A 72089-nucleotide genomic window follows, 5' to 3' on the forward strand; every position below is an offset into this window, starting at 1 on the left:
AGAGTTAAAGACAGTTAAAGACAGTTAAAGACAGAGTTAAAGACAGTTAAAGACAGTTAAAGACAGAGTTAAAGACAGTTAAAGACAGTTAAAGACAGAGTTAAAGACAGTTAAAGACAGAGCCAAAGACAGTTAAAGACAGAGCCAAAGACAGTTAAAGACAGTTAAAGACAGTTAAAGACAGTTAAAGACAGAGCCAAAGACAGTTAAAGACAGTTAAAGACAGTTAAAGACAGAGTTAAAGACAGTTAAAGACAGTTAAAGACAGAGCCAAAGACAGTTAAAGACAGAGCCAAAGACAGTTAAAGACAGTTAAAGACAGTTAAAGACAGTTAAAGACAGAGTTAAAGACAGTTAAAGACAGTTAAAGACAGAGCCAAAGACAGTTAAAGACAGAGCCAAAGACAGTTAAAGACAGTTAAAGACAGTTAAAGACAGTTAAAGACAGAGCCAAAGACAGTTAAAGACAGTTAAAGACAGTTAAAGACAGAGCCAAAGACAGTTAAAGACAGTTAAAGACAGTTAAAGACAGAGTTAAAGACAGTTAAAGACAGTTAAAGACAGAGTTAAAGACAGTTAAAGACAGTTAAAGACAGAGCCAAAGACAGTTAAAGACAGAGCCAAAGACAGTTAAAGACAGTTAAAGACAGTTAAAGACAGTTAAAGACAGTTAAAGACAGAGCCAAAGACAGTTAAAGACAGTTAAAGACAGTTAAAGACAGAGCCAAAGACAGTTAAAGACAGTTAAAGACAGTTAAAGACAGAGCCAAAGACAGTTAAAGACAGTTAAAGACAGTTAAAGACAGTTAAAGACAGTTAAAGACAGTTAAAGACAGAGTTAAAGACAGAGTTAAAGACAGTTAAAGACAGTTAAAGACAGAGTTAAAGACAGTTAAAGACAGAGTTAAAGACAGTTAAAGACAGAGTTAAAGACAGTTAAAGACAGTTAAAGACAGAGTTAAAGACAGAGCCAAAGACAGTTAAAGACAGTTAAAGACAGTTAAAGACAGTTAAAGACAGAGCCAAAGACAGTTAAAGACAGTTAAAGACAGTTAAAGACAGTTAAAGACAGAGCCAAAGACAGTTAAAGACAGTTAAAGACAGTTAAAGACAGTTAAAGACAGTTAAAGACAGAGCCAAAGACAGTTAAAGACAGTTAAAGACAGTTAAAGACAGAGTTAAAGACAGTTAAAGACAGTTAAAGACAGTTAAAGACAGTTAAAGACAGTTAAAGACAGAGTTAAAGACAGAGTTAAAGACAGTTAAAGACAGAGTTAAAGACAGTTAAAGACAGTTAAAGACAGTTAAAGACAGTTAAAGACAGAGTTAAAGACAGTTAAAGACAGTTAAAGACAGTTAAAGACAGTTAAAGACAGAGTTAAAGACAGTTAAAGACAGAGTTAAAGACAGAGTTAAAGACAGTTAAAGACAGTTAAAGACAGTTAAAGACAGTTAAAGACAGAGTTAAAGACAGTTAAAGACAGAGTTAAAGACAGAGTTAAAGACAGTTAAAGACAGTTAAAGACAGAGCCAAAGACAGTTAAAGACAGAGTTAAAGACAGTTAAAGACAGAGCCAAAGACAGTTAAAGACAGTTAAAGACAGAGTTAAAGACAGTTAAAGACAGTTAAAGACAGAGCCAAAGACAGTTAAAGACAGTTAAAGACAGTTAAAGACAGAGCCAAAGACAGTTAAAGACAGTTAAAGACAGTTAAAGACAGAGTTAAAGACAGTTAAAGACAGAGTTAAAGACAGTTAAAGACAGTTAAAGACAGTTAAAGACAGTTAAAGACAGAGTTAAAGACAGTTAAAGACAGAGTTAAAGACAGTTAAAGACAGTTAAAGACAGTTAAAGACAGAGCCAAAGACAGTTAAAGACAGTTAAAGACAGTTAAAGACAGTTAAAGACAGTTAAAGACAGTTAAAGACAGTTAAAGACAGTTAAAGACAGAGTTAAAGACAGAGTTAAAGACAGTTAAAGACAGTTAAAGACAGTTAAAGACAGTTAAAGACAGAGTTAAAGACAGTTAAAGACAGTTAAAGACAGAGTTAAAGACAGTTAAAGACAGTTAAAGACAGAGTTAAAGACAGTTAAAGACAGTTAAAGACAGAGTTAAAGACAGTTAAAGACAGTTAAAGACAGTTAAAGACAGTTAAAGACAGTTAAAGACAGTTAAAGACAGTTAAAGACAGAGTTAAAGACAGTTAAAGACAGTTAAAGACAGTTAAAGACAGAGTTAAAGACAGTTAAAGACAGTTAAAGAGAGTTAAAGACAGTTAAAGACAGTTAAAGACAGTTAAAGACAGAGTTAAAGACAGAGTTAAAGACAGTTAAAGACAGTTAAAGACAGAGTTAAAGACAGTTAAAGACAGTTAAAGACAGTTAAAGACAGAGTTAAAGACAGTTAAAGACAGTTAAAGACAGAGTTAAAGACAGAGTTAAAGACAGTTAAAGACAGTTAAAGACAGTTAAAGACAGAGTTAAAGACAGAGTTAAAGACAGTTAAAGACAGTTAAAGACAGAGTTAAAGACAGTTAAAGACAGTTAAAGACAGAGCCAAAGACAGTTAAAGACAGTTAAAGACAGTTAAAGACAGTTAAAGACAGAGCCAAAGACAGTTAAAGACAGTTAAAGACAGTTAAAGACAGAGTTAAAGACAGTTAAAGACAGAGCCAAAGACAGTTAAAGACAGTTAAAGACAGTTAAAGACAGAGTTAAAGACAGTTAAAGACAGAGCCAAAGACAGTTAAAGACAGTTAAAGACAGTTAAAGACAGAGTTAAAGACAGTTAAAGACAGAGCCAAAGACAGTTAAAGACAGAGTTAAAGACAGTTAAAGACAGTTAAAGACAGTTAAAGACAGTTAAAGACAGAGCCAAAGACAGTTAAAGACAGAGTTAAAGACAGTTAAAGACAGAGTTAAAGACAGTTAAAGACAGAGTTAAAGACAGTTAAAGACAGAGCCAAAGACAGTTAAAGACAGTTAAAGACAGTTAAAGACAGAGTTAAAGACAGTTAAAGACAGAGCCAAAGACAGTTAAAGACAGTTAAAGACAGTTAAAGACAGAGCCAAAGACAGTTAAAGACAGTTAAAGACAGAGTTAAAGACAGTTAAAGACAGTTAAAGACAGTTAAAGACAGTTAAAGACAGAGCCAAAGACAGTTAAAGACAGAGTTAAAGACAGTTAAAGACAGAGTTAAAGACAGTTAAAGACAGAGTTAAAGACAGTTAAAGACAGAGCCAAAGACAGTTAAAGACAGTTAAAGACAGTTAAAGAGTTAAAGACAGAGTTAAAGACAGTTAAAGGACAGAGCCAAAGAAAGACAGTTAAAGACAGTTAAAGAAGTTAAAGACAGTTAAAGACAGAGCCAAAGACAGTTAAAGACAGTTAAAGACAGTTAAAGACAGTTAAAGACAGAGCCAAAGACAGTTAAAGACAGTTAAAGACAGAGTTAAAGACAGTTAAAGACAGTTAAAGACAGTTAAAGACAGTTAAAGACAGAGTTAAAGACAGAGTTAAAGACAGAGTTAAAGACAGAGTTAAAGACAGTTAAAGACAGTTAAAGACAGAGTTAAAGACAGTTAAAGACAGTTAAAGACAGAGTTAAAGACAGTTAAAGACAGTTAAAGACAGTTAAAGACAGTTAAAGACAGAGTTAAAGACAGTTAAAGACAGTTAAAGACAGTTAAAGACAGAGTTAAAGACAGAGTTAAAGACAGAGTTAAAGACAGAGTTAAAGACAGAGTTAAAGACAGTTAAAGACAGTTAAAGACAGAGTTAAAGACAGAGTTAAAGACAGTTAAAGACAGTTAAAGACAGAGTTAAAGACAGTTAAAGACAGTTAAAGACAGAGTTAAAGACAGAGTTAAAGACAGTTAAAGACAGTTAAAGACAGAGTTAAAGACAGTTAAAGACAGTTAAAGACAGAGTTAAAGACAGTTAAAGACAGTTAAAGACAGTTAAAGACAGAGCCAAAGACAGTTAAAGACAGAGCCAAAGACAGTTAAAGACAGTTAAAGACAGTTAAAGACAGTTAAAGACAGAGCCAAAGACAGTTAAAGACAGTTAAAGACAGTTAAAGACAGAGTTAAAGACAGTTAAAGACAGAGCCAAAGACAGTTAAAGACAGTTAAAGACAGTTAAAGACAGTTAAAGACAGTTAAAGACAGTTAAAGACAGTTAAAGACAGAGTTAAAGACAGAGTTAAAGACAGAGTTAAAGACAGAGTTAAAGACAGAGTTAAAGACAGTTAAAGACAGAGCCAAAGACAGTTAAAGACAGTTAAAGACAGTTAAAGACAGTTAAAGACAGTTAAAGACAGTTAAAGACAGTTAAAGACAGAGTTAAAGACAGAGTTAAAGACAGTTAAAGACAGTTAAAGACAGAGTTAAAGACAGTTAAAGACAGTTAAAGACAGAGTTAAAGACAGAGTTAAAGACAGTTAAAGACAGTTAAAGACAGAGTTAAAGACAGAGTTAAAGACAGTTAAAGACAGTTAAAGACAGAGCCAAAGACAGTTAAAGACAGAGCCAAAGACAGTTAAAGACAGTTAAAGACAGTTAAAGACAGTTAAAGACAGAGCCAAAGACAGTTAAAGACAGTTAAAGACAGTTAAAGACAGAGTTAAAGACAGTTAAAGACAGAGCCAAAGACAGTTAAAGACAGTTAAAGACAGTTAAAGACAGTTAAAGACAGTTAAAGACAGAGTTAAAGACAGAGTTAAAGACAGTTAAAGACAGTTAAAGACAGAGTTAAAGACAGTTAAAGACAGTTAAAGACAGAGTTAAAGACAGTTAAAGACAGAGTTAAAGACAGTTAAAGACAGTTAAAGACAGAGTTAAAGACAGAGTTAAAGACAGTTAAAGACAGTTAAAGACAGAGCCAAAGACAGTTAAAGACAGTTAAAGACAGTTAAAGACAGTTAAAGACAGAGCCAAAGACAGTTAAAGACAGTTAAAGACAGTTAAAGACAGAGTTAAAGACAGTTAAAGACAGAGCCAATGACAGTTAAAGACAGTTAAAGACAGTTAAAGACAGAGTTAAAGACAGTTAAAGACAGTTAAAGACAGTTAAAGACAGAGTTAAAGACAGTTAAAGACAGAGCCAAAGACAGTTAAAGACAGAGTTAAAGACAGTTAAAGACAGTTAAAGACAGAGCCAAAGACAGTTAAAGACAGTTAAAGACAGTTAAAGACAGAGTTAAAGACAGTTAAAGACAGAGCCAAAGACAGTTAAAGACAGTTAAAGACAGTTAAAGACAGTTAAAGACAGAGCCAAAGACAGTTAAAGACAGTTAAAGACAGTTAAAGACAGAGTTAAAGACAGTTAAAGACAGAGCCAAAGACAGTTAAAGACAGTTAAAGACAGTTAAAGACAGAGTTAAAGACAGTTAAAGACAGTTAAAGACAGTTAAAGACAGAGTTAAAGACAGTTAAAGACAGAGTTAAAGACAGTTAAAGACAGTTAAAGACAGTTAAAGACAGAGTTAAAGACAGTTAAAGACAGAGCCAAAGACAGTTAAAGACAGTTAAAGACAGTTAAAGACAGAGTTAAAGACAGTTAAAGACAGAGTTAAAGACAGAGCCAAAGACAGTTAAAGACAGTTAAAGACAGTTAAAGACAGTTAAAGACAGAGCCAAAGACAGTTAAAGACAGTTAAAGACAGTTAAAGACAGTTAAAGACAGAGTTAAAGACAGTTAAAGACAGTTAAAGACAGTTAAAGACAGAGTTAAAGACAGTTAAAGACAGTTAAAGACAGTTAAAGACAGTTAAAGACAGAGTTAAAGACAGAGTTAAAGACAGTTAAAGACAGAGTTAAAGACATTTAAAGACAGTTAAAGACAGTTAAAGACAGAGTTAAAGACAGAGTTAAAGACAGTTAAAGACAGAGTTAAAGACAGTTAAAGACAGAGTTAAAGACAGAGTTAAAGACAGAGTTAAAGACAGTTAAAGACAGAGTTAAAGACAGTTAAAGACAGAGTTAAAGACAGTTAAAGACAGTTAAAGACAGTTAAAGACAGAGTTAAAGACAGAGTTGAAGACAGTTAAAGACAGTTAAAGACAGTTAAAGACAGAGTTAAAGACAGTTAAAGACAGTTAAAGACAGTTAAAGACAGAGTTAAAGACAGTTAAAGACAGTTAAAGACAGAGTTAAAGACAGAGCCAAAGACAGTTAAAGACAGTTAAAGACAGTTAAAGACAGTTAAAGACAGAGTTAAAGACAGAGTTAAAGACAGAGTTAAAGACAGAGTTAAAGACAGAGTTAAAGACAGAGTTAAAGACAGTTAAAGACAGTTAAAGACAGAGTTAAAGACAGTTAAAGACAGTTAAAGACAGAGTTAAAGACAGTTAAAGACAGTTAAAGACAGAGTTAAAGACAGTTAAAGACAGTTAAAGACAGAGTTAAAGACAGTTAAAGACAGAGCCAAAGACAGTTAAAGACAGAGCCAAAGACAGTTAAAGACAGTTAAAGACAGTTAAAGACAGTTAAAGACAGAGCCAAAGACAGTTAAAGACAGTTAAAGACAGTTAAAGACAGAGTTAAAGACAGTTAAAGACAGTTAAAGACAGAGCCAAAGACAGTTAAAGACAGAGCCAAAGACAGTTAAAGACAGTTAAAGACAGTTAAAGACAGTTAAAGACAGAGTTAAAGACAGTTAAAGACAGTTAAAGACAGAGCCAAAGACAGTTAAAGACAGAGCCAAAGACAGTTAAAGACAGTTAAAGACAGTTAAAGACAGTTAAAGACAGAGCCAAAGACAGTTAAAGACAGTTAAAGACAGTTAAAGACAGAGCCAAAGACAGTTAAAGACAGTTAAAGACAGTTAAAGACAGAGTTAAAGACAGTTAAAGACAGTTAAAGACAGAGTTAAAGACAGTTAAAGACAGTTAAAGACAGAGCCAAAGACAGTTAAAGACAGAGCCAAAGACAGTTAAAGACAGTTAAAGACAGTTAAAGACAGTTAAAGACAGTTAAAGACAGAGCCAAAGACAGTTAAAGACAGTTAAAGACAGTTAAAGACAGAGCCAAAGACAGTTAAAGACAGTTAAAGACAGTTAAAGACAGAGCCAAAGACAGTTAAAGACAGTTAAAGACAGTTAAAGACAGTTAAAGACAGTTAAAGACAGTTAAAGACAGAGTTAAAGACAGAGTTAAAGACAGTTAAAGACAGTTAAAGACAGAGTTAAAGACAGTTAAAGACAGAGTTAAAGACAGTTAAAGACAGAGTTAAAGACAGTTAAAGACAGTTAAAGACAGAGTTAAAGACAGAGCCAAAGACAGTTAAAGACAGTTAAAGACAGTTAAAGACAGTTAAAGACAGAGCCAAAGACAGTTAAAGACAGTTAAAGACAGTTAAAGACAGTTAAAGACAGAGCCAAAGACAGTTAAAGACAGTTAAAGACAGTTAAAGACAGTTAAAGACAGTTAAAGACAGAGCCAAAGACAGTTAAAGACAGTTAAAGACAGTTAAAGACAGAGTTAAAGACAGTTAAAGACAGTTAAAGACAGTTAAAGACAGTTAAAGACAGTTAAAGACAGAGTTAAAGACAGAGTTAAAGACAGTTAAAGACAGAGTTAAAGACAGTTAAAGACAGTTAAAGACAGTTAAAGACAGTTAAAGACAGAGTTAAAGACAGTTAAAGACAGTTAAAGACAGTTAAAGACAGTTAAAGACAGAGTTAAAGACAGTTAAAGACAGAGTTAAAGACAGAGTTAAAGACAGTTAAAGACAGTTAAAGACAGTTAAAGACAGAGCCAAAGACAGTTAAAGACAGAGTTAAAGACAGTTAAAGACAGAGCCAAAGACAGTTAAAGACAGTTAAAGACAGAGTTAAAGACAGTTAAAGACAGTTAAAGACAGAGCCAAAGACAGTTAAAGACAGTTAAAGACAGTTAAAGACAGAGCCAAAGACAGTTAAAGACAGTTAAAGACAGTTAAAGACAGAGTTAAAGACAGTTAAAGACAGAGTTAAAGACAGTTAAAGACAGTTAAAGACAGTTAAAGACAGTTAAAGACAGAGTTAAAGACAGTTAAAGACAGAGTTAAAGACAGTTAAAGACAGTTAAAGACAGTTAAAGACAGAGCCAAAGACAGTTAAAGACAGTTAAAGACAGTTAAAGACAGAGTTAAAGACAGTTAAAGACAGTTAAAGACAGTTAAAGACAGTTAAAGACAGAGTTAAAGACAGAGTTAAAGACAGTTAAAGACAGTTAAAGACAGTTAAAGACAGAGTTAAAGACAGTTAAAGACAGTTAAAGACAGTTAAAGACAGTTAAAGACAGTTAAAGACAGAGTTAAAGACAGTTAAAGACAGTTAAAGACAGTTAAAGACAGTTAAAGAGAGTTAAATACAGAGCCAAAGACAGTTAAAGACAGTTAAAGACAGTTAAAGACAGAGTTAAAGACAGTTAAAGACAGTTAAAGACAGAGCCAAAGACAGTTAAAGACAGTTAAAGACAGAGTTAAAGACAGTTAAAGACAGTTAAAGACAGTTAAAGAAAGTTAAAGACAGAGCCAAAGACAGTTAAAGACAGTTAAAGACAGTTAAAGACAGAGTTAAAGACAGTTAAAGACAGTTAAAGACAGTTAAAGACAGTTAAAGACAGAGCCAAAGACAGTTAAAGACAGTTAAAGACAGTTAAAGACAGAGTTAAAGACAGTTAAAGACAGTTAAAGACAGTTAAAGACAGTTAAAGACAGAGTTAAAGACAGTTAAAGACAGTTAAAGACAGTTAAAGACAGAGCCAAAGACAGTTAAAGACAGTTAAAGACAGAGTTAAAGACAGTTAAAGACAGTTAAAGACAGTTAAAGACAGTTAAAGACAGAGTTAAAGACAGTTAAAGACAGTTAAAGACAGTTAAAGACAGAGTTAAAGACAGTTAAAGACAGTTAAAGACAGTTAAAGACAGTTAAAGACAGAGCCAAAGACAGTTAAAGACAGTTAAAGACAGTTAAAGACAGAGTTAAAGACAGTTAAAGACAGTTAAAGACAGCTAAAGACAGTTAAAGACAGTTAAAGACAGAGTTAAAGACAGTTAAAGACAGTTAAAGACAGTTAAAGACAGAGCCAAAGACAGTTAAAGACAGTTAAAGACAGAGTTAAAGACAGTTAAAGACAGTTAAAGACAGTTAAAGACAGTTAAAGACAGTTAAAGACAGTTAAAGACAGTTAAAGACAGAGTTAAAGACAGTTAAAGACAGTTAAAGACAGTTAAAGACAGAGTTAAAGACAGTTAAAGACAGTTAAAGACAGTTAAAGACAGTTAAAGACAGAGCCAAAGACAGTTAAAGACAGTTAAAGACAGTTAAAGACAGTTAAAGACAGAGCCAAAGACAGTTAAAGACAGTTAAAGACAGTTAAAGACAGTTAAAGACAGTTAAAGACAGAGTTAAAGACAGTTAAAGACAGTTAAAGACAGTTAAAGACAGAGTTAAAGACAGTTAAAGACAGTTAAAGACAGTTAAAGACAGAGTTAAAGACAGTTAAAGACAGTTAAAGACAGTTAAAGACAGTTAAAGACAGAGCCAAAGACAGTTAAAGACAGTTAAAGACAGTTAAAGACAGTTAAAGACAGTTAAAGACAGAGTTAAAGACAGTTAAAGACAGTTAAAGACAGTTAAAGACAGTTAAAGACAGTTAAAGACAGAGCCAAAGACAGTTAAAGACAGTTAAAGACAGTTAAAGACAGTTAAAGACAGTTAAAGACAGTTAAAGACAGAGCCAAAGACAGTTAAAGACAGTTAAAGACAGTTAAAGACAGAGCCAAAGACAGTTAAAGACAGTTAAAGACAGAGCCAAAGACAGTTAAAGACAGAGTTAAAGACAGTTAAAGACAGTTAAAGACAGTTAAAGACAGTTAAAGACAGTTAAAGACAGAGCCAAAGACAGTTAAAGACAGTTAAAGACAGAGCCAAAGACAGTTAAAGACAGTTAAAGACAGTTAAAGACAGTTAAAGACAGTTAAAGACAGTTAAAGACAGTTAAAGACAGAGCCAAAGACAGTTAAAGACAGTTAAAGACAGTTAAAGACAGTTAAAGACAGTTAAAGACAGTTAAAGACAGTTAAAGACAGAGCCAAAGACAGAGTTAAAGACAGTTAAAGACAGTTAAAGACAGTTAAAGACAGTTAAAGACAGTTAAAGACAGAGTTAAAGACAGTTAAAGACAGTTAAAGACAGTTAAAGACAGTTAAAGACAGAGTTAAAGACAGAGTTAAAGACAGAGTTAAAGACAGTTAAAGACAGTTAAAGACAGTTAAAGACAGTTAAAGACAGAGTTAAAGACAGAGTTAAAGACAGTTAAAGACAGTTAAAGACAGTTAAAGACAGTTAAAGACAGAGTTAAAGACAGTTAAAGACAGTTAAAGACAGTTAAAGACAGTTAAAGACAGAGCCAAAGACAGTTAAAGACAGTTAAAGACAGTTAAAGACAGAGTTAAAGACAGTTAAAGACAGTTAAAGACAGTTAAAGACAGTTAAAGACAGTTAAAGACAGAGTTAAAGACAGTTAAAGACAGTTAAAGACAGTTAAAGACAGAGCCAAAGACAGTTAAAGACAGTTAAAGACAGAGTTAAAGACAGTTAAAGACAGTTAAAGACAGTTAAAGACAGTTAAAGACAGTTAAAGACAGTTAAAGACAGTTAAAGACAGAGTTAAAGACAGTTAAAGACAGTTAAAGACAGTTAAAGACAGAGTTAAAGACAGTTAAAGACAGTTAAAGACAGTTAAAGACAGTTAAAGACAGAGCCAAAGACAGTTAAAGACAGTTAAAGACAGTTAAAGACAGTTAAAGACAGAGCCAAAGACAGTTAAAGACAGTTAAAGACAGTTAAAGACAGTTAAAGACAGTTAAAGACAGAGTTAAAGACAGTTAAAGACAGTTAAAGACAGTTAAAGACAGAGTTAAAGACAGTTAAAGACAGTTAAAGACAGTTAAAGACAGAGTTAAAGACAGTTAAAGACAGTTAAAGACAGTTAAAGACAGTTAAAGACAGAGCCAAAGACAGTTAAAGACAGTTAAAGACAGTTAAAGACAGTTAAAGACAGTTAAAGACAGTTAAAGACAGAGCCAAAGACAGTTAAAGACAGTTAAAGACAGAGTTAAAGACAGTTAAAGACAGTTAAAGACAGTTAAAGACAGTTAAAGACAGTTAAAGACAGTTAAAGACAGAGTTAAAGACAGTTAAAGACAGTTAAAGACAGTTAAAGACAGAGTTAAAGACAGTTAAAGACAGTTAAAGACAGTTAAAGACAGTTAAAGACAGAGCCAAAGACAGTTAAAGACAGTTAAAGACAGTTAAAGACAGAGCCAAAGACAGAGTTAAAGACAGTTAAAGACAGTTAAAGACAGTTAAAGACAGTTAAAGACAGTTAAAGACAGAGTTAAAGACAGTTAAAGACAGTTAAAGACAGTTAAAGACAGAGTTAAAGACAGTTAAAGACAGTTAAAGACAGTTAAAGACAGAGTTAAAGACAGTTAAAGACAGTTAAAGACAGTTAAAGACAGTTAAAGACAGTTAAAGACAGTTAAAGACAGAGCCAAAGACAGTTAAAGACAGTTAAAGACAGTTAAAGACAGTTAAAGACAGAGTTAAAGACAGTTAAAGACAGTTAAAGACAGTTAAAGACAGTTAAAGACAGTTAAAGACAGTTAAAGACAGAGCCAAAGACAGTTAAAGACAGTTAAAGACAGTTAAAGACAGTTAAAGACAGTTAAAGACAGTTAAAGACAGAGCCAAAGACAGTTAAAGACAGTTAAAGACAGTTAAAGACAGAGCCAAAGACAGTTAAAGACAGTTAAAGACAGAGCCAAAGACAGTTAAAGACAGAGTTAAAGACAGTTAAAGACAGTTAAAGACAGTTAAAGACAGTTAAAGACAGTTAAAGACAGAGCCAAAGACAGTTAAAGACAGTTAAAGACAGTTAAAGACAGTTAAAGACAGTTAAAGACAGAGCCAAAGACAGTTAAAGACAGTTAAAGACAGTTAAAGACAGTTAAAGACAGTTAAAGACAGTTAAAGACAGAGCCAAAGACAGTTAAAGACAGTTAAAGACAGTTAAAGACAGTTAAAGACAGTTAAAGACAGTTAAAGACAGTTAAAGACAGTTAAAGACAGAGCCAAAGACAGAGTTAAAGACAGTTAAAGACAGTTAAAGACAGTTAAAGACAGTTAAAGACAGTTAAAGACAGAGTTAAAGACAGAGTTAAAGACAGTTAAAGACAGTTAAAGACAGTTAAAGACAGTTAAAGACAGAGTTAAAGACAGAGCCAAAGACAGTTAAAGACAGTTAAAGACAGAGCCAAAGACAGTTAAAGACAGAGTTAAAGACAGAGTTAAAGACAGTTAAAGACAGTTAAAGACAGTTGAAGAGAGTTGAAGACAGTTAAAGACAGTTAAAGACAGTTAAAGACAGAGTTAAAGACAGTTAAAGACAGTTAAAGACAGAGTTAAAGACAGAGTTAAAGACAGAGTTAAAGACAGAGTTAAAGACAGTTAAAGACAGAGTTAAAGACAGTTAAAGACAGTTAAAGACAGTTAAAGACAGTTAAAGACAGAGTTAAAGACAGTTAAAGACAGAGTTAAAGACAGTTAAAGACAGTTAAAGACAGAGTTAAAGACAGAGTTAAAGACAGAGTTAAAGACAGTTAAAGACAGTTAAAGACAGAGTTAAAGACAGAGTTAAAGACAGTTAAAGACAGTTAAAGACAGTTAAAGACAGTTAAAGACAGAGTTAAAGACAGTTAAAGACAGAGTTAAAGACAGTTAAAGACAGTTAAAGACAGTTAAAGACAGTTAAAGACAGAGTTAAAGACAGAGTTAAAGACAGTTAAAGACAGTTAAAGACAGAGTTAAAGACAGTTAAAGACAGAGTTAAAGACAGAGTTAAAGACAGTTAAAGACAGTTAAAGACAGTTAAAGACAGTTAAAGACAGTTAAAGACAGAGTTAAAGACAGAGTTAAAGACAGTTAAAGACAGTTAAAGACAGTTAAAGACAGTTAAAGACAGTTAAAGACAGAGTTAAAGACAGAGTTAAAGACAGTTAAAGACAGTTAAAGACAGTTGAAGACAGTTAAAGACAGTTAAAGACAGTTAAAGACAGTTAAAGACAGTTAAAGACAGTTAAAGACAGAGTTAAAGACAGAGTTAAAGACAGTTAAAGACAGTTAAAGACAGTTAAAGACAGTTAAAGACAGTTAAAGACAGTTAAAGACAGAGTTAAAGACAGAGTTAAAGACAGAGTTAAAGACAGTTAAAGACAGTTAAAGACAGTTAAAGACAGTTAAAGACAGAGTTAAAGACAGTTAAAGACAGTTAAAGACAGTTAAAGACAGAGTTAAAGACAGAGTTAAAGACAGTTAAAGACAGTTAAAGACAGTTAAAGACAGTTAAAGACAGAGTTAAAGACAGTTAAAGACAGTTAAAGACAGTTAAAGACAGTTAAAGACAGTTAAAGACAGTTAAAGACAGAGCCAAAGACAGTTAAAGACAGTTAAAGACAGTTAAAGACAGTTAAAGACAGTTAAAGACAGTTAAAGACAGTTAAAGACAGTTAAAGACAGAGCCAAAGACAGAGTTAAAGACAGTTAAAGACAGTTAAAGACAGTTAAAGACAGTTAAAGACAGTTAAAGACAGAGTTAAAGACAGAGTTAAAGACAGTTAAAGACAGTTAAAGACAGTTAAAGACAGTTAAAGACAGAGTTAAAGACAGTTAAAGACAGTTAAAGACAGTTAAAGACAGAGCCAAAGACAGTTAAAGACAGTTAAAGACAGTTAAAGACAGAGTTAAAGACAGTTAAAGACAGTTAAAGACAGTTAAAGACAGAGTTAAAGACAGTTAAAGACAGTTAAAGACAGTTAAAGACAGAGCCAAAGACAGTTAAAGACAGTTAAAGACAGAGTTAAAGACAGTTAAAGACAGTTAAAGACAGTTAAAGACAGTTAAAGACAGTTAAAGACAGTTAAAGACAGTTAAAGACAGAGTTAAAGACAGTTAAAGACAGTTAAAGACAGTTAAAGACAGAGCCAAAGACAGTTAAAGACAGTTAAAGACAGTTAAAGACAGTTAAAGACAGAGCCAAAGACAGTTAAAGACAGTTAAAGACAGTTAAAGACAGTTAAAGACAGTTAAAGACAGTTAAAGACAGAGCCAAAGACAGTTAAAGACAGTTAAAGACAGTTAAAGACAGTTAAAGACAGTTAAAGACAGAGCCAAAGACAGTTAAAGACAGTTAAAGACAGTTAAAGACAGTTAAAGACAGTTAAAGACAGTTAAAGACAGAGTTAAAGACAGTTAAAGACAGTTAAAGACAGTTAAAGACAGAGTTAAAGACAGTTAAAGACAGTTAAAGACAGTTAAAGACAGTTAAAGACAGAGTTAAAGACAGTTAAAGACAGTTAAAGACAGTTAAAGACAGAGTTAAAGACAGTTAAAGACAGTTAAAGACAGTTAAAGACAGTTAAAGACAGAGCCAAAGACAGTTAAAGACAGTTAAAGACAGTTAAAGACAGTTAAAGACAGTTAAAGACAGAGTTAAAGACAGTTAAAGACAGTTAAAGACAGTTAAAGACAGTTAAAGACAGTTAAAGACAGTTAAAGACAGAGCCAAAGACAGTTAAAGACAGTTAAAGACAGTTAAAGACAGTTAAAGACAGTTAAAGACAGAGCCAAAGACAGTTAAAGACAGTTAAAGACAGTTAAAGACAGAGCCAAAGACAGTTAAAGACAGTTAAAGACAGAGCCAAAGACAGTTAAAGACAGTTAAAGACAGAGTTAAAGACAGTTAAAGACAGTTAAAGACAGTTAAAGACAGTTAAAGACAGTTAAAGACAGTTAAAGACAGAGCCAAAGACAGTTAAAGACAGTTAAAGACAGTTAAAGACAGTTAAAGACAGTTAAAGACAGTTAAAGACAGTTAAAGACAGAGTTAAAGACAGTTAAAGACAGAGTTAAAGACAGAGTTAAAGACAGAGTTAAAGACAGTTAAAGACAGTTAAAGACAGTTAAAGACAGTTAAAGACAGTTAAAGACAGTTAAAGACAGAGCCAAAGACAGTTAAAGACAGTTAAAGACAGTTAAAGACAGTTAAAGACAGTTAAAGACAGTTAAAGACAGTTAAAGACAGTTAAAGACAGAGTTAAAGACAGAGTTAAAGACAGAGTTAAAGACAGTTAAAGACAGTTAAAGACAGTTAAAGACAGTTAAAGACAGTTAAAGACAGAGTTAAAGACAGTTAAAGACAGAGTTAAAGACAGTTAAAGACAGTTAAAGACAGAGTTAAAGACAGAGTTAAAGACAGAGTTAAAGACAGTTAAAGACAGTTAAAGACAGAGTTAAAGACAGTTAAAGACAGTTAAAGACAGTTAAAGACAGAGTTAAAGACAGTTAAAGACAGAGTTAAAGACAGTTAAAGACAGTTAAAGACAGTTAAAGACAGAGTTAAAGACAGTTAAAGACAGAGTTAAAGACAGAGTTAAAGACAGTTAAAGACAGTTAAAGACAGTTAAAGACAGAGTTAAAGACAGTTAAAGACAGTTAAAGACAGTTAAAGACAGAGTTAAAGACAGAGTTGAAGACAGAGTTAAAGACAGTTAAAGACAGTTAAAGACAGAGTTAAAGACAGAGTTAAAGACAGAGTTAAAGACAGTTAAAGACAGTTAAAGACAGTTAAAGACAGAGTTAAAGACAGAGTTGAAGACAGAGTTAAAGACAGTTAAAGACAGTTAAAGACAGTTAAAGACAGTTAAAGACAGAGTTAAAGACAGTTAAAGACAGAGTTAAAGACAGAGTTAAAGACAGTTAAAGACAGTTAAAGACAGAGTTAAAGACAGAGTTAAAGACAGTTAAAGACAGTTAAAGACAGTTAAAGACAGAGTTAAAGACAGAGTTGAAGACAGAGTTAAAGACAGTTAAAGACAGTTAAAGACAGAGTTAAAGACAGAGTTAAAGACAGTTAAAGACAGTTAAAGACAGTTAAAGACAGAGTTAAAGACAGAGTTAAAGACAGTTAAAGACAGTTAAAGACAGTTAAAGACAGTTAAAGACAGAGTTAAAGACAGAGTTAAAGACAGTTAAAGACAGTTAAAGACAGTTAAAGACAGAGTTAAAGACAGTTAAAGACAGTTAAAGACAGTTAAAGACAGTTAAAGACAGAGTTAAAGACAGAGTTAAAGACAGTTAAAGACAGTTAAAGACAGTTAAAGACAGAGTTAAAGACAGTTAAAGACATTTAAAGACAGAGTTGTGTCTCTTGTGTCTCTCAGCAGGTTTTTATTAACTTCACTTGCTTTGTGTCTTTTCTCCGGCGCGGTGATTAAACGGTAATGAAAGTGTTGAACAGCGGGGCAGCGGGGCAGCGGGAGGTCGGCGAGGGAGGATTAACGGCGAGGTTATCACGCCCAGGTGGAAAGATCACCTCTCATTTCCATAAACAGCCACTTAACGGCCGCGTTTGGCGCTCTAATACCTGCTCATTTATTCCTCCACATCCAGCACGCCAGGGGTCAGAGGTCACGGTCCAGATAAGTCGCCATGACCTCGGGAGGTGGCGTTTGTTCTGGGTGAACCTGAATCACTGGGAAACACAACGAGGGCTTTAAACGGTTCTGATGGAGAAGCACTTCATTAACATGTTGTTTAAAGGGGCCGTTTAAATAAAGTTAACATTCATTTTATAAAGATTAAACCTACAAGTTCAGCCTCTTTAAAATGTCTATTTTACTTTTATTGTGAGCAGAATAAAATGGAAATTTAATTTGAGCTCAAACTGCTTAAACACAGAGGAAATAAACACATATGTATGCAACTTTTTCCCGTCATGGTCTAGTGTTAAAAAAGTTAACAACAATCACAATAAATCAGAATATCGAATATCGAGATAGGTGGATTGTCCCAGCTCTACTGCTAATTCAACCTGATATCACACCAAAGCGTGTAATAGACCCGCCTGTCCACCAGAGGACAGCGTGTCAGCGTCACGTTTTGCCTCGCAGAGACGTGAATATTACACACCTGTTTTAACGTGCAGTACAAAAACGTCGTGGTCGGGCTTAAATTAAGTAAGTAAACCAAGTAAAACACGTACAGAAATATCAGTGCGGAAAACGTTTGTCACAACAAAACATGACAAACGTCACTAACGTAACTTACAAAACAAAACAACGGTCTCAAACACCGGCCTCATTGTTGAAAATCTTGTATTTGTTGGATGCAGAAGTACGAAAAACACATCACAAACATCACTAACGTCACTAAAGTGACTTCAAAACAACTCTTTTCAGCGCCTCACTTCCTCTTCTGCTCCTTTCATAAGTACTACGGTCATTAGAAGTCGCTGTCGTCTTCTTTTATACCTTCTTTCAGTGATCTACCATGTGAATAGATGATAAAACCTACTAGTGGGTGTAGTAGGCCCCAATTGATCCACATCTATGGTGAAGACCAAATGATAAAATCCTGTAAAAACTGTCTCAGATAACTCAGATAGTCATTAATGAAACCAAATCATTCTGATGAAGTAGGGCTGCACGATTACGGCCAAAATGATAATCACGACTATTTTGATCAATATTGAGATCACGATTATTCATTGATTTACTTTGTTGTTGTCATCTATAGTGGTTATTTGCATAAAAAAACACAATTCAAATGATTAGGAAATAAATGATTGTATTTTTATTTAAATATTTGCTTTGATTCAAAAAAATCTTGGCATTAGTAATTGTAATTATATATCAGAAGCTGCTTAGAGCTATTGTTAGGAAGTTAAACAGCTCATAATTCCGGATTTATTCAGGTTTCTTACATTTGAACGCATCGTGATAGCGTTATAATTTACAATCACCTTATTTTTACTGAGTAGAGCTTGAACGCACCATAACGTGCTCCGTAAGCGCTTGATTTATGCAGCAGAACTTTCTATGAGCAGAGCATTTGTAAGCGTTGACATCACAGTAGATCATGTTCATTAATTGTGAGAAGCCAAAATCGTGATTGCGATTAATATTGGATTAATTGTGCAGCCTTATGACAGAGTTAATGTGAATATTTGGATGAATCAGTCTCAGTAAACTTCAGAATAACTCTCCGTGCTGCAGAGGTCACCTGTGACAGAAACAAGAGGTAGCAGGTTAGCTTAGCACCGTTAGCTTAAACACACAGAGCATTAGAGAGATTAGCCTCATGCTAATTTCCCCCGCAGTCCTGAGCTGCCGGCTGAATATTAACGGGCTCAGCTTTTATAAAGACGTCCTCTTCGGGTGGACCGTAAGCAGACTTTGGATAAATCCAGCTGGCTTTGTGTTAATATTGTTCTCTCTAACTTATCCTCCATCATTTCTCCTCGCCGTGGAAGAAGCAGTGGCCCCCCCGGTGCCCAGGGGCCTCGCTTTTATTATTTATGAATCTGATTAATAATCTGCCGCCCGGCTGCAGGAGAAGCCGAGATCCATAAAAGCACCCCGAAGAAGAAAAGCAGCGCCGAGGTGTAATTCCACTTCAGCGACCGCGGAGAAGAAAAGAGAAGAAATCTCCCACAAGCTTAATGAGAGGAAAAGCTGAGACGATGCTGCTTGAAATCCAACACTCCGCTTGTTAAACTCAACTTTATACTGAGGTTCAGTCGGAGCGGTGGGGGGTTAAACACCGGGGGCGGGGGGGATGGAGGCGCTACAGCGAGCGTCCTCGGGAGGACGCGAGGACACGATGCAGCTGGACAGGTGGAGGGAAATACAACAGAAGAAGGAGTCAACAGAGCGCCATAAGAGCGAGGCTCAACCACACAGAAAACATCTGCTTTACTGAACATCTGTACAAATAGAAATATACTAATGAGACATTTAGTAGCAGCAGTGGAGCTACTAGGCTAGGCTAAATACGGAGGACGGAACCTGCCAAAAACTCAAATTAATTAATAAATATATAAATAAGTCGATGAATAAATAAATATGTCATTAAATGTAGCAAAAATAATATTAACAATAAATTTAGACATTAATTAATTAATTTTTGTATTATTTGTACTAATTTTATACAGTGGCAGCCCCCTTATTTGCATAATGAGGCAGAAATGCATAAAGAAATGTAAAAATAAAGAAAAGAATACAGAAATAAATAAGTTTGGGGAAATAAATAAGGGGTGAAATGTGAAGGGAAAATATTGCATAAATAAATAAACGCATAAATAAATACTATATTTGAATATAAATATAAAATAAAAAAATAAGCGCAAAAATAAATTGATAAATTAAAAATAAACACAAAAATTATTAAATAACTTTAAAAAAATACTAAAACTAAATAAATAAGTAAATAAAAGGGAAATTAAACAGAAGATTAAATAAATGAGGGAATTAATACAAAGATAAATTAATTAAGAAACAAATTAAAACTGAAATATAAATTTATGTCACATTTTATCAATTAACTAATAGCCCAATTTTCTTTAATATTTTTTGCTACATTTAATAATGTTCGCTGTTTGTTTGTGTTTTGTGTTCACAATGTTCAGTTTAATTTTCACTGTACAAACGTAGTCATTTTAAGCTCAACCATGTTGTGTTTAGCAGTTTTGTTGCCTGAACTTAAGCAACGTTAACCACGTGTTTACTGCGACCGTAGACCGTGTGATAGCTTAACGCTCTGGAGGTTCTGGTTTAATTTCAGCTCTTTATTGTCTTCTGCTCTGTTTAACATCTCCTCCTCCTCGTCCTCCTCCTCGTCCTCCTCCTCGTCCTCCCACTCCAGCACACAGTCACATACTGTAAATAAACTCTCGTATAGATAGAGTCCTGCTAAATGTGCTAATGTGCAATTAAAGAAAACAGCAAACAGTGTAATCAACACAGTCAGTGACTGTCAGAGTTTATCATGTTTATTGTGAAGTGAACACCAACAGTTATGGGATTTTAATTATAAAGCAGGCGGCTCGGTGCTCGGCTCATCGTCGAGATGTTGAACCGATGTTTGTTGCTCTCTGAGGACCAGACGCCGTTAAAACTACAGTACGTCAACCTCCACCGTTACTGATGTCTTTAACTGCTGCAGCTAAACAACTGCATGGAAACAGAGTCTGCTGGTGTGTTCATCTGCACTACAGGACTGTTTTCAGGGAGCTTACACGGACGATACACCTATCTCCTGATTCAATACTGTCTCCATACTTGGGTGGCGATTCGATATTGCAATTTATTGCAATTTTTAACTTCTTTACCTCTATACCATGAGGGAAAAAGTTGAATCACACACTTCTAGGGACTTTTACTCTGAAAAATCTCTAAATGAATTCAGTAAAAATGTTTGTTTTTCAGCATGTATGTAGTCAGAGACGTCCTGAAGTCAAATATATCTGTCATCGTAGAATAAAGAATAAAGACATTTCCCTCACAGATTAGTGGTATTTTCTTTTTTAATTTATAGTGTTTTATACTTCTGGTGAATATAATCCATCAATCTGATTTCCATAGATGTATTTAGTATATATATACACAAATGTCAGTATCTGGGTGCTCTACAGTTGTAGCGTCGGCCCATTTGACCACGGAGACAAGAGAGGTGGCCGGCTCCACCGCCACGTTACCACCATACCATAACGTTACCGACATACCATAACGTTACCGACATACCATAACGTTACCGTCATACCATAACGTTACCGACATACCATAACGTTACCGTCATACCATAACGTTACCGTCATACCATAACGTTACCGTCATACCATAACGTTTCCTGCTAAATTTTTCAGACTTTTTTTGACATATTTCTGCCTTTTTTAGAAGTTAGCATGCAGCTTTATCTCTTCTCTGTGTAGCTCTGCTTTTCCTGTCAATGTGTGAAACCCAAAGTGTTTCCATCCTTTACTGGATGTGTAGTGTTTACCACGCTGGATTTAACATGGGAGGGTGCAGGTCGTATCCACGACGACCCTCCAACGGTTTACACTCTCTGAGGTTTGTTTTGGTTGACGGATACGGAACGGATATGACGTCACGTTACTCAGACTACCACAATAAAAGCGGTAACTTCCTTCTACCTCCACATAGACTCAGATGAAGCAGATATATCCATTCTGGCATTAAAACATCAATTTATAATCATCAATTTTTTTTCCCCTAGTAAATAAACATTTCTACTGATTGACTGACAGCTTTCCAGTTGTTGGAAGGTGTATTTTTTAGTTTTGTGCCTCCTTTGTTATCGGTGTATTTTACCTTATTTCAGATCTCTGATCCTTTAGCGTTGGATCTATGACACACGCACACACACTCTCCATCATCATGTCACGAAGATGAGTGATTTTATCTGCTGCGACCAAAATCAAACTGTCAGAGCTGTGAGCGTTTAACAGAGAGAGAGAGAGAGAGAGAGAGAGAGAGAGAGAAGGTAACGGAGGAGAAACAGAAATGACCAGATTGTCTGATTCTGCATTTTAATTTCCCCCTCAATAACTCGGCCGTTACGTCTTCATCACCTCCGTGTGAACGATGGCTCGGTTGGAGTTATCATTCACAGTTTCTCTATTTAAATTAAATCTTTTTTTTTAAAGTGTTTGCGGGAGGTTCTGCAGGATGTTCTGGGCAGTAAAGCGTGGACTCTCTCTCAACTAATCGTCTTTTAACAGCCAGCAGAGAAACGCTTCACATGCTGCAGGAAAACACACTCACAGTTAGGTGTAATTATTAGAGTTAATGACAGATGAAGCAGCCGAGAGGACGACGCTGTTAAACTGTTAAACTGTTAAACTGTTAAACTCTCACCACAGGTCAGAGTCTGAGCGGGAGGCTGAACCTCGTCTGCTGACCTTCCGCTAAATATCCTCTTCATCCCTACAGGAAGGAGAGATTCACCCAGACAGACAGAATACATCAAGATGAGCTCCTCAACTACCAGGTCTATATGCAGGATCCTGTTCTCTCGTCTTCTTCCACTTTCCTCTCTTGACCTCCTCTTCCTCTCCTACGTCTTTTTTGTATGCCTCTTGTCCTCTTCCTCCTCTACTCCTCCCCATAGTTCTCTCTCTTCTTCTCCCTCCTCCTCTACATCAACTTTTCTTCTTCTTCTTTTTGTCCTCCTCTTCTCCTCTTCCTCCCCATCACTCCTATTCTCCTGCCCTTCTCCTCTTTCCACCTTTTCCTCCTCTCCTCCTCCACTGATTTGTTCTTCTCCCCCTCCTCTTCCTCTTCTTCTCCTGTACTTCTTTGCCTCTTCTCCTCTTCCTCCTCATCACTCATATTCCCTGCCCTTCTTCTTCTTTCTCTTCTACGACTCTTACTGTCCTTGAACTCTTCTCCTCCTCTTCCTCCCCTTTGCTTCCCCTCCTTCTCCTCTTCCTCCTCCTCCCTTTCATCCTCATCTTTTTATCCTCTTCCTCCTCTACTCCTCCACTGATGTGTTCTCTCCTCCTCTTCCATAACCATTAATCCCACTCGTCTTCATCAACTCTTCTTCTTCTCCTTTTTGTCCCCCTCTTCCCCTCTTTCTCCCCATCACTCCTATTGGCCTGTCCTTCTCCTCTTTCCACTTTTTCCTCCTCTCCTCCTCTTAGTTCTCTCTCTTCTTCTCCTCCTCTCCCTCTTCTCCTCTTCCTTCACATCACACTCCTATTTCCTGCCCTTCTTCTTCTTCTTCTTCTGTTTCTTCTACGACTCTTCTTGTCCTTGATCTCTTCTCCTCCTCTTCCTCCCCCCTCCTCCTGTTTCCTCCCTCCTCTTCCTCCCCCCTCCCCGTGTCGGGTCATTTGTCATGCGTGTCGTCTGCCGGATGTCACACCTGAGCAGCGTGTCTCTCTCTGCTGAAGATCTATGGGCCTCCGGTTTCATATTTTCAGCTTATTTACTTCGTCGTTTGTTTTCATTTTTTTTTACTGATGCGGGTCATTTGACAGTTTGACGTCGTTTCCAAATCTCCGCCACACAAACACTCATACGTTACAGCGTTGTGCTTTTCCCCCCTCGCAGGCTGCCATAGGGAGAGGAGGAAATATGTTCCCACCACATGCTGATTTACAGCGAGCTGCTGGTGGAGGCTGATAGATATTCGTTTCCACGCGGCCGCCGGGAGTCAGATGGCGACTATTGCTTCCCGTCCTCGACAGGCCTGATGAGCTCTCACATCCTCGTATGGAAAATTTCTGCTCAGAGATGGTTTATAAAGAAAGAAAACAGGAGGTGTTTGGCTCAGCTGCAGCATGAATCATGATAGGAGAGGATTACGTCTCAGGACTAATGTGGTAGTCGTTAAACTACGTTAAAAACAGCAGAACAGGTGTAGCGTCTCTGACAGAGAGATTCATGCTGTTTAACTAAACCTCCACACACAGATGCTCTTTGATAGAAGCTGAAAAAAAGAGAAAGACAACCGGTACATCTTGATTAATTATCTATGACGACAAGAAGCTTATAAAGAAAGATGTAAATCTTTAAAATCAGGTGAGAGAGATATTCAAGAGCAAAACTGTAACTAAGACACAGGCCTATATTACTGATGTCTGAGTACTGAGTAACGCTACAGGACACTTCGTTAGTCCGACACCCAGACGGCCGGGCGCCAGGATGAAGTGAACGAGGGGCATGTTGAAAACGGCAAGGGGCAAACTTTTTTCATTGAATAAAATGAATGATGCAAAAGCCTAAGAAACACTAAAGAACAACGACATAAAGATACTGAATACAAGTAGCTTTACGATTAAAGACAGATAAACAGCTGTTTGCATCCCACTAGAAACAGCTGTTTGCGGTGTTAGAAGCAGCTGTTTGCGGTGCTAGAATCAGCTGTTTGCATCCCACTAGAAACAGTTGTTTGCGGTGCTAGAAGCAGCTGTTTGCGGCGCTAGAAACAGCTGTGTGTGGTGCTAGAAGCAGCTGTTTGCACCGCTTGAAGCAGCTGTTTGCGGCACTAGAAGCAGCTGTTTGCGGCACTAGAAGCAGCTGTTTGCGGCGCTAGAAGCAGCTGTTTGCGGCGCTTGAAGCAGCTGTTTGCGGCACTAGAAGCAGCTGTTTGCGGCACTAGAAGCAGCTGTTTGTGGTGCTAGAAGCAGCTGTTTTTACGTCCCACTAGAAACAGCTATATGTGGCGATAGAAGCAGCTGTTTGCGGCACTAGAAGCAGCTGTTTGCGGTACTAGAAGCAGCTGTTTGCACCGCTTGAAGCAGCTGTTTGCGGCACTAGAAGCAGCTGTTTGCGGCACTAGAAGCAGCTGTTTGCGGCACTAGAAGCAGCTGTTTGCGGCGCTAGAAGCAGCTGTTTGCGGCGCTTGAAGCAGCTGTTTGCGGCACTAGAAGCAGCTGTTTGCGGCACTAGAAGCAGCTGTTTGTGGTGCTAGAAGCAGCTGTTTTTACATCCCACTAGAAACAGCTATATGTGGCGATAGAAGCAGCTGTTTGCGGCGCTCGAAGCAGCTGTTTGTTGCGCTAGAAACAGCTGTGTGTGGTGCTAGAAGCAGCTGTTTGCGGCGCTTGAAGCAGCTGTTTGCGGCACTAGAAGCAGCTGTTTGCGGCGCTAGAAGCAGCTGTTTGCGGCGCTAGAAGCAGCTGTTTGCGGCGCTAGAAGCAGCTGTTTGCGGCGCTAGAAGCAGCTGTTTGTGGTGCTAGAAGCAGCTGTTTGCGGCGCTAGAAGCAGCTGTTTGTGGTGCTAGAAGCAGCTGTTTGTGTCCCACTAGAAACAGCTGTTTGTGGTGCTAGAAGCAGCTGTTTGTGTCCCACCAGAAGCAGCTGTTTGCAGCGCTAGAAACAACCGTTTGCGTCCCGCTAGAAGCAGCTGTTTGCGGCCTGCTAGAAGATTTTATGAATTTTAGATTCAGTAGCTACATGAGTCCTCAACATAATACTACTCCTGAACAAATAGGCCTTTAATTTACTTTTTGATAGCAGAGCAATGAAACGTACTGTATACTGAGTTATGGGCATTAGAAAACAAGCCGGCCTGATCTTTATGCTCCATTATCTGTAGTCCTTTCACTGCACTGTGAGCTGGTTGTCTTTATGACGTGGACTGAAAGAAGTCCACTGGTTTGTAAAGTCTCTTCTGCTGGAAGTCGGCAGTAAAAGGTTAACAAGCTGCCGGTGATAAATGGAGGCAGTAAGAACATGATGAGGTTCAGTGTGATATTCCCTCTGCTAACAGCTTCACATCAGCATTTACTGCCAGAGGTTAGCAGCACTGTCAGCTAAAAACTGTGGTCAGCGGATGATAAAAACACACACTTCTGCATCCAGAGGCCCTTTATCTGGGCGGATCAGGAGGTGTTTGCAGGAGATTTTCAGGGTGTGCAGTATGTGAATCTTACAGCATGTCTCAGATCTTCTGTTTCTAAAGTTTATGGACTAAATGAAGGAACAGTCTTACAAGACCTCAACAAAACCTCCTGCTCCTCCCCAGAGCTAGAATACAACATATTATCAGTTTCATCTCTGTTTGCCTAAGATAGGTCCAGGATGTGTTTAGCCTAGCTTAGCACAAAGACTGGAAGCAGGGGGAAACTGTTAGCTTTGCTCCATCAAAAAGAAAACAGCCCTTCAAAGCTGCTAAATCACAAAGGAGACAGATGGATTGTCTTTCGGTTCGCAGGTAAAGACCAAAGTATTGGACCAACTGAAATTTTTAACTGCTAGTGGTACTAGATGGAAAGTCAGAGGATCTCCAAAACCAGCAGGAGTCATCCTCTGGGAACCATGAATATCTGTACAGAGTTTCATGGATATCCATCCAGAAGCTACTGAGATATTTCAGTCTGAACCAAAGAGATGGACCGACTGGCTGTGTGTTGATGAATCTACGGCGCTGTCCGTGGTGCTGAAGCAGACGGATTGGTATTTGGGACTTTTTCTCTGTCAGTTTTGTCTTGGTTCTATAATATTCAAAAAATAAAGAACCAAAAGAGTCGTTCATGGGGCGGTTCACTGGTAGCGGGTAATCGGCCACCATCTAAATCGTATGTGCACTAAAGGAATATTTACAGTTTTAATGTTATCTGATGTTTTATTCTTTATTTAGATCCCCATTCACTTCCACAAAGTTACCAGTCTTCAGGACATTTCTCTCTGACATTTATCACATCATTTTTCCATATATCTTACTAATAATTTTAGAACATTTTCCGACTTTTTTTTATATGTTTTTATATATATTTTACTAATAATTTAGATTTCTTTCTGACATTTTTCACATATTTTTTCCACATATTTTACAAATAATTTTAGGAAGATTTTGTGACATTTTTAACATATTGTTTTCAAAGTCTTTACTAATAATATTAAGACATTTTTTAGATATCTATTTTTGATATATCTTACTAATAATTTTGGGACATTTTCTGACATTTTTCAAATATTTTTTTTAAATATATTTTACTAATAGTTTTCAAACATTTTTCACATATATATATATAGATATAGATATCTATATAGATCTATATCTATATAGATCTATATAGATATAGATCTATATAGATATAGATCTATATAGATCTATATATCTCTCTATATATATAAATACATATATATAAATAACCATTTGGATTTTTTTTTCCTGACATTTTTTAGCTATTTTGTTTTTTTTTACATATTTTACTAAAATCTTTAGGACATTTTCTGTCAGTTGTCATGCAGGAATTTCGCTTCACCTTCCAGAAAATATAAATTAGAGCTTTAAATATGCCATTAAAACCTAAACTAGAAATCTAAGATATCCGAGAAAAGAAGCTGAATATAAAATACTTCTGGTATCTGCCTGTTTATACTTCAACAAATAGAAGAAGAAGAAGAGCTGACCGTTGGGATTCACCTCCATATCGGCCTGCTAGCGTCAACACAGAAGTCAACAAGCTCTCCAAAGTTTCAGACGTGACCAGAAGTTACTCAGTTTAATATCCAACAATTAAGAGGAAGTTCATTTAACTGTATAGAAATGTAAAATTTGTCTGCGTGGCGGAGAGAAACAAAAGAGCCGTCCTCCGAGGCTTCATATCAGCAACCATCTGGATGGGAGTTTGGCTGCGAAACAGCGATTCCCTGCAGACACTTCATATGCAACTTTAATTAATGGGGAGAGTGTGCGATCACGCCGCCGTGAATCAGTGGCCTCAGTGGCTGAACGGGCTGCCTGACAACAACAACCTTCCTGCTCGGGGAAACCTGACAGTGGCGGCGGGTTTTGTAGAGGAAGTAGAAGAAGAACTAATTAAATACGGGTCTTGGCTCGTCGTTTCCTCTCAGTTTCCCCCCGAGCAGCAGCCGGAGAGGAGAAGGAGACGGAGCAGAGAATTAAACGCCACCGCTGTCAGTTTGGCCTGTGATGCCTTCACGGGCAGGAAACACCACGCTGTCCATGTTCTACACTAAACACTAACTACAGGACTGAAAGTCAGGAAGATGAAGGTGACTGTGAGATGAAGACGTCGTTGTTAGACAGCTGCCACTTCCTGCTTCCTCTCTGCTGCACTTCAGGATGACTGACGTGCCGTCAGAGGAGGAATACTGTATAACTATACATTTACTCAAGTACTGTACTTAACGACACATTTGAGGTACTTGTACTCAAGTATTTCCTTTTTTATATTTATAAGTATTTCCTTTTTTATATTTCTACTCTAAACTATTTTGTTGGTTGGAGTCATTTTTTCATGTAAAAACATTTGATGGTTTCAGATTTGCTTTTCCTTTTAATAATGTTAAAAATCAACATTTTTTCTCTTATATTTTTCTAATGTTTTTAGAACATTTTTCACATATTGTTTTTCATATATTTTACTATATCATTTTAGGACATTTTACATTATTTTCCCATATTTTCCTAATAATTTTAGGGCATTTTTCTGAATTTTTTTTCATATATTTAATGAATACTTTTAGGACATTTTCTGATATTTTTCACATATTGTTTTTTCATATATTTTACTAATAATTTTAGGACATTTTTCACATATTTCTTTCACATATTTTACAAATAGTTTTCAGATATTTTTCCACTTTTTCTTTTAACGTTTTTCACATTTTTTAAGTTTGACATGGGTTGAATGTCCCTGTTTAGCCCATTAAACTGAGTTCACTATTTTGTTGTTGTTGTGTTTTTGGTTTTGACTTTAGTTGCGTGTGATCTGGTGGCAAACAGAGTAATAAACCTCCTGAGACCCTCTGGACAGACTTCCCTACATGGAACCTGATCCCCAGAGAGGTGGCGGATCACTGACAAATCACGTTGTCTGTTTAGATTTGAGGACTTGTTGAACTCCTTTCGTCGCCGTGTTCCCAGATCTCAGCTGTTATTATTATTAGTACAATGATGGACAAAACTGTGAAAATGACACCCAAAGCTGTAATAAAACTGTCCTTTAAAAAGGTACTAAACAACGGCTGGGAATGGATGTCATGGAATAAAAGTCACACAAACTTAAATAGAGAACAAAAAGCAGGCACATCCAGTAGATCAAATGAAACGCCTCCTATTGAGATCTATTCACACATCCAAAGGCCAGAAAGGACGGCCGAGACGGAGGCAGAAAGAGATGATTTAATGCTGTTTTTTCAGGATCAGCAGGAAAACATGACTGAAGGTTTGAATTGAAGCGAAATGAGCCGTTCTGCCGGTGAGGGTTTTTCTTTTCTGCCACTCTGCTGAGCATTTTTTACTCTATTCATCTGTGTGCAGACACCAGGAGGAGCACACTGATCACAACACAGTCAAGGTCTGCTGCCTCTGTCACCAGCGGAGAGCTTTGAATCGGCCTTTTTGTTTGCAGTTGGAAGTCGTTCATGTCAGACCGGCTGCTGTTCACAGAGAGGCCGGCGGAGTCAAGGCCGACCGCCGTCGCTGCTGCTGCTACACGGCTATTATCACATTTTATAAAGAGAACAATATGAATAAAAGCTCAACCAGGAATGCTTCCCTGTGTGTTTACAGATACAGGAGAGTGGAATGCATACAGTACATGTGATATCTGATTACAGACAATGGAAGTTATATTTGACAAAAAGAAGACAAAATAAATGTTATGTTTCAGCCACTTTTAAATACTTTATTTACTGGAAACTAGTTTAATCATCCAGTGGTTCCAAACCGAGGGGTCCGGCCCCTTTAGAGGGTCACCAGATGAATCTGAGGGGTCAATTTACGACTATATAATACTATACCTTAATCCTGGAAATATTAAACCCCTCCCCCGGCTCCATAATTATCATTTTACAAACATACAATGGCACTGATATGCAGTAGTAGTAGTCAGACTAGTTTCATTCATTTTATATATATATATATAAAAAAAGAAGATGGCGACGGCTAAAAACCAAGATTGTGACGGCCAAAATGCCGAACTCGAGTCTTCAAAACCGTTGTCAGCAAACCACTGGGTGACCTCATGGTGACTACGTCCACTTCTTATACAGCCTGTGGGATCAACAGGGGCGTATTTATCTAATCTTATGTTACTTAATGTTCACGTAATTGAGATTATTCAACTTGTTGCTTGAACCAGCAGCTTTATTTGTTATATTAATTCAGTGATGTGAATCATTCTGTCTCGTTCCAGTTGTAGAAAACAAGAGAAAGAACAAGAGGAACGATATGAAAACATCTTGTGATGTTGTAGTGTTGAAGTGTAAAGATGAGACGGGGTGATGCATGTTTAGATGCAGTATATATCTCGGCGTGTTCGCAGCCCGAGGCAACAGAAACAAAGTCAAACAACATGTGTGAATGTGATCCAGGAAGCTCGACAGCCTCCGTTACTTTTGTCAAACACCGAACTGCAGGAAAAATTCAATAAGGTTAATTGCAGTGAAGCGAGTTGGAGGGGGCTGTAATTAGCTCCGCTGTGATTTCCCGCCGCTTTGATGAACTTGTGAACATGAAACAGTCGCACTCCGAGAAGCCTCGAGGTCGACTCCGATCAGCTGATACGGAGACGACGGTGACGCGTCAACTTTGATCTCGCCGTAGCAGCGACTCGCAAGATTATCTCACATGCAAATCACGCAGCTCAGTTTAACGCTTTCACCGTGTTACATCATGAGATCTGCTGCAGAAACGCCCGCTCTGCTTTCTTATTTATGTCCTCACATGCTCGTACTGTGGAGACAGCCGGGAAAAATGACACCCGTCTCAATCAGCTCATCTTTACACTGTAAAAGATTCATCTCAACAAGTTATCTGTTGCACTGTAAAAAACTGCAGAAACTGATATTAAGATGTTGTTTTTGTTTTTGTGCTGCAAATAATTAATGTCTATTTTAACAGTTTATCTGCTACACTGCAAAAAATCGTGCGACCATGCTAGCTGATCTCATACTCCGTTATATACTTACTAAAAGTGATGCACTGTAATTCGTGTATACGCCACAAAATCAATTCATATGTAATCCACTTAATCCTGAACCAGGAATTATAAATAGTGACAATAGCAGAGCAGGGAGGAGGTCAGGATGGATCAAAAAATACCAAACTTTGAGTTTGGGTGGAGATGGGTGATCGGTGTTTGTGTCCCGTGTGAAACCAGAAGTCAATGTTGATTTATTTGTCACGTAACTTCCGTACTGAAGTACTGAACGCCATTTCTGTAGTTATTTTAACCCAAACCACCGTCTTTACCTAAACCTAAGGAAGTTGTTTCCTGTGAAGATGGAAGTTTATTTTGAAAAGACTGTATGCATGTAACGAGCAGAAATTGACACGTGTAGCTGGACATTCGTAGGACAACAGCCAAAAATTCAAGACGGAGACGCCAAAAACCAAGACGTTGATGGCCAAAATAATATTAAAAAGTCGCCTTAAAGACGCAGAAAAATAAAAAAAATACATTTTCCAGTTTCTGATTCCGTCTCTTGTGTTCAATGTTTTTGGTTATCTCTCGTTATATATAAACAAATATGTAAAACTCAAACTCACTGCAGCTCCATCTCACTCTGTATTCACGAATCCACTTTTGAGTGATCCAATCAAATTTAAAGGATTAGATTTAAATCCTCTTGTAACTAAAAGGCCAACGTATCGAAGCTAAAGCTCAAACTTCCCTTTTAATGAGTAACTTAACACTACATCCACTTTAGAGTAACACAGTCACGTTATTATACTATAAACTGATTGTTCATTACAACAGAAGTTCATTATTTGAGTAAAAAACAACATTCATCAGTACGAGTGACACTTTCACACAGCAGGTCCTCCTTTAATCCGCCGTTAACAGAGAAGATATTGATTAGTGCAACTTTAAGGGGTTTCAGAATATTATCACGGTTGCGCACCTTTCTAAAAAAAAGTGTTAAACAATTCATATTTCAGAGAGCAGAATAATTTGCATTTGCATGTGTGTTCTTTCTCTTTTCAGAAACACGTCTGCTCTCTCCTCGTTTCTCTGCTTTGTTTGAGATAAATTGAGAAGCGGTTGCATCACACGTTGTTCATGGAAAGAGAAAGTGGATGAGAGGAAACATTTACATACGCTGAGATGATAACGCCGTCCTGCTGCCACTGTTAGAAAAATCCGTTAATCCACACGACAACTTAAACACACCGCAACGCTTCAGATCAGAGTAGAGAGGCTATACCTGCTCATAAACACGCCAACCACAGTAAACACCAGGAGACATAATATGAGAAGAGAGACGGAGATGGAGACAGAGACAGAGAGGATTTATGGAGAGTAAACAGGCAGATTATTGATCTGGATGTGATAAACACAACTGGGTCCAGCCACAGAAAACTGTCCTGCTGGTCCAGAATCTGTTTAGAAACCTGTTTAAATGGACTCTCCGGATGGATTAGCCTAGCTTAGCATAAAGACTGGAAACTGCTAACCGACAGCTCCATCATCAAACTCCAAAGCTGTCTCATTAACATATTGGAAACAAGCTCATCCAACAGTCAGCTGGGGTTTTGTGGACAGAGCTCAGTCCTAATCTCATGCTTTTTGGTGTGAGAGATCCGTCTTTGGGCGCCGTCACACTCCAACGCTAACGGAGCAAATGAAACACCGAATATAGGAAACAATAACGCCGCTACAGGATTACAAAACGCAAAACGTAATAAACGTTAAAAAGAAAGATTCTTATAAAAGTTGCCATTGAGATCAAACAACAGCTCCTTTTGCTATTTCACTGGATGTTTTTTGTGATGATAAAAAATTTAATATTTTTTTTCTCACGTCTCCAACAAACACGAGGCTTTCATCCAGGAGACCGCTGGAAGTGTCCCGCGTTCACAACGTTCAGTTTCATTTTCACTGTACAAACAGTCATTTTAAGCTCAACCATGTTTTTTTACCTAAACCTAACTACAGTGGTTTTGTTGCCTAATCCTAAGAAAGTGTTTTTGTTTAATTCACAACATTAAGGACGTGTTTAAGCGACCAAAAAGTGTCGCGGAGGGTTGTGACAAAGCGTCAGTATGTACGTGTTGCTCCTAATACACCTAAACCTGCAACGCCTGCTGCTAAAACCATGATGTCTTGTTTCATACTTTAGTTTCTACATCTGTCTGTCCGTCCGTCCGTCTGTGGTGTTGGATGTAACAGATGATCTGGAGTCAGATTGAGTCTCACTGTGATGCTGCTGCTGCTGTTGTTGTTGTTGTTGTTGTTGCTGTTGTTGTTGTTGTTATTTGGGGGCTTGGTCGGGGCAGCTCATTGGCTCTCCCCTCGCCCTCCTGTGGGATCACTAACCTGATATGACGGGGCTAAGCGAGGCTGTATATGTTGTTAAAACACGGCGCCGCCTGCATGGAGACGCTGCATGGAGGCCCGCAGTGATGATAGGATCTAACAGCAGCATATAACACTTGAAGGAGCTGCAGCTTATCGCTCTCTCCGCTTATCTCGGCTTTATTTTAGCCGCAGATTGACGTGAGCGTCGGCAGCGGATCCTATCGGACGTATGATGTACGTTTAGTGCACAGGAAACACAGATCATTTCCCATAATCCTCTGATTCCTGCAGAAGGTCAGGTCTGAACAGGAAGGAGGGATTTGGCCTTTGACTGAGATACAAGCTGAGAGTGATAACAAGACTAAAGCTTTCTGATTCACCAACATGTTCCGCTGACTGCAGCAGCATCCTTCATATACTTCACTGAGTACTACTGAGTACTACTGAGTACTACCGAGTACTACTGAGTACTACCGAGTACTACTGGGTACTACCGAGTACTACTGGGTACTACCGAGTACTACTGGGTACTACCGAGTACTACTGGGTACTACCGAGTACTACTGAGTACTACTGGGTACTACCGAGTACTACTGAGTACTACTGGGTACTACCGAGTACTACTGAGTACTACAGGGTACTACCGAGTACTACTGAGTACTACTGGGTACTACTGAGTACTACTGGGTACTACCGAGTACTACTGAGTAGTAGAAAAAAATAAGATTGTTGCAGGAAAAGAGACGATGGTTGCGCTATCAGAGATTAAATTATTTTTAAAACTTGACTCTTGTTGCAGCTGTCTGCTCCTGACCGTAGATCACGTCCTGACATGCTGCCTCATTCAGCCATGTTCTTGCATCTTGAGGACGAACACAACCAACACTGTGAAGGGACGCAGGACACGCAGGATAGCCTATATGCCTAACCCAGAAGTCTGTCTGCAACCTGCAGCTCCAGAGACACATGTGACTCTTTAGCCCCTCTGCAACTGTATAAATCTGTAGCCTATACACTGAATAAAAAACTAAACTTTTATCATTTCAGTCAACCAAAATGGGCGTAACAGCCTACGACATACGTCTACGGATCTACTAAAGGGTTAAACTGGACTCCTCTCGTAGCTGTAACATCTCAGCATCTCGTCTCTAACCAGCGTCTGCGTCTGAGCTGAGGTGGTGACGGACGGCAAGGTGTTAAATAAAGGCAGAGGGGCGCTGATGATGGAGCAGCAAAGTGCAGCACGACGATCGCTGTGTGAGAAACGGCAGGAAAAGAAACACACTCACAGTCCCAGCTGGCAGAGAGCGGTCTGACATTTGTGAGGCGGCGCTGAGAGTGTCGCCCCGCGATGAGTGGGAGGATAACAGGAGGACACGCCGCCGGAGGATCTGACTCCACTCATCAAACTTTACTCAAGCACAAGTGCTTCCACAAGAGCAGGGAACACTTTGATTTAATACTCATTATTACACGCTGCCCTGAACACTTTACTTTTTATCTCTGATTCTAATATTTCCTCTTTCAATTTTCCTATTATGCATCTGCAGGCCTGGAAACGTCTTAAAAAGCACTGAATCAGGATTCCTCAAAGAGGCCTTAGAGGTGTTAAAAAGTCTTAAGAAAAGTCTTAACTCTGGTCTCTCCGTCAGATCTGCAGCAAACAGCAGCTACGGGATGCTCATCGTCTTAGAACAGAGTGAATATTTGAATTAACTTAAAGGAATTCATTATTTATAATCCATCCCTCCATTTTCTGCTGCTTTTCTCAGTCCAGATTGTGTTATTTTAATTCATTATATCATTAAGAATTATTCTTATATACCGCTGGGAAGCACTGATTTTGGCAAATATTGTGAGTATTAAGTGATTTGTTATAAAATAATGAAATAATATTTTAGGATTCCGCAATGTAAAATGATTTTATACGAAAAGATATGTGGAATATTATGTAATATGTCAGATGGGTGATGTTAGGACTCATTAATAGACATAATAGATAAAGATTTTGTTATGTAAGAACATTTTGTGTTAAAAATATTTGAGTATTCTTTGACTTGTTTTAAGATAAAAAGATTAGGACTAGATTTATGACTCAGTAATAATCTATATGACTCAAGATTGCATCATTTTTGCAGTTTTAAAATGATTTCACATAAAAAATATTGGGAATATCATGTCATATTTTTTTAAATGAGTGTTTTTACGGCCCAATAATGAACTAAAGTATTTGTTAAAATGGAACATTTTGCAGTGTGAGATGATTTATGTGTAAAATGGGAGAATTGTGTAATTACTTTAATAAAATGTCATGTTAGTGTAGAGTGATGATGTAGTTGAGGTGTTTTACAGTGAACAGATGGGAGGAAGATTATAATGCGCAGCAGAAACAGACGTGATGTGGTCGTCTTCATTGTGAATGTGAGACACACTCGTCCCTCGTCTCCTCTCAGGCTTCAGGACTCCGACACGCCGAATGATTGACGTGCTGAGATTCTATTCTGCTGATGTCAGGACGCATGTTGTGATCAATCGATTAACACTTTCTCCAAACACCGACGGTGTTCAGCTGGCAGCTGGACGCCCGGCGGGTCGATACAGGACGCCGGTCATAAAACAAACATGAGACCCCTCCTGCAGCCCGGAGGTAACGTCTCTGCTCTGCTTTGGGCCGATCTGAAACGCCATCCCGCGCCTCGCCTCGTCTTCCAGCAGAAAACAGGCGGAGAGGGAAGCTCGCGCCTCGGGCAACAACGTGTTCGACAACGAAAAGATGAAGGAGCTGCAGCTGAGAGAGCTGAGAGAGTTCCTTTGGAGAAAACAGGAGCAGAGGTGGAATAAAGGTATTCAAATCATTTACTGGAGAGAAAGCAGCAGGAAGAACACGCCGGAAACGTTGCATTCAAAATGTTGGACGGAAACAACTCGCTGAGTCTGATATTGTGAGAGCGCTCCAGGTTTAGGGCTAAAACTGCTAGTTACGTAGTATATAAAGTGAGGAAGACCACTTTCGGTGGGCGGGTTGGGAGGAACCACTGGACTTTCAGCCTGGTGTTTAGTTTGGTCGTGATGTTCAGACCTGCCAACCCTCCCGGTTTTCATCGCCCTCTCCTGGTTTCCTCCCGGGATCACGATTCTCCCGTATCTCTCCCGATTTATGACACGATTTCACCCTTGGTTTTCCTTTTCGCTGGAATTTAACAGCGTATATAATCCCTACCGTTTCCACTCGGACGACTATACAGCTACACAAACTGTCGTTTCCCGGCAGAGGAGAGCCGTCTATGCTCGCGACACAGCGCAGTTTGAGCTCATGTTGAAGCTGCGCTCGCCACAGGGTGCTGCACCCAAGTTGGGCTTTGCTCGATGCAGCGAAAAGCCTTCGAGTCGTCCCCCACTTGAAAACGATCCAATATTTAAGTCTACTGTCTTTTTCACAGTCTTTGTTGTACTTTTTGCCATATTTCTTTAGTCTCATTTAGTACCTGGCATCGTTAGCTAAACTCCATCAACCCTGTGAAGGCGGCGGTTGCGGTTGAGGGATCGGGGTTGTGTATGGATCCTGCAACACGACAAACTAGACCGGTATAGTGGAGAGAAACAGGAGCCCAATAAAGCAACTACACTTTGGAAACAAGCACAAAAAACTGCAACCCGTGACAACTAATATTAGTAAGAAACTTTTCAGGAAAATAAACCCAAAGTTTCTTCTAATAAGCAAACTGTTAACGAGTTTGATCAGCTACAATATTTAATTTATAAGGTGAGTTAAGAATAACTGTGTGGTCCTTTAAGGGTGGATTTAAGGGTGGATTTAAGGGAGGATTTAAGGGTGAAATGAGGGTTGAGGAGGTTAAACGCTTCCTGTTTCTACCAGAAGATTCTCTGCTGCCTGAGCTGAGTCACCAGCTGTTGATCGACACCAGGCGGTCAAACAGCATCAGATCCATCTCGGTGGGCCGTGAGCCGCGCGGCGCCGCAGCACGACGAGCCCACACACACACACACACACACACACACACACACACACACACACACACACAGTGAGGTGAAATTAATCACGGGTCGGGCAGGCGGGTACAGTGCGGCCGCTCCATGCATATTTCATTCATCTCCTCCACACCACGACTCGATCAATCCTCCATGAATAAAAAAACAGCCACATTTAAACCGAGAGCTCATTTGCATCCGTCCCAACTTCCCCTCCATTCAGGGTCCGCAACCCGCCGCCGCCGCCACCGCAACACACGACCCCACATCAGTCCAACTCCTATAAACCTCCGACAGCGCTGAGAGACGTCCACCTGGACGAGGACACACTCCATAAATAGATTTCTAAGAACATACTTAAACTAAATCCTCATCGACGTTGAGTGTAATAATATAAATATGAAAACAGGTGAACTTGGTGGTAAATCTTTAAGGAGCAGCACCGGTTTAGTGCATGAGCATGGAAAGGAAAATAAAACAGATCCTGTTGTTGAAAGTCTCTGATTATGGTCTCGTCCTCCGAACCAAAACTACACATTACTTTTATTTTCTGTGTTGTTGTTTTGTAGATTTTGTCAATACAAACACAGAGCTATTTATTATTTGAATCTAGTTAGTTCTTCACTCTGTGACTGTATGTTTGAATGTGCATTATTTCTTGTAAGTAGCCGACTTTGAATAGTATGGAGGCTTTAAATTACATCTGTATGGTCACACTCTGTTGTGTTGTTATCGGTCTATTGGACACGCTACTGCTGTGCACTCTTATTACAAATCATGCACAGTTTGCCGTATAGTGGCGCTGTGATCCTCAGATGGTTTACACAGAAAGATTCGTGAGGCTTTGTGCTTCCGTACATTGTTCAGTTTGTTTAAAGGGACTGTTTGTAACTAACCACCAAAACCTCTTGGTTGTATCTAGTGAAGCTGTTAAACAGTGTTGGCCGCGGTCGGAGGACGCGGGGGAGACCGTAGCTTTGGTCTCCAGGACCGGAGTCTCTGCTCCTCTGCCTGCCTTCACTCACACACCGCGCACCTTCTCTCTCTCTCTCTCTCTCTCCACCTCTCACGTGCATGCTGCTCACTCCACACTGCAGAAGAGTTAGTTTAGCTCTGAGAATATCTAGTGAATGTTCAGTGGACGTTTGTGCAGAAATAACTGCTGCAGCTCCTCCAGACCAACAGAGGTTTCCCGTGTCTTGTGAAGTGACGGGGCTCCGCAGAGAGAAACGTTATCGTCTCCGACCAAAACTCCGGCGTCTCCCCTGTTCCCTCCGGCCGCGGTCGGGAGGCTGAGGCAGGAAAAGCCAACACTAGGATCAGCATTGATTCATGGAGAGACCTTGGTCTGGTCAGCTAACATTACTGCCAAGCAGCTGAGATATAGAGTGATATTGTGCTTTTAGCTGACGTGTGTCTCCTCACTGTGTTGAGTGATGCTCCTTCATGTCTATGTAGAGCGAGCACAAGCGCCAGCAACAGGACGCTGACTTTAGTTGACTTAACGGACACAGGTGAAGCTGTTAACAAGACATTTCTGAATCTTACAAACAGTCCCTTTAAGAGTGAGAACCTGTCGGCTTCTTAAATAAGATAATAAATCCTCCCTCTTGCTGCTGCTTGTTAAGGAAGTCAAATAAGTCTCGACATCCTCCAGAAATCTGAATAAGACGACTAGAACAAGCCCACATTTTAAGATGTTATAATTAAACAACAAATCAAGAAGCAGGGTGATCACATATAAAGCTTTTTGACTGCACGTCATGAACGTATTTACATGTTCATTCCTTCCTTTCCTCACCATTTCTTCTCATTCTTAACTTCTGTCTTCTCCTCCATCCCTCCATCCATCGTTAAACTCTTCCCATTCATTAAGCAGCAGTGCGATGCATTAGCGCCTCGTCGGCCGCTCCTCATTTGCATAAAGTCAAGGTCTCAGCTTCTTTATGCAAATCAGAAGCGTCCAGCGACGACTCGCTGCCTCCTGAAAAACTTTTAAACAAACTAATCGATTTTCAATATGAAATGACGACAGATTCAGCCACTTCGTGGATTATTTCTCATCTCAGAAACACATTTTCATGATATATTTCTAAACGAGCCGCCATGTTGGTTCCGGTTTGAAAGCTGAGAGCAGCAGCCCACGAGGGGAAGCGTCCAATCAGGTGCTTTGAGCCCATCATGCGTCCATCATGCGTCCATCATGCGTCCATACTGGGGAAGCGGCGCGACCCCTCACGTCCAACAACGCCCCTGTGGACACGTACCATTCCTTTCACCCTTCTTCGTTTCCTTGTTCCTAATTTCTTACCTCCTTTCTTTGTTCCTTCTTCTATCTTTCCTCCTTCCTTTCCTTCGTCCTTATCACTCTCCTCCATTATATTTTTCTTCCTTCCATCATCACTCTTCATCCCTCTTCCTTCCTCCCCTCCCTTCCCTCTCTACCGCCGGTGTGTCTGTATCGCCGTTATGAATCTGTGACAGCGTATAGCTTTAGTTTGCTGCCTGACTCACTTCGGTGGATTTGGTTTTGATGACTTTAATATTGTCTGTGACCTGCTTCCTGTTTGAGAGCTGTAGGTAGACGCCGAGGTTTCCCCTCATAAATTATCCGTCCTGCTGCTGGGAAATAATAAACATCCGACCGACGGCGGCGCAGGATTACTAATGGGCTGCAGCTAAAGATTTGCGGCTTGGGCGATCTGTCACAAAAAATAATAATAATAATAACAAGTGTCACAGTCAGACGGGGAAACGCGGCGCCGTGTGTGAATGTGTGTGTTCCCGACGTGACTGACACCCAATAAATAACCCATTTCAATTTCTGAAGCAGTCATGATGATAAACTCCACAACAGGCCTCCACGCTCACCTGTGTTGATGCATTATGTCCCTCTCGCATGACAAAGTGGCCGTTTAATCACAAATCTGTCGCCATCGTACAGCGGCGAGGCTCCTGGTGGCGGCGGGCGGGCGGGTGGACGGGTTTCCTTCCAGGATCCACTCTGCAAACAGAAATACATCTTAGAAAGTCCTCCGCCGTCATGATGGGAGCCTATAAATCACACAGGAGACAGGAGGAATCTGCATTTTGTTTTATTTTTCCTCTGATCATGGATGAAACCGTCGGCCGGGTTTAACTTCAGACATTACTGATGTTTTTAAAAGAAAAATCCATTATTTGATTTGATAGAATTCTTTTCTCTCTTTAATTATTTTACTAGTATAGTATGAGACTGTACTACTAGTATAGTATGAGGTAGTACTACTAGTATAGTATGAGACTGTACTACTAGTATAGTATGAGACTGTACTACTAGTATAGTATGAGGTTGTACTACTAGTATAGTATGAGACTGTACTACTAGTATAGTATGAGACTGTACTACTAGTATAGTATGAGGTAGTACTACTAGTATAGTATGAGACTGTACTACTAGTATAGTATGACACTGTACTACTAGTATAGTATGAGGTAGTACTACTAGTATAGTATGAGGTTGTACTACTAGTATAGTATGAGGTAGTACTACTAGTATAGTATGACACTGTACTACTAGTATAGTATGAGACTGTACTACTAGTATAGTATGAGGTTGTACTACTAGTATAGTATGAGACTGTACTACTAGTATAGTATGAGGTAGTACTACTAGTATAGTATGAGGTAGTACTACTAGTATAGTATGACACTGTACTACTAGTATAGTATGAGGTTGTACTACTAGTATAGTATGAGACTGTACTACTAGTATAGTATGAGACTGTACTACTAGTATAGTATGACACTGTACTACTAGTATAGTATGAGGTAGTACTACTAGTATAGTATGAGACTGTACTACTAGTATAGTATGAGGTTGTACTACTAGTATAGTATGAGACTGTACTACTAGTATAGTATGAGGTTGTACTACTAGTATAGTATGAGACTGTACTACTAGTATAGTATGAGACTGTACTACTAGTATAGTATGACACTGTACTACTAGTATAGTATGAGGTAGTACTACTAGTATAGTATGAGGTTGTACTACTAGTATAGTATGAGGTAGTACTACTAGTATAGTATGACACTGTACTACTAGTATAGTATGAGACTGTACTACTAGTATAGTATGAGGTTGTACTACTAGTATAGTATGACACTGTACTACTAGTAGAGTATGAGGTAGTACTACTAGTATAGTATGAGACTGTACTACTAGTAGAGTATGAGACTGTACTACTAGTATAGTATGAGACTGTACTACTAGTACAGTATGAGGTAGTACTACTAGTATAGTATGAGACTGTACTACTAGTATAGTATGAGGTAGTACTACTAGTATAGTATGAGGTTGTACTACTAGTATAGTATGAGGTTGTACTACTAGTATAGTATGAGGTTGTACTACTAGTATAGTATGAGGTTGTAGTACTAGTATAGCATGAGGTTGTACTACTAGTATAGTATGAGGTTGTACTACTAGTATAGTATGAGGTTGTAGTACTAATATAGCATGAGGTTGTACTACTAGTATAGTATGAGGTTGTAGTACTAGTATAGTATGAGGTTGTACTACTAGTATAGTATGAGGTTGTAGTACTAGTATAGTATGAGGTTGTACTACTAGTATAGTATGAGGTAGTACTACTAGTATAGTATGACACTGTACTACTAGTATAGTATGAGACTGTACTACTAGTATAGTATGAGGTTGTACTACTAGTATAGTATGACACTGTACTACTAGTAGAGTATGAGGTAGTACTACTAGTATAGTATGAGACTGTACTACTAGTATAGTATGAGGTTGTACTACTAGTATAGTATGACACTGTACTACTAGTAGAGTATGAGGTTGTACTACTAGTATAGTATGAGGTTGTAGTACTAGTATAGCATGAGGTTGTACTACTAGTATAGTATGAGGTTGTACTACTAGTATAGTATGAGGTTGTACTACTAGTATAGTATGAGGTTGTAGTACTAGTATAGTATGAGGTTGTAGTACTAGTATAGTATGAGGTTGTACTACTAGTATAGTATGAGGTTGTAGTACTAGTATAGCATGAGGTTGTACTACTAGTATAGTATGAGGTTGTAGTACTAGTATAGTATGAGGTTGTAGTACTAGTATAGTATGAGGTTGTACTACTAGTATAGTATGAGGTTGTAGTACTAGTATAGCATGAGGTTGTACTACTAGTATAGCATGAGGTTGTACTACTAGTATAGTATGAGGTTGTACTACTAGTATAGTATGAGGTTGTACTACTAGTATAGTATGAGGTTGTAGTACTAGTATAGCATGAGGTTGTACTACTAGTATAGTATGAGGTTGTAGTACTAGTATAGTATGAGGTTGTAGTACTAGTATAGTATGAGGTTGTAGTACTAGTATAGCATGAGGTTGTACTACTAGTATAGTATGAGGTTGTAGTACTAGTATAGCATGAGGTTGTAGTACTAGTATAGTATGAGGTTGTACTACTAGTATAGTATGAGGTTGTACTACTAGTATAGTATGAGGTTGTAGTACTAGTATAGCATGAGGTTGTACTACTAGTATAGTATGAGGTTGTACTACTAGTATAGTATGAGGTTGTACTACTAGTATAGTATGAGGTTGTACTACTAGTATAGTATGAGGTTGTACTACTAGTATAGTATGAGGTTGTACTACTAGTATAGTATGAGGTTGTACTACTAGTATAGTATGAGGTTGTAGTACTAGTATAGCATGAGGTTGTACTACTAGTATAGTATGAGGTTGTAGTACTAGTATAGTATGAGGTTGTAGTACTAGTATAGTATGAGGTTGTACTACTAGTATAGTATGAGGTTGTACTACTAGTATAGTATGAGGTTGTACTACTAGTATAGTGTGAGGTTGTACTACTAGTATAGTATGAGGTTGTACTACTAGTATAGTATGAGGTTGTAGTACTAGTATAGCATGAGGTTGTACTACTAGTATAGTATGAGGTTGTAGTACTAGTATAGTGTAGAATACAGCCTGTGTTGAAGGGATGAAGGGAGGAAGAGGATGATGATGATGAGAAGGAGGTTTCTGTTGTGATTAGATGAAGCAGAGATTAAAACGGTAACAGCGGTTCGACTGTCTGAGGCTGTTTTGATGTCGGGGGTATAGGTGGCGGGGGAGATGGGGGGGGTGGCGTCCTCCAGCGGCCTGCTGACCCATCTGACGCCACTCTAATTGAACTTCTTTAATTAGCCGACTGAGGCGTCTCCGTCCCTCCTGCCCTTCGCCAACAGAGAAAAAGAAGAAGAAGAAGATTTGGCGGGCGGAGCGTTTCCTGCGGCTCAGCTCAGGGACCTCCTGATTGGGCCCTCAGCTTTTTTCTCGCCGACCTTGCAGAGAGCCGGAGAGCGAGGTAGCCGTTCAGTTTCACCTCAAAAAGGGCGAGGAGGGAGTTGGAACGGAGCGAGTGTTTCCAGGTTATCGGAGCAGCTGCTGTCAAACGTTCAGACAGCTTGTTGTTTGTTTTCGTCAATGCTTCTTCTTCTTCTTCTTCTTCTTCTTCTTCTTCTTCTTCTTCTCTTCCTCCTCGTGGGGAGGAGGGTGGGGTGGTTCCCGCCGGCGGTATGAAACGAGCGCTCGCTAATTTAACTTATTAGATTTCGCTGTAAATGAAATGTGCTTATTCCAGCGTTGTTCTTCAGATCGCTCTGCATTAGCAGCCGTGTTTAGTTGGACTTCTTCCTGAAAAGCAATCACTCCTCCCTAACTGGATCTCTGTAACCACGTTTGCTCCGCTTAGTGTCATAAAACGCCGGCGCGTCGCGGCTGATCGTCCTTTCTATGAAACCTGAACTGCTGATGGAAACGCAGAAGAGGAAATAAAAGACAGCTTGCAGTCAAACTGAGGGAAGAGATTCAGAAGGAGAGATCACACTGCTCACCTGGACTCTTTAGTTCCTGCAGAGAAACACGGAGGACGGAGACACAAAGAGACTTGACTCACGTTAACGTAAAGACGCCGTCGGCAGCTTCAACACCAACCAACAGCATGAAAACATTCAGAGTGAAACATCCACTCAGTCCTCAGTCAGCCTGTCAGTGTCTGATGAGGCTCACCTGTTCAGGTGTGTCACCTGGCTGTGAACCACGTGGGTGGAGCTGCAGCCAGAGGTGGAGGAGGAAGTCTTTAGAGGTTTTATTTAAGTAACAGTATCAGTACTACAATCTGGAAGTACTCCATTACAAGCAGAGATACTGCATTCAAACTAAAAGTACGCAAGTGTTGGTAACAAAATGTTCTTAAAGTATCAAAAGTATAAAAGTACTCATTATGCAGTAGAGAGAGAGAGACAGGTAGAGTTAAAAGACAGGTATAGGACTGGACAGGTAGAGAACAGAGAATCGGACAAGTGAAGTTACAGGACAGGACAGGTAAAGGACAGGACAGAGAGCAGGACAGGTGGAGTTACAGGACAGGTAAAAGACAGGTAAAGGGACAGGACAGAGGACAGGTGGAGTTACAGAGAACGGGACAGGTAGACTTACAGGACTTTCTCCCTAGAAACTTTGAGAGAGAGTTGAAATAAATCAGTTTGTCTTCTCTCTCTCTCAGGTAGAGGACAGGACAGGTGGAGGACAGGACAGGTGGAGGACAGGACAGGTGGAGGACAGGACAGGTGGAGCTACAGAGGACAGGACAGGTGGAGTTACAGAGGACAGGACAGGTGGAGCTATACAGAGGACAGGACAGGTAGAGGACAGGATAGGTGGAGCTACAGAGGACAGGACAGGTAGAGGACAGGATAGGTGGAGTTACAGAGGACAGGACAGGTAGAGTTAGAGGACTTTCTTTATAAATTTGGATGGATGTTAAAATAAATAATTTTGTCTTCTGTCTCTTCTGAAGTCCACAAAGTGAAAATGAGATCGAGAGGAAGTGACAGATTTTCACGAGACACAGAGTCAGAAATCAAACAATCAAACTTCTGCTTCCATATTTTAACACCTCGTTTACCTGAGATGAATAATAAATATAATAAATATAATAAATATAATAAATATTATAAATATAATAAATATAATAAATATTATAAATATTATAAATATAATAAATATAATAAATATTATAAATATAATAAAGAACTCTGCAGGTCGTCCAACAGCTCCGTGTCTTTCATCACTGATCACATCACATCAAGTTCTAACAACAGACTTCATGGTGAAGCTTCTTCTCCTGGAGCTCCACAGAGATCCTCTCTGGTACTGAGGCATGCTGGGGGATGACGGTGGGTGATGTAGGGTGATAGGGGGTTTGGGGGGGTTGGGGGGGTCCTGTGGGCGTGAAGCGGCCCTGGCAGGCCTTAATGCAGCTGTCAGGCGTCCTGGTCCAGCGATGCGATTTTCCCCGTTCCGTCACCGTCACCGCCAAGATTATACGGCTTTTAAATGAGCTGCAGCCACGGGGAACGGCACCCGGGGAACGCCTGTCGCCGCGGCAACGTGAGCCATGATTTGCCGTGCCATTAATCTCGCCGGGGAGATCTAGACTCGGCCGATTTGTCCCGGCCAACAAATGAAGCTGTAAAACTTCCCCCCCCCCACGCGTGTGTCTCTCTGGATGAATCCGGCTGACAGGAGCACGGACGCTGCCGTCACCCGGAACCTGAGAGCTGCACTCACGCACACACGCACGCCGCCGGGCGTCTCATCGGCCAATCAGGAGAGGAGATCCACGCAGGTGTCAGACTGTGTGGAGGAAACAAGAAGAGACACGACGCCTACAGTACGCTTCTGTGAGATGGATGGAAGTGAAGGGAGGACGGACTGTTAATCAAACAGGAAGTCAGTTTGTTAATCACCGTCAGCACCATGAAACGGGCCTCTGGTCCGGCTCCCTGCTGGTCAACAGAGACGTTTAAAAACACACAAAAGTCTGAAGTCACAGGCACACATTCACTTGTTTTATATTTTTTACAGTGTACAGTGAGTCTCCAGCTGTGCTCCAGCTGTTCCAGGGTCGTGTATCAGCTCATCACATGTTTGCAAACAGTCTCCTGTTTCTCAGGCCCTGTGCTCGGCCCCTAGAGGCCCCTCAGAGACCCTCAGAGACCCGGTGGAACATCTCGAGTGCTCCTGCTTTGTTTTTTTTTTTTATTCCCTCGTCTTCTGTCTCCTTTCATGGCGACCATTAGGCAGCCGGCCAGCGGCGGCGGCGCTTGTTGTTTCGGCCAAACAGCATCAGAAGCAGCTGTGGCGGCGACTCCAGCCTGAGAGAGGGAAAGTTTTAATGGGTAGGAGAAGGGGGAAGTGGGTCGGTTATCTGCCCTAACTGGTCTCCCAGGCCCCCCTAAACCTCTCCACCCCCCCAGCACAGCATCATGGATCCTCCAGCTCCAGCCTCGCTGGGTTTGGTGTTTGTGGCCTCGGGGAGGGACGTAGCAGCGGTGGTGGGGTTGTTGGGGTATTCTGGGAGTCGTGTCCTACATCAGCTGTTTTTGTTTTATTATTATTTTTCTTTTTCCCTCTTCAGGACTCAAATCCCCCGGCTGCTCGTTACACATATGAGCTTTCTAAATTGAAATCCTCACGGTGGGAAAACATGAACTAAGATTAGACGCAGGGGAACGTCTCCGAAGAACATGTTTACACATTAAATATATATAGAATAAAACTCCATCATGAACGCATTTTGTTCTCTCCTTGTACGTATCACACTTTCATTTATACAAATACGTCCTCGGAGCAGCGTCTCTTTTCTGACATTTAATCCTGATACAGATGCTAAAAATAAGAAGCTGCAGCTGTCTGGAGAGCTCACATCAATGTAATGTAATGTAATTTTTAAAACGTATCCTCATATGACGGTTTGTATGATATCCTACGAAAAATCTGGATGTTTTCCTACGAATGTCCAGCAACACAAGACAACTTCCGCTCCAGTCTTTTCAAAATAAACTTCTGTCTTCACAGGAAACAACTTTATGAAAGATGGTTGTTTGGGTTGGAGGGACTACGGAAGTGGCGTTACTTAATTACAGAAGTTACATGACAAATAAATCAACGTTGACTTCTTGTTTCACGCGGGACGTGAACGCTGGTCTCCAGGTTAAAGTCCGGAGTTTTTTAGACCGACGCATTCACCTCGACCTCCTCCGACGAGACGTTTGTCACTCTTTATACTTCCTGGTTCACGATTATGTGGATTCGCGGTTCGTGAAATGGTCACGAAATTTTATGTATTGATTCGTGTACGTAGACACGAATTTCAAATTTTTTTCGTGATGGTCAGCACAAAATCAATTTGTACGTAATCCACTTTAAGTGTGAACGTAACGTAACAAACGGAAGTATAAAGAGCGGCGAAAGCCACCCAGGAGACCGCTGTTCGTGTCCCGCTTGAAACCAGAAATCAACGTCGATTTGTCACGTTAATTCTGTACTTTAGTAACGCCACTTCCGTAGTTATTTCAACCCAAAACACCATATTTTACTAAACCTATAACCAAGTAGTTTCCTGAGAAGACGGAAGTTTATTTTGAAAAGACATGCAGCAGAAATTGACACATATTGTTGGACATTCGTAGGAAAACCTCCTCATTTTTTCGTAGGATATCATACGAACCGTTGAGGATATGTTGTTTTAGAAGTGCTTTTATCAATGTGAATTCTCCAGACAGCTGCAGCTTCTTGTTTTTAACATCTATATCAGGGTTAAAGGTCAGAAAGGGGACGCTGAACATGACGCTGCTCCGAGGACGTCTTTTAGAAGCGTGTAAATTAAAGTGTGATGCGTACACGGAGAGAACAAAATGAGTTTATGACGTAGGTTTTTATATTCTATATACTTTATGAAACCAGAAGGAAACGTTGATTTATTTGTCACGTAACTTCCGGAGTTATTTTTACCCAAACCACCATCTTTTCCTAAACCTAACTAAGTAGTTTTATTTTGAGAAGACAAAATCGAAACGTGCGTCTCTGGGTTGCTGGACATTTGTAGGAAAAAGCATAAAATATACGTTACATATACATACGTAAATATATATACGTAAATCGTGCTGAGTAATAATAAGAAATTGTAGATGTGACGTGTCCAAATAATTATTATTACAAATGAGAACCTCCAGAGACCCCAGAAGGTAAAAAGTGTGAAGTTTTCCTGGTGGAGGAGGAGGAGGTAACTTTAACAGAAACAAACAGAGAGCGAGGAGGTGTATAATGTTCAGAGAGTTTCCAGCAGTTTGATGAGCAGCCGGGTGGAGAGCAGAGAACAGAGCGCGAGGCCTCGGGGACGCACAGCTGCTGCTGGAAATCACGTTTCTCTCTCTTTTCCTGAGGCTGAACCGGAGACTTCTACAACAACACACCTGCAGCTTTTTCTGCTGAATCTGGATCTGTGTGTCTAAAAAAGAAAAAGTTCACTTCTCACAGAAAGAAATGTAGTTTTTTCAGCTGGATGCCCGGAGATGTGTTCACCTGTGAGTCGTCCTCGTCGAGAGGTTCAACTAAAAACCTGAAACAGCAGATTTGACTGTTTAACGGCAGACGGAGGAATCAGACGGACCGCTGAGGATAAACCTCTCTTCTTCCCGTGGTTGGCTCCGACAGACTCTGAGCAGGATGGAACAAAAGCAGAAATAGCAAAAAAGAATCACCGGTACCAGCTTCTCAAATGTGAATATTTGCTTGCTCTCTTAGTTTTCTCCCTCAAAGCGCCGGGCTTCCACTCAGGAGACCGGAGTTCCCCGTGTGAAATCAACAATGTGTAGACGTCTTTGTGTTCACAACCATGAAGTTTCACCTTTAAAACAAAGTTATTTTAACCCAAAAACACTCTGACAATGTAGCAGGCAGGGTAGGCCCCTACTGACCCACATCTATGGTGCTTATAGCGACTGATGACGCACATTTAACGGCTGATAACAGTTCAATCGGGTGGTTTTAGCATCAAAGTGCTATTTTTCCTTCAAGCCCTTCTAAAAACATATATATATAAATAAATAAATATATAAATATGTATATATATATATATATATATACATATTTATATACATCCTTATCCTTACCTACAGCTTTTCATCCCAACTCTTCACATCCTCTGGCCTCCCTTTAGGTTAAGGCTACAAAACTATGGAGGACAGAACCTGACAAAATCAAAAATAAATTAATAAATAAATAAAAGACTTGATCAATAAATAAATATGTCAATAAATATAGCAAAAATAATATTAAAAATAAATGGAGTCATTAATTAATTGATAAAATGTGACATAAATTGATATTTCTGTTTTAAGTTGCTTCCTCATTTATTCATCTTTGTATTAATTCCCATATTTATTTACTTTTCTGTTCAATTTTCCCTTTAATTTATTTGTGCATTTATTTGTGCATTTATTTTTATTCATTTTTATTTATTCATATGTTTATTTTTATTTATTTAAAATGTATTTATTATTATTTTACTTATTAATTTAATTTTGCATTCATTTTTAAATGTCTGTGTTTATTCATGTGTTTATATTTATTATTTTTTAAATGTAATTATTTATTTTTGTATTTATTTATTTATTTTTGCATTTATTTTTATTTATTTCATATTTATTTTTTAAATGTATGAATTTATTCATGTCTTTTTAATTTATTTTTTAATTATTTTATGCATTTATTTTTATTTATTTATATTTATTTTTGTATTCATGCTTTTTGCATTTCACCCCTTATCTATTTCACCAAAACTTATTTTTTTTGTGTTCTTTTCTTTATGTATTTCAGCCTCATTATGCAAATGAGGGGGCTGTCACTCAACGTGTGTCATCTGATGATCGCCCACTTCAGTCAGTGATTGGTCCGCTGTGTGCAGGTGAGGTCATGTGATTTCTTTTCCTCTGAACATTAAAATCATTATTGAGAAAACATTATTCAGATTAATTCTCCAGAAGTGAATCAGATCGTCTGTGATCTTAATGACTTCTTGTCTTCACTGTTTATGAAGCGTGAACGAGAAACTTCCTGTGGGTGTTTTAATGTAACAGGAAGTCTTTAGCGGTGAAATCCGTCTCTCAGCCCTCCTACCGCTCGTCTGTGAGACGCCGTTAATGAAGCTGAAAGTCGTGGAGGAAAGACGGTTAAAGCCGCGGCTCTCGGCTGCTTATCTGAGAGGTGTGAACAGGTATTTACTCCAGCTGGGAGAGACGCCGGCCCAACAGCTACCTTGCTAACGCCGGATTAGCGGCGGGGCCCTGTCAGCCCGGTTTCACCGGGGGGGCCACATCAGGAGCCCGTCAGGCCCGTCGGTGTTAATGCTGAGGGAGGCGGTTAATGCTGCAGGTAGAGCAGTCCAATGATCAAACAGGAAGGGTTCCTTCTAAAGGAGCTTTTACATTTGGTTTTCATTTTTAATATCAATATCATATTATTATTATCATTATGCATGAATACATAAATAAATAAATACATTTAAAAATAAATATAAATAAATAAATGCAAAAAAATAAATAAAACATAAATACTAAAGTACATTTATAAATTAAAAAATTAATAAAGATAAATACATGAATAAATAAAAAGGAAAATTGAACGGAAGAGTAAATAAATAAGGGAGTTAATACAGAGATAAATAAATTAAGAAGCAAATTAAAATAGAAATTTGTCACATTTTATCAATTAATTAATGACTGCATTTAATTTTAATATTATTTAAAAAATTGTTTTAACGCCACTCATTTTTTTTAACGCAGCTTGCGATTTTTAGGTTGTAGCGTCTCAGTTTTAAAGTCATACTAGCTTGTCGTGAAGGAGGTTAAATAACGCTCCAAACTTATGACATAAGTGTCATGGCCATTTTCAAAGAGGTCCCTTGACCTCTGACCTCCAGATATGTAAATGGGTTTGAGTTTCGTTCTTATTTTAAGCCCAACCATGATGTTTTTCCTAAACATAACTCATAACTGCAACCGTTTCACGATAACCACGTGGCGTTAAATCGTGACACACTGAATGTCTTTAAAATAGCGAAGGCGTACTCTTTATACGCCTCCCCGTGAGATCTGGTTGAGCGGCCGCAAAAGCAATCCTTTAGTGAATTCGCCGCTGACAGTGTAACGGGCGCCAATCCTGATTTTTGTGACATTCCTGATGTTTCCTCCAGCGCCAACATCTGGCCAAAATTCTTACGTGTACACAAGAAATGTTAACAGATTGATAAATCATCACTCATGATGTGACCCCGTGACACTAAACTTAAACATGATTCTGCATTACGTGGTGTGATTTAACTCCTAGAAGAAATGATGGAAAGTTTTGAGTGGTGAATCTCGGAGCCGCTGTGAGGAATAGAAACATTAGTAATCTGCAGAGGAAGAGCAGCTCACACTCTCAGAATCGGGTTTTATTCCCTCCAGAATAATCAGCTGTGATTTACATGATGGACAGACTTCAATAATGTCTGTCTTTGTCAGTCAAGTGTCACCTTTAAAAAGAGCCTTCAATCACATTTCACTGACAGGAAGAATTAAGTGGAGAGGAAGGATGAGAGGAGCTCAAAATGAAATTTTCCTCGGCGATATTATCATCCTCCCGCTGTCGCTCCGCCGCTCCTCGCGCCGATAAGAGCGACTCCTGCCTTTTAAAGAGGCAGCGCGACACGGCCGCTCTTAATTCTCATTTTATCTGGCAGCAGTCGTGGTTGGAATATTTGTGTGTTTCTCTTTGCATGTTCTCTGCCCGTAAATCGCTGCCGAGGTCTTTGTGGAGGATTTCGTTAAATTATACAGCAGCCGATAAAAACCGGTGTGCAGCTTTAAGAAGTTAAAGCAGAAGATGGAGTGCAGGGAGGAGGAGGAGGAGGAGGAGGAGGAGGAGGAGGAGGAGGAAGAGGAGGAAGGCTTTCACAGAGCAGATGACTTTGAAGAGCAGCTGGAAGATTCGGTTAATCCACTCGGCAGATTTGGCGGCACAAAGAGCGGCGAGGAGGACGAATCCGGGGCCGACTTAAAGCCTCGCTCCTCTTCTTCCTGCTCTCCTCGTTTCCTTTTCTTTGTTTCTTCTCTGGGCACAGAAAGACGCTCTGTCACCGTGATGTCGCTCTCTGCTTGAAGAGAGGTATTACTGAGGATTTCTCTCAGAGAAGAAGAAGAAGAAAAAAAATCACCTTAACAAGTCCTGAAGTCTCACAATTGTCTTAAAGGGAGTGAAAGGAATCCGTCAGAGAGTTGAGACGAAGTTTAACAGTTAATATTCATAACAATAAAAAGTTACAGCTTAGAGAAAACAAACAGTTTCAGACTAAGAGACTGTGACCTTTCCATAATAATGGTAGAATTATAAACTTTAAATCATTTTAAGTTTCTTTTAAGATGGACAATAGACGTTACCAGAAAGACCACTGTGGTGGTTAACTATCTTGTTTTTGATTGATGTTCAATATTAACTGTACGAAATCGCACACTTGAGCTCAAACCGCGCTGTGTCGCGAGCATAGACGGCTCTCCTCCGCCGGGAGACGACAGTTGGTGTTGCTGTATTGTTGTCCGGGTAGAAACAGTAGAGATTATACAAACTGTTCAGTTTAGAAGTGCACTCGGAGAGCGCAGACCTCCGCCAAGGCAGGTTTCATATGCGACATGTGTTTTTGTTTATGTTGAGATCAGCTGTACGTCGCGGAGCAGCATAGAGGAGCGTCGTAAAATCACTTCAGTGGAAGTGGTCAGAAACAAAATAAAAGCGTCGTTGTCACTCTTTGCAACAGTCACCAAGTGTGCGTTGGTCGAAGTCAACTGTGATGTCACCGTGTTTGAGGAGGAAAGCTGGCAGGAGAGAGCAGTCACGATGATGTCATCAGTTACACTGCGTATGTCCTAAAGCCTGTGGTGTTAATGCACAGGCTGAGCGGAGTTATTAAAACAAAATCCTGAAGCCGGATCATGATCCGGATCGCCACCAAAACCTAATGGATTGTTCTTTGTGCCACATCCCACTCCTCCAAAACATTACATTCAAATCCATCGCAGACTTTTGGAGTAATCCTCCAAACGGACAAACGGACAAACCTCCTTTGGCCTAGGAAGGAGGTGATAACGAAAAAAGTAAAAAAACGTGTGAAAATGTTGCCATAAATCAGGAGAAATACGGGAGAATTGTGACCCCTGGAGGAAACCGGGGAGAGGGCGATGAAAAACAGGAGTCTCCCGGGAAAACCAGGAGGGTTTGCGAGTATGCCGCCTCGATCTCGAGATGGTTATCGTGACGACAGAGCAAGTCGGGATCACACAAATCTAACCAGCATGCATTGCCTCGGCTCATCTCCAACAAGCATATATTCGTTGGCATCTTCATGTAACCGTTCTTCTTCTTCTTCTTCTTCTTCTTCTTCTTCTTCTTCTTCTTCTCCCTCGGATGTTTGTTTTCTTTCTTTCTTCAAACGTCATCAACATGAACTCGCTCGCTGTGAATCCTTCGGACAATGAGCGTCTCTATTCTCTATTCATACATTCTTGCGGTCGGTGTCTGAGCGTCTGTCTGGACTCACTGTGTTGAAGGATGGTACACAACGACACATGCTGGGCCTCGAGTCTGTCTTTGCTTCAATAGTTTACATGTATGTTCACACAGAAGACGGCTGAATATTGTTGCTGTTTGGATGGTGAATGGAGTTTAAATGCTCTGTATATATATATATATATTGACATGTGCAGTATGTCTGTGATGAGCAGGAACACAGTCGGCTCTCAGAGGATGAAATCAGCTCTCAGTTTTCTCTCTCAGTTTTGGCTCCACTCATCGAGTCCCATCTGCAGCTTTTTTTCCAGACTAAATTATTTAGCGTGATGCTAGTGGCAGCACATGGTGGAGTTTGGCTCGGTGTCGGTCCCACCCCCCCCACCACCAACCCGCGAGCCTGGCGACTAATGTGGCAGAGAGAGAGCAGTGTGGGGGGGGTGCTGGTTAGCAGCGCCGCCTCCTGCAGCCAAACTCTCCTCCACATCAGTGTTGATGGACGCTTAACGTGCAGCATACGGACACAGAGACACATTAGAGGGCTGTGATTGGTCGCTGATCCGTCATCAAGAGTGTCTGCCTGTGTGTGTGTGTGTGTGTGCGTGTGTGTGTGTGTGTGTGTGTGTGTGTGGAGGGTTATGCCAAACTACTGAACCAAATAAGCTCAGGCTGTTCTCATTCCCCGGTCATAGCTACTGTATACCTAAGAAAAGTGATGCACTGTAGTTCCAAAATCAATTTGTAAACCAGGAAGTATAAAGAGCGCTGAACGCCGTGTAGCGAGGAGGTCGGGGTGGATGGGCGGGTCTAAAAACACCAGACTTTCACCAGGAGACGGCGTTCATGTCCCGTGAGAAACCAGAAGTCAATGTTGATTTATTTGTCAGGTAACTTCCGTACTTAAATTACACCACTTCCTGTTATTTTAACCCCAAATATCATCTTCTCCTAAACCTAACGAACTAGTTCTGTTCCTTTACGAGTAAGTAGTATACGTTAAGTTTATTTTAGTATACATAAGTACACCTCAAGTATATTCCCCTGAAGTATACTTTATATACGAAGTGTACAAATTCAATACTTCTTGGGACTAAATTGGCCCAATTTTTTGTGTATAAAAGTAAACTTTTAATGTACTTTAAGTGTAAGAATAGTAAACTTTAAATACACAACTAGTTTACATCTAAGTTGTATTTTTGTACTGCAACTATACTATGAACTAGTTTAATAGTTATATACCTGTAGCCCCCTTTTTAGTTTATGAAAGTACACGTTGTATACTTTAACTTGTATTACTTAGCCAATGATTCATGTATGAGATAAAGAGACTTGCTCCTTTTGATATTTCACTTCATGTTTTTTGATGATACAATTTTTTTAATAAATTTGGAAATAACTGAAAGAGTTAGTTCAGTTTTTTTGACTATATGGATGTATATATATATATACTGTATTAATACACTGGCTATAAGGATGTATATATATTATATATATATATATATATATAATATATATACTGTACGTGTAGCAGCGTCATCACGATGTGGTAGAAAGGGTTTAAATGGTTTTGGATGGACCTGCAGCTCTTTAATGGTTTAATCATGATCAGACTGTAAACAGCTGCAGCGGTGAAAAGAAACGTGAACATGAACAAAACACCATTCTCCTGCTTTATAAAACAAAGCATTTATAGTAAAGCATTTATAATAAAGCGTTTATAATAAAGCAGACAATAGAAACAATTTAATCAACTGTTTTTTCTTCATTGGTCGTATCAGGAACAATAAAACATAAATATAAAGTACCAACACCACCAATAATAGTTATATTTGCTGTATTTTAAAGCTCCTTATTGTGGAGTTTATCTCCTAATGACTATAATTCAGATTGTAATTATTGTTATAAATATGATTATTCTGAGCGGACTCCGGTGTCGGTCCTCTCGTCTCTGCGGCCCTCTTCAATAAATTACATCCATTGAATTATAAAAATATCCATGTTTCTCCGCAGACAGACTTTCTCTTTTTTTCCTCCCTCCAACACAATTAATATGACGACTTTGAAATAGTACCCACAGTCTGACTTTCTTCCTTTTTAATTCTTTTTTTTTTTGGACTCCATGTCTGATGTCACCGGTCCATTTTGGCGGCGTTTTGCTTCCGTCCGTTCTGCAGCAGAAGAAATATGAGTGGTGTAATCACTGCGAGGGGAAGAGAACGAGGCCGCAGAGTTCACCGCTTCTTAATTAGTTTGCAGTATATGTGTAATTATTCCTGCATTTTTAAATTCACTTAAGGCGCCGTTCTCTTCATTTTTAAGGATCTGGTTCAAGGATGTCCTGCAGTTACAAATCAATCCCACATTAGGCCCAGAAAGCTCCGTGTAATTACACTCTTTTGTTTTTTTCTCTTCTTCCTCCACTGAGGAATGAACGGACGGACGTATGGATTTAAAGCCAGACGCCATTTTTAGATTTTCACACTTTGTTTCTGATCATCCGTTAAAAGAAGAGAAGAAGGCTGAGAGTCGCTGGACGAGCGGCACAGCTTCAGACTCTCTACGGACACTTTGAGATGCATCTGCACCGTTACATGTTATATTATACATATCGAGACAATGGGGGGTTCATATGTTAAAAATGAAAATGTAGAATCCAGATGTTTGTGTATTCAGCTCAATATTGAGCCCTGAAAATTACATTTTCTTAAAAGAAGTGAGATAGATGAAGAAGATTATAATTAAGAAAATGATCAATCAAGTTCATTTATATCTGAAATGTGAAATAATCTCACAAGTTTTCAGTTGTTACTGTAAGTAAATTCGTTTTTAACTTATAAACTAAAACTTTTATTAGTGTATTATTGTTTCCAATAAAATAATCACTTGTGTCAAGAACTGAAGACATATGAAGGTCATTTATTCATTTATTATTTATTTCCTCTCCCTTTCCCTCTTCTCCTTTCTTTCTCTTCCTTCCCACCTCTACACTCTTCTTTTATCCTCCTCCTCATCATCTGTTTATTTTATTTATTCTTTTATTTGACTTTTCTTTTTGAAAAGCATCGTCATATTAAAAAAGAAAATCTCCCATTTCCTCATCCCTTCTTTCCTTCTTTTCTACCTCTACCCACTTCCTCTTCCTTCTTCTTCTTCTTCCCTTAATTTTTTCTCTTCCTTCTCCTCCTCTCCTTTCCCACCGCTACACTCATCTTCTATTCTCCTCCTCATCTTCCCTTTCCCTCTTCCACACCCTTCCTCCTCTTCTCCTCCTTCCTCCTCCTCCCAATGTCTCCCTCTACTCTCCTATATTCTCATCATCTCTCCTCCTATTCCCCTCTCCCACATCCTCTTTCATTCTTTCTCTCCTCTCTTATTTTCCTTATTCCTCCCCTTCTCTTCCTCACCCCTCCTTGCCCTCTTCTTCTCCTTTTACCTCCACCTCATTCTGCTCCTCCCTATGTTTCCCTCTCTCTTTCCCTCCTCTTCTCATTTCTTTCTCTTCCTTCACCCCTACACTCGTCTTCTATCCTCCTCATCATCTTCTTTTTCCTCTTCCTCACCCTTTCCTCCTCTTCTCCACATCTCCTCCTCCTCCTCCCTCCCCGTTTTCTTACATTACTTCCCTCCCTATCCTCTCCGTCTTCATCACACCTCCTCCTCCTCCTCCTCCTGCTCTCTTTCTGATCCTCCTCCTCCTCTCTTTCTGATCCTCCTCCTCTCTTTCTGCTCCTCCTCCTCCTCCTCCTCTCGTTCTGCTCCTCCTCTCTTTCTGCTCCTCCTCAGTGTTTTTCTGGATCTCAGAGTTCATTAATAATCTGCTGAGCGTCCGGCGGCTGTTTGGACCCTGAAGCTTCTCACCACCACAACAACACAAACTTTTATTATGAAGCTGCAGCCGCCGTGTGTGTGTGTGTGTGTGTGTGTGTGTGTGTGTGTGTGTGTGTGTGTGTGTGTGTGTGTATGTGTGTGAGTGTGTGTGTGTGTGTGAGTGTGTGAGCTGTAAATGTAATACAACAGGATGTTTTCCGGTCAAACTGTCTTTTAGATTTAGAAAGAGACGGTTTGGTGTCAGCTGCAGCGTTGTAAATCAGAGTGCTGTTGGTGCGTTGTGGAGCGTTTCACCTCAGAAATCTAAACGTAACGCCGCGCTGCAGTCTGAGCGTTGCAGCTAGAGGGCGCTATATCATGGAACAACGAGAGGAAGCTGACTCCTTCTGTCGGAGTTCACTTCCGCTCAAAACAACCATCAAAACACACAAGAAGCCTTTTTCATTTCCTAGATCCTCGATTCCTTTCCTCGCCTCCTCTCCTCGCTTCTTAGTCCCGCTCACGGGAAATACGAGACGCGATGAGGCGAGGAAGAGATGTGAAGAGAGAGCAGTCGAAGCATTAAAACAAATGAGACAGTGCATTACTTTACGTAGGTACAGCCTGCTTCGTGTCTCGACTAAAAGTATTCAGTTCACATCGTGACGTTGGAGAAGCTGCATCCAGAGACTGTTTGACTAAAACGAGTGATAGATTATCAAACTTTCGATGAATCAGTCCGTCCTCCAATGCTCTGGTTTTGTTCCCTTGCCTCAAAGCTGAATCATTAGAATGACATAAACTAAAAAAACTGAGGAGAAAAATAAATTATGTAGGATATTTGTGGGCCGAATGCAACAATAAATTATTAAAATGTCTCAGACAGAAAAATAAAAAAGACATTTTAGACCGGCTGGCGTGCCAGAGAACGAGGCTGCACATATTCTTTATTTTTCTTATTGTCAACAAATCTTCATGATCAGACTCAAACCAACGACGTGTTCGTCCTTCTCTCAAGACTTCCTGACTTCCTGTCTGTGGCTCTCAGCTCCGAGCCCGTTGGTGAAGATCCATCCATCCACTAATCCGTGTCCTGTTCAGGATCCTTCAATGTCCTGTTCAATATATAGTTTAATATCTCCCTAAAACTGCTGCTCACTGGAGTTTTGATCAGACAAACAGGAGGAAATAGTGCATTTGTCGGGGACTATTTACAGCGGTGGATTAATCCACATGTTGCCAGATGTCGCGAGAGAAACAAGCAACCAGATTTATAGAAACACAAAAGAAGCAGCCTTACCTACTTTATTATGGATTGCATCCATTTTTAACTTTACATTTTTCTTGTTTTAAACTTAAAGAAGTTGAATGTCTCATGTCATCTCTGCATCCATTTTTAGCTTTAACTTTACATTTTTCTTCTTCTTTCTTGTCCAGCCAGATCAACATGATGTGCTCGTATATTAAACTTATAGAAACGGCAAACTGCCTTCGAATCGTCCCCGACTCGAGGGTGAATCCAACCTTTAACTCCACTCTCCTTTTCCCCGATCTGTGTTGTACTTTTTGGAGCCCAAATAAGTAACTCAACTTCAGAAACAAGCCCAAAAATAATATTTGTGAGCAACTTTTCAGTAAAACAAGCCCAAAGTGGCTGATAATAAGCAGACTTGGCAACTCTGCACAAGTGGCGCTCTAGTGAGTAGAAGAGGCAGCAGGACGGTGGATGTTTGAGTCAGAATGAACGACAGTGTGAGTGTTCATGGTGATGAAGGAACACTGAATTATTGCCTCCATGTGTTTGTATGTTTCAATAATTTCAGAAAACAAAGCTGAAATGTGAAACTGAGAGACGGAGCAGTTTGTTCAAGGTCTTCCTCAGAAACCTTGGACGTGTTTGTTTCCTCTGATCTCGACACGCTGACGGTGACGACGCCACCGCCGCCGCCATTCATGTTTTCATTTCATCGAATATAAAAACACGGACAGACAAACAGTGATGATGAGGAGGAGGAGGAGGAAGACGAGGAGGTGGCGTTTCTGCTGCGCTCACACAAATGTGTATTTCTTTATGTCGCAGTCATCTAGTTTTTTAGTGTAAAGAAAGAACATCGATCATCTATCTGAGGACTCTGCTGCTCTCTGGAGCTGAAACACATCCCACACACACACTGGAGCGTTTCAGCGTCCCACACACACTGATTTGTTTTCCAGCTCTGTGTTTATTGTTTCCTCTTTTTTTTAAAAGTCAAGCTGACATCCAGACTGTCACACTTCTCCTTTCAAAGTGCCAAAACACTCAAACTAAGACTGCAAAGTCATCAATGTTTTTAAAGCACCGCTCCAGTGTTTTTGCACATTAGAGGGATTTTTCAAAATAAAATAATAAAAAAAGTTTCGCCTTCTTCATCTGCATATATCCTGACGATGCAAGACTCTGTGATACGCTACACGGCCAAAGTGTATGAAAGAACTAAACTCCCAAAGCTAGTTTTTTAGACCACCTCTGTACAACCACAACAACCTTTTAATCTGAAGGTGAAACTCTGCTTCCATTTAGAGACTCCAGGATGAATTCACAGACTAGAAACATTTCAAAGGTAAATATTAAATGTTTTAAAAGTTTGTTGGTTCCTAAATGTGCCAATGAGTCTCACGATATCACTACAGCAGGCTGTTCTCTTACACCGTTCGTAGCTATACATAAAAGTAATGCACTGTAATTCAGAATAATCCAAATCAATTTGGATTTATCCGTGTCTTGTGAAGTGACGGGGCTCCGCAGAGAGAAACGTTATCGTCTCCGACCAAAACTCCGGTGTCTCCCCCGTTCCCTCCGGCCGCGGTCGGGAGGCTGAGGCGGGAAAAGCCAACACTAGGATCAGCATTGATTCATGGAGAGACCTTGGTCTGGTCAGCTAACATTACTGCCAAGCAGCTGAGATATAGAGTGATATTGTGCTTTTAGCTGACGTGTGTCTCCTCACTGTGTTGAGTGATGCTCCTTCATGTCTATGTAGAGCGAGCACAAGCGCCAGCAACAGGATGCTGACTTTAGTTGACTTAACGGACACAGGTGAAGCTGGTAACAACACATTTAGGATTCTAACAAACAGTCCCTTTAAGAGGAGACTGATTTAATTTTGTGTCTTTTTTCATTTTAGTTGAGTAAGTAAATTCATTTTTCAGCTAAAGTATCCTACATGGTTCATTGCTCGTGTAGAGAGTCGGGTTTAAAGTGTTTAAACTCAATATTTAAAGGAGAATAGGAGTTAAAGAGATAGATATTATCATTACTGTTGAGCTGATGTTCATAAAGCCAGGTAGAGCTGAAGTTAAAATCATAATATGTCACCTGTTTCTAACAGAAAGCTCACACGTTACAACGTCTCCGTGTGTGTTTGTCCCTGAAATGTAAATGTCCCGGCGGCGGCGGCGTGTCTCCCAGCGAGCAGCATATTGAGCTGCAGACTGACAGAAGGAGAGTCTGATATTCTGCAGCAGATGAGAAAGTCGACGCCTCGCTGCGAGATGTGTGTTTTATCCAATCCTGCCATCACCTCCAACAACAAATAATACCTGAGCCTCGGCCACATCGGCAGCAGCAGCAGCCAAATCTCATTAAGTCAGAGACGGGAGAGCAGCAATTGTTTTTTATGTTGTCCCCCCTCTTCTCTCTCTCTCTCTTCTCACACACATCTCGTTTCATTCTTCCTTCTCTGCAATGTTGGAGCATAAAGAGAAAAGGCGGTGGAACCTCCTCCTCGTCCTCGTGTGCCGCCTCTGGCTCTGCGACGGGACGTTCTCATCAAATCATTACTTTTATTAACGGTCAGATGGCTTTTTAATAGAATCGCTTTATTATGTCGTTTCTCATTTTCGCCCTCACGGAGAAATTTCATCCCCGTTTTGTTGATGTTGTTCTTTTCCTCTTTTCATATTTTCTGGCGTTTATGGCTGCAGGGTGTCGACGCCGCCAACAGACATTTTTACATTTTGGAGGAGGGGGGGGGGGGCAGGTTATTGGTTTCTGTTTGTTTCTGATAATTTGTTTTTAGGGAACATCCAGTCCTCTCCTCCCTCTCCTCCCTCTCTCTCTCTGAGCTGAGAACTTCATACTTTCTTTCCTCCCATGTGATCAATCGGGATGTTTTTCTCCAGGATTTTATTTCTAAATTCAGGAGTAAACATGTCAAATATTGTCATGGCTATTAGCTTCAGTGTGCAAATAGAACAGAGAAAGCTGAGAAACAAGCAGCAGCTGCAGCTCCAGTGAGTTTATCTCAGGGCTCAAGCCGAGGACTTAAAGTCATTATACCTGAACAGAGAACATCACAGGTGGGCTGGAGAGCACCATCATGTAAAGAAACGTTCCATCTATAAAGAACAGGATCAGGAGTCAGGAACATGTCGGTGTCAGCAGTAAAGAAACTAAACCCAGACTGAAGGAGATCGTCCTCACAGAGACAAATAACCTGGCAGGTGTTTCCACTCGTTTCACCTGATTACTGAGTGGGCGTGTCCAGACCGAGCTCTGATCGGCATCTCCCTCACACCCATGTTCAGTTATCTTTCTTCATTTTCAATGCAAGTTCATTAAAAGTAAAATTAGCCATGGAATAAAACCATGTGTGGGTAAGTAAGTAAGTAAAGCTTTATTTATACACGACTTGTGTGCTTCACACACAAGAAGAAACATCAAACAATGAAAAAACAAGGAAAAATTACAATATGAAACACAGAAACAATGAGAAACAGATCAAACACAAACAAACAAACACACGTGTGGATGAGGCCTTAAGAAAGGCTTGCCTATAGAGACGGCTTTTTAGAAGCCGCTTAAAACAGTCAGAAAAGACAGAAAAGACCCGATCACCTTTTGTTTTGCAGTTTGAGCGGGGGATGGATAAAAGGCCGAGATTAGAGGATCGAAGTGTTCGACAGGTCGAATATGGAACTAAGAGATCAGAAATGTAAGTGGGGGCGTGGTCATGCAGAGCCTTTTATGTAATTATCAAGATCTTAAAGTTGATTCTGAGCCAATGGAGGGATGCCAGAACAGGTGTGATGTGAGACCGACGGCTAGTTCTGGTTAATAGCCTGGCCGCTGCATTTTGAACCACCTATAGGCGATTTAAAGCAGAATGACTGAGGCAGGTGTAGCTGGAATTACAATAGTCTAGACGGGAGAATATGAAAGTGTGAATTAAAAGTTCAAGATCCGTTGAGGACAAGATGCATCTGAGTTTTGCAATGTTTCTGAGCTAGAGAAAGCAGGTCTGAACAAGTTTAGTGACATGATGGTCAAAAGTCATATTCCGGTCAAAGATGATACCGAGATTCTTAGCTGTAGGACTGATATTGGATTGAAGTGGGCCAATAAACTGATGAACTGCTGCAGCAAACTAGTCTGGTCCTATTAAAGAATGTGTGTTTTATCAGGGTTTAAGTTGAGAGACATCCCGTCTTTGGTTGCTGCTAAGCAGTCATGGGGGTGTGCAGGATCCAACAGGTGACTTCTGTTTATATTATAAAGGTAAGAAGTAACATGATCTCATACGGCGGCTAAAAGCTGTCGGGAGGAAGTCAGGGGGAATGTTTGGGTGTACAAGTCTCTGTCTTGGTGACACCAGCATTTAGAATATAAGAATAGGTTTAATCCTGTAGGGTGAATCAGCCTAATGTGGTATGAACCAGTACATTAAATCCAAACCCAGTACCACTCCGGCATCCCCAAACTGTCGGAGTATATACTATATCAAACCACCAATAAAAAGAAAATGCAGATATCACACTCATAAAAGAAACTGTAGACATATCAGGACTCTAATGCCAAGTTTTCTCAGACAAATCTTGATTTCCTAATCATGTCCGAAATGTGGGACACTGAGACGTCTGTTAAAAGACCTAAAGATCACCTTAATTAAAGGGACTGTTTGTAACTTCTTACACGTATAAATCATTGTGGGTCGGTGCTCCTAAAGAGGGTTGACGCAAACGCTGCGTACGGATGAGGTCGGGGTAGATGGGCGGGTATAAAAACACCAGACTTTCACCAGGAGACCGGCGTTCGTGTCCCGCGTGAAACCAGAAGTCAACGTTGATTTATTTGTCACGTAACTTCTGTACTTATTTACGCTACTTCCGGAGTTATTTTAACCCCAAACCACCATCTTCTCCTGAACCTAACTAAGTAGTTTTGTTGCCGGAACCTAACCAAGTCAATCTTTTCTTAAACCTAACTAAGATGGAAGTTTATTTTGAAAAGACTGGAGCGGAAATTGACGCTGGATATTCGTAGGAAAAACTTTTAACTACTAATAACTTTTTATAAGATATCATACGAAGCGTTGTTTGAGAATACGTCGAGGAAAGGACATGGGTTCATTAAAATCAATAAAAGAGTTTATCTTTATGTTTCTGTATTTGAACAGGGACAAAGAACATTAACTTTATATATAACAAGAGGAGATGTAATGTATTTTTAAATTGCTATTTTCTACTTGTAGTCTGTGGTCAGGTGGGTAAAATAATAAAATAGTAATAAGATTAGACATTATAAGACTTCATCCCCAACCCTGAAACAAAGCTCCGCTCTGCGCCCCGGAGCAGGAATTAATGCAACCGGTACATTTGATGTCAAATCACAACAGATTTAGAAATGTCTTGCTCACAAGTGGAACTGTTGTCTTGATGGTTGCACTATAAGTGAAGTATAATCTGTAGGCTTCATCCTCTGGGCTTCATGAAGAGACAATTTTCACGAAAGTCTCACAAATAGTTGGACGGGTTTGTTTCCAGAGAAACAAGATTCCTCCTGACCTACGTGTCCAGCTAACAGGGTGACCTTTCACTGACTAATAGGACATAATAAATATATTAAATATCATTTCCACCACTCAGTTAATAAAGGATGGACGTCTTTGTCCTGGTCAGAAGCAGAGCCGGGTCTAATTGGAGCCGGGCTGATGATGTCGGGCTGGAGTGCCGTGAGAGGGGAGGACAGAGACGGAGTGACTGTTAGCTGAACTGGCAGGTGGTAAAACAGCAATTATAAAACTAAACTTTGTTGCTTCTCAGAAAGCGTGTCTTATTTGTAACGAGTGAAGTGATAAAAGAGGAAAATAATTGGATTTTTTCCCTCTGCCGTTCTCGCCCTCCAAGTCTTAAATGTTTGGGGAAAAGGATCTTTGAACAAAGTTTATTTCATTCTAACCTTTGATTAACGGTTTCCCCACTCGAGGCCATGCTGCAAAAGAAGCAAATTATTCTCAAGATCAAGCTTTTAGCCATCTCATTATCTATTTGCCATCTCTCCTCACTTTTTTTTCCTCCACTCTTCCCGGCTGAAATGATGTGCCCGTCCTCTGAAAGTGGATGTGGTCGTGTCTCTTTAAGGCTCATTTACAGTCTGTTTGTGTTTTTGTCTTCTTCCCTCTGAACAACAACAAGGCGGCTGTTTTTTTTGGGCCAATTAGAGGAAGTGACCGCTGACATTTCAGACACAGACTGACCCGCCCTCACTGTCTGAGTGTGTGTGTGTTCAGGTCCAGTTTAAAATAAAAATGTCAGCCACCGGTGGGAGGGACTTGAACCCAGAAACCAGGAGAGACTTTAGAAAGTTTAAACTTAAGATAAACCAACCAGACACAACATTGTTGCAGTAATTGCAACGAAAAGTGTTTAATGTGACTTATAAAGTTCGTCTTCGTCTGGCTTGACTTCTGAAGGTGCCCGTAGAAAGAAGTTTTATCAATGAGTAGAAGACTCCACAGAGCGCAGGAAGGTTGGTAACGACTGAAGTGAAAGGTCGCGACTGCTCTACAGAAATGATCTAAAAAAACAAGCATTTAAATCGGACAAGATGACGAGATTATTTCATTATTTTGTGGTTTTAATTATCTTCCTTTTTCTTGAGAAGTGTCAGCATGTTACCGCAACCTGTTCTCTGATACCGGGATCAGACGCACGAGACTTTCAACTACCTCCAATGGAAATATTTTTGTTGCCTAAACCTAACCACGTAAACCTAAAAACTAAGTAACCCTATGCTGGAAGCTTATTTGAAATGAGACACTACCAAAAAAAAAACAAGACGGAGACGCCCAAAAACCAAGATGGTCAGAAACCAAGATGGAGACGCCGAAAAACCAAGATGGTGACGCCCAGAAACCAAGATGGTCAGAAACCAAGATGGAGACGCCGAAAAACCAAGATGGTGACGCCCAGAAACCAAGATGGTGACGCCCAGAAACCAAGATGGAGACGACCAAAAACCAAGATGGAAACGGCCAAAAACCAAGACGGAGACAACCAAAAACCAAGACGGTGACGGCCAAAAACCAAGATGGAGACAACCAAAAACCAAGATGGAGACAACCAAAAACCAAGATGGAGACAACCAAAAACCAAGACGGTGACGCCCAAAAACCAAGATGGAAACGGCCAAAAACCAAGATGGAGACAACCAAAAACCAAGATGGAAACGGCCAAAAACCAAGATGGAAACGGCCAAAAACCAAGATGGAGACAACCAAAAACCAAGATGGAGACGACAAAAAACCAAGATGGAAACGGCCAAAAACCAAGATGGAGACAACCAAAAACCAAGATGGAGACGACCAAAAACCAAGATGGAATCGGCCAAAAACCAAGACGGAGACAACCAAAAGCCAAGACGGTGACGGCCAAAAACCAAGATGGAGACAACCAAAAACCAAGATGGAGACGCCCAAAAACCAAGATGGAAACGACCAAAAACCAAGACGGAGACAACCAAAAGCCAAGACGGAGACGACAAAAAACCAAGATGAAATCGGCCAAAAACCAAGACGGAGACGACAAAAAACCAAGATGGAATCGGCCAAAAACCAAGACGGAGACGACAAAAAACCAAGATGGAATCGGCCAAAAACCAAGACGGAGACAACCAAAAGCCAAGACGGTGACGGCCAAAAACCAAGATGGAAACGACCAAAAACCAAGATGGAGACAACCAAAAACCAAGACGGTGACGGCCAAAAACCAAGATGGAAACGGCCAAAAACCAAGACGGTGATGGCCAAAAACCAAGATGGAAACGGACAAAAACCAAGATGGAATTGGCCAAAAACCAAGACGGAGACAACCAAAAACCAAGACGGTGACGCCCAAAAACCAAGATGGAAACGGCCAAAAACCAAGACGGAGACAACCAAAAACCAAGACGGTGACGCCCAAAAACCAAGATGGAAACGGCCAAAAACCAAGACGGAGACAACCAAAAGCCAAGACGGAGACGACAAAAAAACAAGATGGAATCGGCCAAAAACCAAGATGGAGACAACCAAAAACCAAGATGGAGACAACCAAAAACCAAGACGGTGATGCCCAAAAACCAAGATGGAAACGGCCAAAAACAAAGATGGAGACAACCAAAAACCAAGATGGAATCGGCCAAAAACCAAGACGGAGACGACCAAAAACCAAGATGGAATCGGCCAAAAACCAAGATGGAATCGGCCAAAAACCAAGACAGAGACAACCAAAAACCAAGATGGAAACGGCCAAAAACCAAGACGGAGACAACCAAAAACCAAGACGGTGACGCCCAAAAACCAAGATGGAAACGGCCAAAAACCAAGATGGAGACAACCAAAAGCCAAGACGGAGACAACCAAAAAACAAGATGGAATTGGCCAAAAACCAAGATGGAGACAACCAAAAACCAAGACGGTGACGCCCAAAAACCAAGATGGAAACGGCCAAAAACCAAGATGGAATCGCCCAAAAACCAAGATGGAGACAACCAAAAACCAAGATGGAATCGGCCAAAAACCAAGATGGAATCGGCCAAAAACCAAGACGGAGACAACCAAAAACCAAGATGGAAACGGCCAAAAACCAAGACGGAGACAACCAAAAACCAAAACGGTGACGCCCAAAAACCAAGATGGAAACGGCCAAAAACCAAGATGGAGACAACCAAAAACCAAGACGGTGACGCCCAAAAACCAAGATGGAGACAACCAAAAACCAAGATGGAATCGGCCAAAAACCAAGACGGAGACGACCAAAAACCAAGACGGAATCGGCCAAAAACCAAGACGGAGACGACCAAAGACCAAGACGGAGACGGCCAAAAACCAAGACGGAGACAACCAAAAACCAAGATGGAAACGACCAAAAACCAAGACGGAGACGACAAAAAACCAAGATGGAATCGGCCAAAAACCAAGACGGAGACGACAAAAAACCAAGATGGAATCGGCCAAAAACCAAGACGGAGACGACCAAAGACCAAGACGGAGACGGCCAAAAACCAAGACGGAGACGACCAAAAACCAAGACGGAGACGACCAAAAACCAAGACGGAGACGACAAAAAACCAAGATGGAATCGGCCAAAAACCAAGATGGAGACGACCAAAGACCAAGACGGAGACGGCCAAAAACCAAGACGGAGACAACCAAAAACCAAGACGGAATCGGCCAAAAACCAAGACGGAGACGACCAAAAACCAAGACGGAGACGACAAAAAACCAAGATGGAATCGGCCAAAAACCAAGACGGAGACGACAAAAAACCAAGATGGAATCGGCCAAAAACCAAGACGGAGACAACCAAAAGCCAAGACGGTGACGGCCAAAAACCAAGATGGAGACAACCAAAAGCCAAGACGGAGACGGCCAAAAACCAAGATGGAGACAACCAAAAACCAAGATGGAGACAACCAAAAGCCAAGACGGAGACGGCCAAAAACCAAGATGGCGACGGACAAAAACCTTAGATCTTTTACTGAAGTAGGAATTAGAAATACTGAGTAGTTCTTCCACCAGCTGGTTTTTGGGTCCGGAACATGAGAATCAAAGATTTGTTCTGAAGGTGGCTGACTTCCTGTTGGCTCTCTGCACACATGAATATAACTTAGTGTTATTTTTAAAAGCACCACATTTCACCGCGCTGAGTATAATTATCTCCGGCTATTTGTGATCTAACTAAATGTCAAAGTGATTTTCTGTCCTGCGGAGCAGAAGCCGAGACCTCTGCAGCTCCACCGTTCCTGCTGACGGCTGCACACTTTCCCTCTCAGACATTCAGCAGACGTCTCACCGTCACTCCACCGCGGTGATGAATCAGGAGGAGATTTTCTCATCACAAGTCTTCTCTGTGAGCTTCAGCTCTGCAAACACTCGTCCATCTCTGCGTTTCCTCCGGCGGCTTCAGTCTGCTGCTGATGTTCATCTCAGCCGGCTCTTTAATATTTCATCTGCAGCGATATGATGAGCGAGGCCCGGTCGTCTCACCTGCAGCTGCATGAAGAAACTCTGGAATAAAGACATGGGCAGTTTTATTATTCTTATTTTAGCAGTTTCATCTCTGAATTATTAACAGCGCCGCTACCTGCAGCAAGGTCTGAGACAATAAGTATGCACCTCACTTTGAGCCGCTCATTAATTAATCACAACGCTCCACTCAGAATTATGGATTTTAATATCGTGAATAATTTATGACGAAGCTTTATTTTAACCGTCGACAAACAACTAATCAATATAATGAACTGGGGATCGGTCGATGGGAGTCTTCACTGTGAGAAAACAAGCAAACTTTTTTGAATATGTTCCCCAGCAGTTCTTATTCATCACACAGAGACTTTTGTGTTTCCAGTAACGAGCCGGGTGTCGCGACCTTCTGCCTCTGCAAACATTAGCTTTAAAATGGTCGACAAAGCCGCGGCGTTTAGCAGCCGTGTGACCCGAGCCACGGCCGCAGTAATTATGTTGGTCTCTCTGAGCTGAGCGTAGAGCAGAGGAAGAGGAAGAGGAAGAAAACAACATCTATGTCTCCCAGAGACAAACAGAGAGAGAGGGCTCGCTCTCTAAAGGTCAGAGTCTCTTTATCTCCTCCGCGGCGCCGAGTTCACAGATGGTGAGTTTATCTCGTCACGATAAACAGACCACATGCTATTGATCTGGAAGACATCGGGTCGGTCACATTTAAACCCTCAGCTCACAGTGGGGATAACATTTTATAAACTAGTGCTGATGAAACTTTAAAAATGCTAAATTCAGAGCAGATCTGTTGCCTCAACGTTATGCTTGCCTCAACGTTATGCTTGCCTCAACTGCGAGGGTCGCCAGTGTTTGAACGGCCAAGTTGACATCACACCATCAGACACGGTCCTTCGTGGGGGGATTCAGTGCGGGAGGTTTTCACCCGTCTGTGCACATCAAACATTTTCTGACTAGGTGGACCCAGATGGGCGGAGGAAATGGAGAATTTTTAGGGAGTTTCGAGAATGTCAGTTTGTCGCGAGGAGAAACCGGCTCCAAACGTTTCCTCGTCACGATTCCACCAGAGCTTCCGACAGAGAGAACAACAGGACATTTCAGTCGATACATTAAATATGACAATAGAATAGAAATCATTTATTTTTAAACAATGGAACCCAACACTGTTGGATCCAACAAACATAACGATTTCAGAGCGCTGTTTGTGTCCTGTGCATCTCGTTACAGTCTGTTCATTGGTGTCCCGTGTTCACAACATTTAGTGTCATTTTCACAGTACAAACGTAGTCATTTAAGCTCAACCATGTTGATCTTTCCTAAACCTACAAGCGTGATCCGAGGCTGATATGAAAAGTATTTTTGGTTCAGTAACGTCGCCATTCAACGTATCTGTGGTTTGCAGAAACGTCCAACGCCATCGTGCTTTCTGGCGTCTGGGTTGCATCGGCTTACTGAGGCTGGGTTTGGAGAACAGGATGTAAATGAACATCCGTCAAGTCTGTAACCAGCTGCAGCCACACGCCATCAAACCTCCGACCGTCTCGCCGAGTCCGCCGCTTCGTTTGAACGGACAGCTGTCCTTCCTGTTACACAGACGCTTTGAACTGTGGGTAATTGCTCCGGCTCCGTGTCCTCTGTGAAAAGCCTGAACGATTGGCGGCCGAGAGGCCGGCGGCTCCGAGGCTTCAGCCCACACATAATGACGCACGTCTTCTGGTTGTGACCCGGCTCCGCGTCTCTGACAGCGATGACATAACGCAGAGTTTCCCCACCTGGCTCCGTAATGAGAATTCTCATTATCCCGCCATTATCCCTCCGTTCTGTCTGCTCAACCTTTTGAAGGGAATCTGAGCACAATCTGAACCCCGGTGGCCCCCCCGTTTCCCCGGCCCCGGGCCCCGCCACTTCATGCATCCCCGGCATGATTAAAACGCCCGGCGGTGTAGCGTCCGACTACAGCAAGCGTGACGGGCCTCGGAGCGAGATTAAAAGGCCGTTTGACTCGGTGGAGCCCCGGCTGCCACCTCAGGTGTGTTTTTAAGGTGAGAGGCTGTCTACGAGGGATTCAGCTCGCTGTTTATCCTCCTCCGGCTCGCTGAGAAGCCTGTCGAAGTGTCGCCTCGCTCGCAGCGGAGCGGGACAGCTCCGAACTGGAGGATTTCTCTCAAAGTGAGAGCCAAAAAACCCCACGCCATCTTCTACAGTTGGCAGCAGCCGCAGAGCCGCAGAGCAGAGAACTAAATCTGATTTTGTGTGTCTGTGTTTCACCATGACAAGGACTGCACACCTGAACATGCCTCATTTTACCCCAAACTTCCTCTTCAGCCTTTCAAACAGCCCATGTGTCTGTTTGTGGACTGAGCTGACTGTAACTTTGTGCTGCCGTGACACTGCAAAGACGACTACATCAAGTTTACTTTAAAAATGCCAGCGTGCAGACTAAAATAACTGGATTTTAAAGAGAGGAGTTGGCGGGAGCTGATGGCCTGAAATCCAACATTCAGAAACAGAAAAGTACAGAAATAGAGGACGTCTAAAGCTGAGAGGAGAAAAAGGAAAAGTGTGATGATGCAATGGTTGGCGTGACATCTCTGAAAACACATAAACTGATAAATGCTTTTGAGAATTGTGTGCAGAGTGCCAGAGTCAAAGTTTGATTGTCGTCCATTAGCATAGACACCATAACATTACTAGCTGGTGCAGCATTTTGTTTTCTTGTATACCAACTAAGGGAACAGTATAACCCTTAATAACTAATAATAGTAATAATAATAATATGCACACAGGTTTAGTTGCACTCACACAATAATAAATATTGAGCTAAAAGAGGCTAAAAACCTGCGTGGAGATGACCTCAATTAATATGCTGCAGAGCCACAAAATAACTCATCAAAACCATCTGGTTGGTCTTTGGAATAAAGAAGTAACCAGCGTAACATTTTCACTGTTTTACTAACCCTGCTTCTGGTGACGGTGCATCCGTGACGTTGAACGTGATGCAGCAGGAAAAAAACCCAGAAAGGTCAGTGCAACAGGACGGCATACTCATGATGGGAAGGGAGTGTTTGTCTATTTTTAGCTGGTTTTCTTGTGTTTAAAAGACCTGTATATACATGCTAAACGGTACATGATACATGGTAGACTAGCTGGTGAATAAAGTGGAGCATTGAGCAGCTAAAGAGAGATAGATATTTCCCTCAGGAGTTGGAGACCAAAAACAGAGTTAAAACAAAGAGAATTGATTAGTGACGTTAGTTTCCCTGTTGAATGAAATCCTTGTAAACTCATTTTGGGGGATTTTAGTTCAGCTGAAGGAGGAAAAAAATGCAAACATTTTACTAGGATGCATGTAAAGATCAGAGGCATTAATTTATCCACCTTATTTTCTTAAAAAGACTGAAAATATATATATATATTTTTTAAAGGTACCATCGTTGCCCTTGAGAGTAGGTACATTTATTTATGTTTTTATGTGTTCTTGTACTGTACTACATGTGAGGACCAATATGTGTTGCTCTGGTTCTATCTATCTGGCGTGGAGAGGTGGTCGTGTTGTTCTGGCTCTATCTATTTGGCGTGGAGAGGAGGTCGTGTTGCTCTGGTTCTATCTATCTGGCGTGGAGAGGTGGTCGTGTTGTTCTGGCTCTATCTATTTGGCGTGGAGAGGTGGTCGTGTTGTTCTGGCTCTATTTGGCGTGGAGAGGAGGTTGTGTTAATCTGGCTCTATCTATTTGGCGTGGAGAGGAGGTCGTGTTGCTCTGGTTCTATTTATTTGGTGTTGAGAGGAGGTTGTGTTGCTCTATCTGTTTTAGCGTGGAGAGGAAGTAGTTTTGTTCTGGCTCTATCTATTTTGTCGTGGAGAGGTGGTCGTGTTGCTCTGGCTCTATCTGTTTTGTCGTGGAGAGGTGGTCGTGTTGCTCTGGCTCT

The 72089-nt window shown here is 40.1% G+C and overlaps 1 long non-coding RNA gene across 1 annotated transcript; it reads right to left on the minus strand.

Moving 5' to 3' along the window:
• Nucleotides 1-17630: 17630 nt before the first annotated feature.
• LOC141775841 (uncharacterized) lies at nucleotides 17631-43922 on the minus strand. Its single transcript, XR_012595696.1, has 3 exons — nucleotides 43533-43922; nucleotides 39495-39627; nucleotides 17631-18110 (listed from the first exon to the last, which is right to left on the minus strand). It is a non-coding gene; the product is annotated as an uncharacterized LOC141775841 (long non-coding RNA).
• Nucleotides 43923-72089: the final 28167 nt, after the last annotated feature.

The sequence above is a fragment of the Sebastes fasciatus genome, chromosome 10, assembly GCF_043250625.1.
Source record: "Sebastes fasciatus isolate fSebFas1 chromosome 10, fSebFas1.pri, whole genome shotgun sequence".
Lineage (NCBI taxonomy): Eukaryota > Metazoa > Chordata > Actinopteri > Perciformes > Sebastidae > Sebastes > Sebastes fasciatus.